This window comes from Haemaphysalis longicornis, unplaced genomic scaffold (genome assembly GCF_048455015.1).
Source record: "Haemaphysalis longicornis isolate Haplotype H1 unplaced genomic scaffold, Haemaphysalis longicornis Haplotype H1 scaffold_8, whole genome shotgun sequence".
Taxonomy (NCBI): domain Eukaryota; kingdom Metazoa; phylum Arthropoda; class Arachnida; order Ixodida; family Ixodidae; genus Haemaphysalis; species Haemaphysalis longicornis.
The window spans coordinates 54557803-54629891 of NW_027526445.1; the positions used below are offsets into that span (position 1 = coordinate 54557803).

At 47.5% G+C, this 72089-nt stretch overlaps 1 protein-coding gene, 1 long non-coding RNA gene and 3 other non-coding genes across 5 annotated transcripts; 1 reads left to right on the forward strand and 4 right to left on the reverse strand.

Moving 5' to 3' along the window:
- Positions 1 to 13220: 13220 nt before the first annotated feature.
- Positions 13221 to 17054, reverse strand: LOC144149017 (THAP domain-containing protein 2-like). The gene is made up of 4 exons (XM_077680554.1): positions 16858 to 17054; positions 16526 to 16724; positions 16238 to 16240; positions 13221 to 13377 (listed from the first exon to the last, which is right to left on the reverse strand). Exons 1-4 carry the CDS (start codon positions 16926 to 16928, stop codon positions 13231 to 13233), a joined length of 420 nt encoding a protein of 139 aa, XP_077536680.1. The 5' UTR covers positions 16929 to 17054; the 3' UTR covers positions 13221 to 13230.
- A 3842-nt stretch (positions 17055 to 20896) lies between these two features.
- Positions 20897 to 41242, reverse strand: LOC144148699 (uncharacterized). The gene is made up of 3 exons (XR_013318031.1): positions 40971 to 41242; positions 36415 to 36483; positions 20897 to 21035 (listed from the first exon to the last, which is right to left on the reverse strand). It is a non-coding gene; the product is annotated as an uncharacterized LOC144148699 (long non-coding RNA).
- On the reverse strand, positions 29289 to 29360 carry Trnat-cgu (transfer RNA threonine (anticodon CGU)). Its single transcript has one exon. It is a non-coding gene; the product is annotated as a tRNA-Thr (tRNA).
- On the reverse strand, positions 30257 to 30328 carry Trnat-ugu (transfer RNA threonine (anticodon UGU)). The gene has a single exon. It is a non-coding gene; the product is annotated as a tRNA-Thr (tRNA).
- On the forward strand, positions 31045 to 31116 carry Trnat-ugu (transfer RNA threonine (anticodon UGU)). The gene has a single exon. It is a non-coding gene; the product is annotated as a tRNA-Thr (tRNA).
- Positions 41243 to 72089: the final 30847 nt, after the last annotated feature.

Consider the following 72089-nt stretch of genomic DNA (forward strand, 5'->3'; position numbering starts at 1 on the left):
GCCGCCACCGGAAGTAGTGCTGCAGCTAAGACTTCCGTCTCGCGAGATTCTATGATCTCATCTGTAGCAGTGGGGACGCTAACGTGTTGCACCACAACTGGGGTGGCTTCGGCCACCTCCACTACATTCCCACTCTCCTCATCCCGTGACGCTCGAAGCGCCCACGAGGGAACAAAAACTGTGAAAACATTGGTACCCCCCTCGAGTTTACCAATCCTGCGGAGCTTCGCTTTTTCGTAAGCGATCTCCGCTCTCCCTTGGGCTAATTGAGCGCTAAGCTCCTCAGCCGTCCACACGGACGGGCTACCCGCTAGCCTTGCTTTTTCCAAAGCGTGCTGGGCATTTTTGAGAGCTAATTCAGCTCTGAACTCCTCAATTTCGAGCACAATGGCACTAACCTTCTGGTCGGTGCCGCGACATCCTGTTAGCATAGTGGCCATGGTAAACCCGGAGAAAGTAAGTCAGGGCCCACCTGTGCCCGCTCCGGGTTCGGCCGGGTCGCAGTGTCGCTGGTGCAGCAGCTCGTGGACCCGATGCGCCGCTCTCGCCGCTGGGATGGGGCCGTGCTCCCTGGGCCAGAGCCCACGAGGCCTCCCGCTGAGGTGTCGCCCCGTTGAACCGCGGCTTACGCCGCTCTGGGCCGAAGCCCACGAGGCCTCCCGCTGAGGTGTCGTCCCGTTGAACCGCGGCTTATGCCGCCCTGGGCCAGAGCCCACGAGGCCTCCCGCTGAGGTGTCGCCCCGTTGAACCGCGGCTTACGCCGCCCTGGGCCGAAGCCCACAAGGCCTCCCGCTGAGGTGTCGCCCCGTTGAACCGCGGCTTTCGCCGCCCTGGGCCGAAGCCCACAAGACCTCCCGCTGAGGTGTCGCCCCGTTGAACCGCGGCTTACGCCGCCCTGGGCCAGAGCCCACGAGGCTTCCCGCTGAGGTGTCGCCCCGTTGAACCGCGGCTTACGCCGCCCTGGGCCGAAGCCCACGAGGCATCCCGCTGAGGAGTCGCCCCGTTGCCGTTGAATCGCGGCTGCTGCCGCACTGAGCCGAAGCTCACGAGGCCTGCCGCTGAGGTGTCGCCCCGTTGATGCTTGGAGTCTGGCTCGTCGTTGGTCGGAGCCGAACCTTGCTTTGAAGGAGTCTCTCCGGAATGCCCCACCAGTTCCAGCCCATTGTCGTGGTCATCCTGTCGACTGCGCCAGTTAAATGTCGCCTCTCCATCTTCTTGGCGAACTGATGGAGGCGAAATAGTGATGTTCTTTTGATGCGCGAGCCGAGAGGACGATCTCGACTCGCTCCGATGACCGACGACCGATGCTTGGAGCGGGTGAGGGATGAGGACTGCCTTCCTTGCTGGATATTAGGTTTATTTACATTATTTACATGACTCCAAGTTTACATCACGTCAGAGTGACGGCTACATTGTCACTCTGACAGCAGCAGCCTGTTCGGCCGAGATCTATCCTGAACTAGATCCCCTCTCGACCAACCTTCGACAAAACCCAAAACTCCGGTTTTGATAGCAAAAACCCCGCCTCCAAAAAAGGGGGCGTTCAAGAAAGAGAGAAAAACCTTTCAAAACAATTATTACAAACCATTGATTGGCCACAGGAACCAGCCAATCACACATGTCCCCACCTGCGGTCACGTGACCCAACCCTCTTTCTTATGCACTCAAAGTGCGTTTCCTACGCACGCTGTTGCAGCCGGCCAGAAAATACAGGACATCTGCGGCCTAAAGTGAACCATCCATTACGTTCAGCGGGCGGAATCTGCACAAACAACAGCCCAGCCGAGGGCCCGGAGCGGTCCTCGCGCGGCTGACCTCCCACCGCGCGGCGCCTCCCACGACGCCCCAATTTTCCCGCGACGCGCGGGCAATGAGGGTTGCTAATTCCCTCCCAGACGAAGGACGCCGCCGCCTGCCGTCTGTCCCCCGGAAAGAGGCGCTTCAGGCCCAAGCGATCGTCTTCAAGGCGAACGACCCGTCAACGGAGCGCTTCCGGCGCCGGCTTCGCAGATTCTCAAAAACTTACACCGCGCGCCCGTTCGACACTAAGATACGCACCATCATTCAGGTTCCCATCAGCTTGCCATGCCGAATGACCCTGCCACCTTCGACGCGACAGACGTACTTAGGCCAAGCGCCCCCGTCTTTTGACACACAATAGGACGGGCACAAAACACGCTCTCCGCGGCTGCGAACTTGGCGTCCGTGCGGCTACATGAAAGGGACACGGAATAGCCGCAACCAGCGTACGCGACGCCGGAACATGAGCCACCTACGGCTTTTCTTAATTAAATGAGGAGCCCGAACATAACAGCGTCCCCATACCTCCGCGATCAAGCGTGCTGGTCAGTTTCGCGCGAGGGAATGCCCTGTGGCGAAGCAGTGGCCGACGCCAACCTGTCTCTCCTGTTCACGCTTGGAGTGTGCGTGGCGAGAGGCTTGTCCAGTTGCGCGATGGACGAACGCAAGTACTCGTCACAAACTTTAGCAGTGAGCACCGTCATCTATTTCGGGGTACTGGCATAGCTTACGTCGAGATAATTACAAAGGTCATAGAATGTTTCACGCTTGGAGAAGGCCGTGTTTTGAAAGGCAGAAAAACAGATTCTACCGTCAATGTAGACATCAGTTCACAACTGCCAAAGACACAAGAGAACCAGCTTCGAGAACTCCTGCAGGAATTTCAGGAATGCTTTGCTTGTTCATCTAAAGTACGACGGACGAAAATTACAAAGCACCGCCTCTTAACCGATGAAAACACGCGACCCATACGGCAACGGCCGTACCGCGTGTCAAGTAAGGAGTGAGGAGCTATTCAAACCCAAGTAAAAACCATGCTGGACGACGATGTCATCCAGTCATCAAACAGCCCTTGGTCTTCGCCTGTTGTCCTGGTAAAGAAAAAAGATGGAACTCTGCGCTTCTGGGTTGAATATAAAAAATTGTGCTAGGGATCGTTATCAGCGCTTATTTAAAATGGGGTTCGGTCGGCACCAGAATCCCGGGACGCTCGCTGCCGAGTCTGTACACAAAGCAGCCGCGTCGGCGAGAAAGCGCGTCATTCCTATTTCATATTTGCCGCGCTTTCGAGGCGCTTTTTCAAAGAAAGTGCTACGAGTTGTGCCGCGCTTCCGCCAGATGGCACCACGGGTCCCACGACCGAGAGAAGACGCAGTGAAACATCCCCCTCGCGAGGGCACGATCAAATGCAGAGCATTTCCGGGGGCGCGCGACGTTAAGTAGTTTGCATTACGTTAATGTTGTTCTATTTGTGGCAACTGCTGACGAGAGAGCGCTCGTCAGCGGTAATTTGAATGAGTCAACGATATAAGGCGCGTTCGTAGCGTCCCATTCTGTGTCGGCTTTGTGGTGCAGTGGGTAGAGCACCATATACATTGCGTTCCGCCTGCAGGGTCGAGGGATCGAAACCGGGCGCCGAATGGTATTTTTTTTATATAGTAGGGAGGGGTGCGGTGCGGACTACGGACGTCAACGCGGGAGACATCGTGAGTTACTGAAATGCTCCGCATTTAAAACTGAATATAGTGAAAAAAAGGACGTTTACCCGCAAAGGCTTCGGGGGGCTAAGTATTTTTAGTTCATCGACTTGCGAAATAGCTACGGGCAGATAGAGGCTGATGTGAGAGACCGCGAGGAAACCGCATTCGTCACGCCGGGTGGTACCTACGTATTTAAGGTACTTTTGTGCGGACTCTGTTTCGCCCCAGCCACATTCCGAAGAATCATAGACTTCGTACTTAGCGGCCTGAAGTAGCAAACTTGCCTTGTGTACTTAGACGACGTTATTGTGTTTTCGACCACAATTGAAGAGCACCTCAGCAGGCTCAGGGAAGTACTGGAGGCAGTGCGTTCAGCTGGTCTGCCACTGAAACCTGAAAAGTGTCACTTTGGTTTCACCGAGCTTATGTTTCTGGGACACGTCGTCAGTGCGGAGGGAGTTCGACTTGACACTAAAAAGACGGCCGCCGTTGCCTGTTTTCCCGCCTCTCGTAATAAAACTGTGTAAGGCGCTTCCTTGGGCTCTGCGCCAACTACCGACGATTCACTGAAGGCTTTTCCAGGATTGCTGAGCCCCTTACGTGGCTCACCAAGGAAGACGTCTAGTTTATCTCTCACGAAAATAAACAGAAAGCCTTCGACGAGTTGCGCTAGCGCTTGCAGTCACCTCCTGTGCTCACGCATTTCGACGAGGATGCGAAAACAGAACTCCATACGGATGACAGCAACATCGGACTAAGGGTCGTGCTTGTCCAGGGGCAAGAAGGTACCGAAGGAGTGATCGCCTACGCCAGCCTCACCCTTTCACGCTCCGAGCCGAATTACTCGACGAAGAAAAGGAGTGCCTAGCGGTATTGTGATCCATTACCGAATTCCACCCTTATACGTATGGCAGACAGTTTAAAGTGATCACAGATCATCACTCCCTTTGTTGGTTAACCAACCTCAGGGACCCATCGGGCTGTCTTGCGCGTTGGAGTCTACGGCTACAGGAACTGTACTTACGGATTGTGAAACAACCGGTGAAAACGCTCAAGAGCACACTGCCTTCCTCTGTGCCATAAGTTCATCCGATACGGCGACAAGGCAACGAGCTGATCCAGACCTTAGAGTGATTATCGACCATCTGGAAGGACGAAGTTCTGTCATACCACGTCGCCTCGCGCGAGAGTTACCTTCGTAGTGTCTTCTGAGCGGTGTCCTTTACAAGAAGAACACAGATGCTAGAGGGAAGCTGTGCCTTCTCGTTGTGCCACTGGATCTTTGGGACAAAATTCTTTTTGCATGCCATGATGAACCCACGTCTGGCCACTTGGGATTTGCACGAACACTCGCTAGAGTTTACCAGAGTTATTACTGGCCTAAACTAGCTTCCAGCGTGAAACACTACGTCAGAACATGTCGGTAGTGTCAGCGCCGCAAGACGCCACCGTTCCAGCCAGCCGGATGTTTGCGCCCGATAACACTCCCAACGTCACCATTCGATCAAGTCGGCTTAGATCTGCTAGGACCTTTCCCCATCTCGTCATCGGGCAATAGGTAGATTGTGGTGGCAACCGATTACCTAGCACTGTACGTGGAGACGAATAAGCTACCAAGAGGCACAGCCTCCGAAGTTGCCTGTTTCTTTCTACGTGAAATTGTGCTACGACATGACGCCCTCTCTGTGGTCATCACGGGCAGGGGAAGAGCCTTTACGGCGCAACTCTTGCAAGACACCCTCAGACTAAGCGGCACCTCACATCGCAAGAAGACGGCTTACCACCCTCCGACGAACGGGTTAACTGAAAGACTGAATAACACATTAGCCGACATGCTCTCCGTGTACGTAGATGTCCAGCACAAGGCATGGTATGAAGTACTACCGTACATCACATTCGCCTATATTACCGCTATGCAAGAGATAACCCGGTTCACGACTTTCCGTCTCGTCTATGGTCGTGAGGCTCGAACGATCCTGGAAGCGATAGTGCCTTGTGAAATCGACGACGAAGTTATTCTAGAAGCCGAGCTTTTCAGCAAGCCAGCTGGCTCGATTTTACATTTAGAGACAGCGGACTACCGATGCAGCACGTTACAACTTATGTCGAAGAGAGGTGAAGTACAACCCGGGAGATCATGTTTGGGTGTGGACTCCGATCCGCCGCCCTGGCATGTTCGAGAAGTTTGCTCAACCGCTACTTCGGACCGTAGAGAGCGCTGCGGCGACTCACCGACGTGAACTACGACGTCATCCCAGATATAACTATGCAGACCCGACGCCACCCAGGACCTCATATAGTTCATGTGGTACGGATGAAGCCGTACTTTGCGTGGCAATACGGCTCCGTCATTAGTGTTACCCAGTTTTTTATTTTTGTTGTTTTTTTTTATGAGCAAAGAAAGTCTGATTGTGGCCCTGACTGTCTTGTGCGCGTCTGATAAGGGATTTGTGTGTTAGTTCCAAGAGTGAACTTTTATATCCTTTTCTTTTCGTTGGCGTTTCGTTTCGTTGGTTCTTTATACTAGAGCATGCTCGGTCAATGATTTGAATGGAATCCAGACGGTGCCTCTTTGAGGAGGGGAAAAATACCGCATGCTTTCGAAGATGTCGCAAAGTGGGCCGCGTTGCACGCGGAAGAACCGGCTGCAACCGGCAGCGCAAACTCGGCACCGGGTGTGCGAGCTTGTCTGTGTTCGCCAACGGAGGCGCGAGCGCACGTGCACTGCGAGGGGGAGATCACGCAAAAGATCCCGCCACGAGCCCAGGCCGTGGTTCTCGGAGATCAAAGGGGGCGCAAGGACCTTTTCTCGTTTCATTTTTTTCTTCGTGCACAAGTTTGCCCTAAATAAAAGTCCTTTCTTTACCATTGTGTCCTATCCTAGGTGACACTATGATGTAGAACTTTTTTTTTGATACCCCACACGCCTAGCGGCCTCGATTTGAATTTTTACCCAATTGATGACTTACCATGAAAACCTAACACCTCACCAGCATAACCAAGAGGCATTTTTGTATTTGTCCCGCGTAATTCCCCTCACCTGGACACTTAATTTGATACCACACACACAGACTAGTGGATATCATTTTGAATTTCGACTCAATATACGATTCACCATCACTTACTTATGACTATAACCCGAAAGCTTTTATTTATTTATCCCTCATTTAGGCATTTAATATCACACCCCACACGACTTAGCGTTATCATTTTGAAGTTTAACCCAATATTTGTGCTCTCATTATTAGATTAACATCGCAACCAGCAAGCATTCTTTGTTTGTCCAGAGTGATTCCCAACATCAAGACCTTTAATTTGATGCCTTCTACCCCCTAGCTAAATTACTTTGAATGCTGAGCCAATCGTGCGTTCTTGGATATTAATAGGACGACGCTTGTGGTGTGATTGAACGAGAGAGGCAGTGATCAAGGTCTGAGCTCGTCTTTTATTTACCAGACAAAGAGCTCTGAGCCGTTGGGGGGGGCACCGCCTTAGGCGCGCAGAAATAAGCTCGCCAAACTCCTTCTCTTCCGCCCCTCCTTTCCCCGGCGCTCGCCTGTGGTTTTACCTCTAATATATTATTGGCTGTTACACAGAAGCAGGCAAAGAACCAGGGATGGCGCGCCCGAGTGTGCCTTCCCACCACCATCTCCCACATTCCGAAAGGCTCAATAAGCAGCAAAAGACAGCATAAGCAGGCGTTTAGGACCTCATCAGTAGAATATTACGCGCACAGCTACTTCAAAGTAGTAACCAGCAAATTCGGTTCCTAAAAAAAAAATTTGACAAGAAACTTTTGAAAATAAATAGCCTCCGCTTTAGATAACCGGCATAACGAATGCTGCTGCATCATTACGTTACCCGTGGGCCGAGCCAAATGCGACTCATGAAAATGAAGTCCACTTTCCATAGCCGCTTCCTAGTTGACGGAAACAGTTGCGCAACAAACAACGCATGCTACGCAACGCAGGTAACTAACGACAAACGAATGCGCGTGCCTAATAATTGCGGCTGCACTTCTAGAACAATTGAATCGAGCTGGAAACCTGAAATACACGCCTCGAACAAAAATCGTATTCCCCGGCGCAATATCCAAATTATGAACTGTCTTACTACTATTATCATTAGCCATTGCGGCGTTGCTCAATATCATTATGCTGCCGAACATGCACCCGATGTGAAGGAAGGAGCGCCTTTGCTCAGACTTACAACGGCATTTAATGTCACAAAATCGTTTGTGGCGAATAATGACCTGATTCACATGAAATGTATAAGTTCAGCAGCTAGTCATGTGTTGTATAATATTGTGATTTGCTCATTCGAACTGATGGATTTAATTCGGCTTTAATATGGAAGGCTATGCCTGCCACTGTAGCCCACGTTCACACCGGAGCATATTTATTAAGGCCGATAACTACACAAAGGCCGGCTCAGCTCTCCCGGTCTCACAATAACTTAGCGTCACACAGTCTGAAGCGGGCTCATGCAGCCTCCTTTGCACTCAGACTTGCTCTGGCTCAAACTCACTCGTCAAATACGTAGTCAAACTCAGCCGTAATAACTTTGACTGAAACTCATACCGGCTCAGGCGTACTCAAACTCATCTGGATGACTCGAACTCGAGCTCAACCGGGAATACTTGTGATATCTTACACTAAAACTCAGTCAGGCTAACCTTCACCCGATTTCGCACGTACTCAAACTCACTCGGGCCTAAATTCATGATGCCACAGTAGTCTGACGCTCACTAGAAGTTAAACTCAAGCTTGAGTTTGCACGAAAATGATTCTGTGTGAGCGTAATCCTGAGTTATTCTACCGACCTCTGGTAGTCGGAGCTCTTTGTGTTCTTTTGAATCCTTTATTTTTTAGGGCAGCTACCAGCCACTTGTTTGCTGATTTGGCCACTTGCGTGTATGAGTCAGGCCAATCTTCCTTTCGTCCCCCTCGGTCCGAAGACGTTGATATTCAAGGCGACGTGCCAGCTTATTTCATTGTCAAACGTCTTGAATTCCGTTGTGAATTTCCCCATTTCATGTACCATTTTAGACGCCTTTCATCATCACTGTGGCGAAAAAATTTAACTGATAGAATATTGTATGCAAAATACCAATAGCCATAGCAGCCGCATAATCTAATACCACGGTGTTAGACAATTGCGCAAACCTGCGAATTTCCGAAAATTACGCTGTGCATGACCACCAGCCCTGCTTCCTATTGGGCTCGACTGGTGCAGTGCAGTTATTTATTGGACGCACAGTGTGCATAAGGCCCGGCTGCTGCACGTGGCTGCCTTGTAGCTTGTCACGCTAGATACGTCAGCGATAACTGGGCTGAATGTTTCAGACATGCGTTGGACTCCGGCAACTGTAGTCCAGTCGAGATTATCTCTGCTAATTTCGGAAGCAAGATTAGGCAGTGCACAGACACGGCCACTTGTGCGAGTTAGCTAAACTCTACTTTTTACTGCTAACTGCCGTTATTCACTGAAAGAAAAATCAATGAAGAGGCCTCTACGAAAAATACGCCCTACAAGTCCTGTAATCCCTGCAAGTCCTGTAAGTCCTGTACGAAAAATACACCCTACAAGTCCTGTAAGCCTTGTAGCTTGTCACGCTAGATACGTCAGCGATAACTGGGCTGAATGTTTCAGACATGCGTTGGACTCCGGCAACTGTAGTCCAGTCGAGATTAGCTCTGCTAATTTCGGAAGCAAGATTAGGCAGTGCACAGACACGGCCACTTGTGCGAGTTAGCTCAACTCTACTTTTTACTGCGAACTCCCGTTATTCCCTGAAAGAAAAATCAATGAAGAGGCCTCTACGAAAAATACGCTGTGCATGACCACCAGCCCTGCTTCCTAGTGGGCTCGACTGGTGCAGTGCAGTTATTTATTGGACGCACACTGCGCATAAGGCCCGGCTGCTGCACGTGGCTGCCTTGTAGCTTGTCACGCTAGATACGTCAGCGATAACTGGGCTGAATGTTTCAGACATGCGTTGGACTCCGGCAACTGTAGTCCAGTCGAGATTAGCTCTGCTAATTTCGGAAGCAAGATTAGGCAGTGCACAGACACGGCCACTTGTGCGAGTTAGCTCAACTCTACTTTTTACTGTCTACTCCCGTTATTCACTGAAAGAAAAATCAATGAAGAGGCCTCTACGAAAAATACGCCATACAAGTCCTGTAATCCCTGCAAGTCCTGTAAGTCCTGTACGAAAAATACACCCTACAAGTCCTGTAAGCCTTGTAGCTTGTCACGCTAGATACGTCACCGATAACTGGGCTGAATGTTTCAGACATGCGTTGGACTCCGGCAACTGTAGTCCAGTCGAGATTAGCTCTGCTAATTTCGGAAGCAAGATTAGGCAGTGCACAGACACGGCCACTTGTGCGAGTTAGCTCAACTCTACTTTTTACTGCGAACTCCCGTTATTCCGTGAAAGTAAAATCAATGAAGAGGCCTCTACGAAAAATACGCTGTGAATGACCACCAGCCCTGCTTCCTAGTGGGCTCGACTGGTGCAGTGCTGTTATTTATTGGACGCACAGTGTGCATAAGGCCCGGCTGCTGCACGTGGCTGCCTTGTAGCTTGTCACACTAGATACGTCAGCGATAACTAGGCTGAATGTTTCAGACATGCGTTGGACTCCGGTAACTGTAGTCCAGTCGAGATTAGCCCTGCTAATTTCGGAAGCAGGATTAGGCAGTGCACAGACACGGCCGCTTGTGCGGGTTAGCTCAACTCTACTTTTTACTGCTAACTCCCGTTATTCACTGAAAGAAAAATCAATGAAGGGGCCTCTACGAAAAATACGCCCTACAAGTCCTGTAATCCCTGCAAGTCCTGTAAGTCCTGTACGAAAAATACGCCCTACAAGTCCTGTAAGCCTTGTAGCTTGTCACGCTAGATACGTCAGCGATAACTAGGCTGAATGTTTCAGACATGCGTTGGACTCCGGCAACTGTAGTCCAGTCGAGATTAGCTCTGCTAATTTCGGAAGCAAGATTAGGCAGTGCACAGACACGGCCACTTGTGCGAGTTAGCTCAACTATACTTTTTACTGCTAACTCCCGTTATTCCCTGAAAGAAAAATCAATGAAGAGGCCTCTACGAAAAATACGCCCTACAAGTCCTGTAAGCATTTCTAGTTGTCCGAAATTTGACTTCAGACATATCTTCACTAATATTGACAGCCAAGCAAGTTACTAACTTAACTGTAGGACCTAACTGGAACCTCCAAGCGAAGCCTCCGTCAAGTATACGCCCGTATCACATAGACTGAATTGTTCAAGCTGATAAAGAAAGCCAACGAGAGTAACTAATACTAAACACCCCAGGCCGACATAGACTGCCCATAGTAGGCTATTCATCCTATGCACGCGTACCTTACAAAAAATCTCTACTGAAATACAACAGCTGACTATGTCTCCGATACATGGACATATACAGCATAGCAACAAGAAAAGAAGACGCATCGCCGGACACAATGTTTTCTTCACGGAATACCACACAGGACCTTACACGCGTTGCGCCAACATCATGTGTTATCCCTCCCTCTCACAACAAGGCATATGCCTCTTTATTGTCTACTCAGGGATCGAAACACTCGGCTCCCCCTCTTTACCCCAATGGAACAACACAACGCAGACGAAACACGTATAGCTATGGAAGCAGCACTATGCTAGAAATTACGGATCATCATGAGCGAATCTCAAAACCTCCTCCTGACGTATCCGTGAAGGGTTACTGAATTGAAAGTATCACGTTTGTGCTACACTCTGTAGGCTGTCTAAAATAAAGGCACTGTTTATCGTTTATTCCGGTGATACGGCAGCATTTACTTTATAATACCCGAAAGAAGAAAGACTACCATGCGGGGTAAAGGGTGGCCGCACCAACTAAAACAGCGGTGTCCATACAATATGATAGTGAAAATGGATGATGTCCAATATTAGCATTTAATCTAGTTTCAGTATTGATGCTGTAAAACAACATGCTTAGCATCCGACATTTTGGTTGACTGGGCATTCTCGACATCTCAATAATCGGCATATCGTGTTAGTAAATATGGTTGTGGTTCGTTTCCCGGAAGTCCGGTGTCGATCAGGAACCCAATCGCCCAGGCTTTGGTTGACTTGGCAGGAGGCTTGCAGGGCGATGGTGTTGAAGTTCTTGGAGATGGCGGTCAAATTGACGAAATCGAGGCGTTCAGGTTAATTAAGACAAACGAAAGTTTATATACAGCTATTTATAGCAGGATAACTGGGTACAGGAGTAGTAAAAGGAAAAACTTCAAACTTCAGCTTGACGCTAGCTCCGAGTGCGCACAAATCACTCGAGCTCCTTAACTTCGTTTAACTCTCCTATTCTCGGAACGTACACAAACCGCTCGAGAAACGACGGCCGAGACTCTGTCTCGCCGCAAGATCCGTCTAGTTGCCCGGTATGGCGCTGTACCCTAAACCTCCGACGCGATCTTAACCTCTAGCCTAGGGGGCTCACAAATCCAAACGTAGCTTTAACGGTAGAGACTCCTTGTCCCGCCGGGAACTGCCCAGCTCGGCGCTCAGACAAGAACGATTTCCAACGACCAAGTTCAGCCTTATAAAACCTCGAGATCACCCTCTCTCGGAACGCCCCTGTAGCGTTCGTACACGCGTAAGGGAGTGCCCAAATTCACGTAGACAGCTGTCACTCAGCACACTAGAGAATATTCAATCAGGCGCCGCCATCTTTGGGTCAACGGCACGCTCGCAGACGAGCAGGTGCGCGTGACCCCGCCGGGTGAGAGCGAAAGACGGCGACAGTGCACTGGGCCGGCCAGGGCACGTTAACAATGGTGTCTGGCGGGGCGCGCGCTTCGACGCCGCTAATCCCACCACCTCCGCGCGTCATGCAGACCGTTCCCGGAATCCGGCGGCCCCGTCTGCTTTCTCAATGGGGGATTATCCCTGTGGTATGCGATGTGCCAGAAAATCCGTCTCCCGTGCGCGCCGTGACGAATTGGCGACGGCTGCAGCATAGTGTCTATAGTGCTGGGCCACCAAACAGAGCGACGACGGGTCCTCACGCGCAGCCCGGGCGCCTGGCCGCTAATCTCATAACTGGACCTTACAGCGTTTGTGCCATGTTGTCGGCGGCAAAATAGGTCACATAAGCCTTTGTATCGTAACCAAGACTAGCCTTGGCGTACGCAGGAGATTATTGTCCTCCGCGTTACCGGATACGTTCAAATGCGATGCACCTTTCCACCACCTTTGGAACTTTCCTGGCTCGTGGCTGGTGTAAGAGCCGCGTTCGCACCCTGCCAAGTGACGGTTGCGTCAGGACTGTGTCCGCAGGCAGTCGGTGCTTATGGCAACGCCACGCCAACGGGAATTCGCGAGAGTGTCAGTGTCTGTCTGCACGTATTCTATGAACTCGCTTGTGGAGCAATGAACGTTACAGCGCAAAACATTGTGAATTCAGTATAGAAAACGAAACCCAAAACGAAATAAATGAACTTAAAAAAAATGCGCCATCGAGGATTTCAACTTGCTACTTCAAAAACAACATTACCTACCTTCTCCACACCACGGGGCCAAAACCCAGCGCTGTGAGGGGTGGAAATGTAAAATATGTGATAATAGGCTGTTTTAATTTTTATTTCGTTTAAGCATTCAAAGCAGCTAGGATGAAAATTTCATGAATAGTACAACCTCTTTGGATGCAGTCAAGGAGGTTATACTAGAACTTCTGGAGTGGCGGTCCCGTATACCCGCCCATGTATCGGAGTGAAGCCACGGAAACCCGTCGGCGGCCATATTGCTCAGGGCAGAAGGAGACGGCGACTGCCTTGTGCCGCCGTTGTGCCCCGTGCGCTTGCAGGCGTGCCTTCCGTTATAGCAATGAGAGTCGCTTTATCTTTCTGAGGTCGCGAGGGAACTTATGAGCGACTAATATACATGCGATTTATTTTTTTCTTGACACTTACACTTAGAGTTAAATACGATGCGATAGGATACCAGTTCGTACTATATGCTTACACTGTTGTCTCACGGCAGAAGTACCGCTCGAGAATATGCAATGAAAATAAAATTTAAGAAAGGGAGTGAGAAGTTGTAGAATGTTAGCTGGTGACGAAAACAATATGACACCAATAACGAAATAAACGAAACTGAAGGTTCACGGTACAACCATATTTATTCACTTGTCCACATTCAGCACCACGGTTCCCGGCCGCGGCGGCCACTTCTCTGATGGAGACGAAAAGCGAAAACGCTTGTGTGCACAAGATTTCGGCGCATGTTAATGATCCCCAGGTGGTGAAAATTAATCCGGAGCCCTCCACTACGGTGCGCCTCATTGCCTGCATTGCGTCGGCGCGTTAAACCCTACAGTCAGTCACATTCAGCACCAGATGCATTAGAATAAACTAAACGAACAAAAAATAAAAATTTCTGACTAAAAGAACAAATGCGTCAAACACTAACAGTGAGCTACATCAAATGGAAAAGCACATCAATCAATTTCTTGCACTTCAGAGATTCTTGAAAATAATCTCCCTCGTTAGCAGTGTGCGCACGTTCTTGTTGCAGTTCTCTTGGTTCATTCGCCTAGAAATGTGATGAAGCCTTGTTCTGATGTACAGGCTAGCAATTTTCTTTGATAAGCTATATATATGGTTATCAAGGGGGTCACAGTCCAGAAGGTGAGGTTCGAGCTGAGCGAACAAAGCTTTTTCAAATACTGCAGTCATCACATGTACCAAAAGGCTTTCTGAGCTAGTATTCAGGGATTTCAGGTTCGTGCATTCGTTCTGTAGTACTCGCAGTCCCTTTTCTGCAATACTGCAGATCTCTAAGACGTCCCTCGATGGTGCGACAAGTCCGCCGCGGTTCTTCGCGCTGACAAGGTCTGGCAGTTCACTGGATTCCAGCGCAGCACAGCACTCCTCACAATTGGTGACAGACCGCACCTTGCGAGCCACAAATCCCGCTATATACGGCACAACAGCACTCGTCACTGCTGAGAGGCTCTGAGGGAGATCCACACGATGAGTGTAGTCATGCTCATCATCCAAGGGCTCCAGCAGCGATGACCTCCTGTGTGACGTAACTGCTGTTGGCGACTCGGCAAGGCTGACAGCACTGGACATGTTGAGGATAGACACCACATCTCGGCAGCAGTTCCCAGCGTCAGACGATGTTACCTCTGTGTGGAAGAGGAGGCGCTTATAGGCGGCTCTGAACTGGCAGGCTGTGGGGTTGTTGTTGTAGCCCCCCTTTCCCCTCACACAACCAAAAAACGTTTCCAAGTGGTCTTGTGACATCTTGTGCGTCAACAGATACTTAAAAATTTTCGTGGCCACAAGTGCATCGAAAAGGGCAGTGACACTTCGTATGCAAATTATGAGGCCAACAAACCCAGTTTTTTTCAGTCCACCTATCACTGGTCGCCCACTTGCATCCTTCAGCCCCCTAATATACTCCTCGGCTTCGTGGAAGAACGATTTCCAAGAAGCTGCATTCTGTTGCCGCAGTGGGGCTTTGAATGATCGCGCCAGAGGGTTCCTCGAGTTCAGAATATCGAAGAGGCGATCAAAGATTCGAATGAACTCCGCTGTTGCGTGGGCACCTTGAAACTGGGGAAGCTTCAGTTTATACTCGCAGAAGTCCAGTGCATCAGCAACAGATGAGCTAAGGGTCTGCACAGCCAGTCGAACCTTCATTGTTTGTTTTGCCCATTCCAGATGGACTTTCGTCAGTTTGTTTCCAAGGTGCAACCCCTCTTTTTGTTGCAAGGCCTCAAGAGCTTCAATGTATGACCACTTCACTTTGCGTCCTTGAATGTCAGTGAGGTGGTTTACTGATCCCAAGCAGTTACGCACAAGCTTGATCATGTGGCAAGCATCTAGAATCACAAATACTTTGTTTGGGCAATCTTCTGAGCACTGGAATGAGGTGTTAAATCCCGGAGAACGGCAGCGGAGATCAGCACCAAGAAAACTGGCCATTGAAAAATTTGAGGCCGCTCCATCAAAAGTCAGTGATGCTGCTATGACACCTGCTGAAGTCACGCGTGAGATACACTCTTTCGTTAGCTGCGCTCTTTCGGAACCAGAGAGAGAATCAATGAAAAAATACCCAAGGGGCACCTTCAGCCTCATATTGAGTGCCACCAGCATGAAAACACAGGCATTCGTTGCTTCTGGGAGGCTGTCATCTGGCATTTCCATGCCCAAGTCGACATATCCGAAAACTTTGTTGCCCACAAGTTGGACATGTTTTTTAATAGACATGTCGTCAACCATTATGGCAGCGACCAGTGGCTCGTCTCTTCCTTGCACTATGTTCTTGATAAACTCGAATGATTCTGAGGTGAAGCCAGGATCACCATTCACCGCCTTGTACCATTCGCGAAGAGTTCGCTGGTTTGGCAAAGCATTGTTAAACTTCGCTCGCACATAATCATAAGCCCTTGGCGAATAATAGTGAAGCGTCAGTGCAAATGCTCGTAATTCTGGGGGGTATTTGTTCGTCTTTTCATGAGTTCTTTTGAGAAGCTGCTGGATATCCGGAGAAAATGACGCTTGGAAAACCTCCAAACCTTTTTCCGATAAAAGGTTCTGCTCCTTTAGCTGCTCAATCAAATCCTGAGAAGCATCAATGCGTTTTGAAAGTCTCCGTTTCTTCTGCTGCAACGTCTTGACCTTCTTTTTTAGCTGCTGTACCTCGTTGGCCGATTCATGCACTTTCTGCTTGTACCACTCCTTCGTGGGTGACGTTTGCAGGGGGGAGACTTCGGCAGCTCCATCCAAAACAGGCTCCTCAGGCGAAGGCATCTCCCGATTTTTAGGAGGAGCTCGTTTTCTCTTCTCCTACGTAAAGAGAGGCACATCGTGACAGCGTCAGAAATTTCGGCATTTGGAGCGAATGCGCAACTAAATATAAGAAACTGAAAATCCCAGAGATGCGGAGCAAACGCTACATTAACTATACATTTGGGAAACGAAGCGCTCACTTGTACGAAGCGTACTCACTGGCTTTTGTAGGTGCGCTGGAAACGCTGCAAACTTGGTAGGGATGCTACCAGCTCGTAGTCTCGTTGTTTGCCCTGTCCTATCGAAGCAGTCTGCTTCAAAGTGCGTTGAACACAAGACGTCAGTCTTCTTCGGAGTCCAACCTTCTCGCCTCACAGCGCGCTCCCATGCACTGCGCAATTCGACGTCTTTGGGAAACCTGAAAAGCACAAAAATGTTTCACAGTGTCTCCATGGCACCCGGACGTAAATGGGAAATGCTTGTACGCGCGAATGCATCCGTAATCGCAAAAATATGTGAGGGAAAGCGAGCGAGCGAAGCACGCTACTTACACGTGAAAAGTTATCCCCGGTGTTTGCTTCACGCGATTCGCGCAGCCAAATGCTGCGCAAGAGCCCACCATCGTCTTCAGAAGTGGTCACAGTCGTCTCCCACAGCGGCCTCACTCGAATAGAGGCATCGCACTAAAAAAAAACCAACGCAGAGGCCGCACGCGCCCGCACGCGTTACAATGCGGCCGACCGCTTTCTGCCCTGAGCAATATGGCGACGCGTGGCGTCAGCCGCGGAGCCCCTCCGCCACTCCAGAAAGTTTAGTACAACCTCTTTGGATGCAGTTAGCCTCCCCCCAATATCCACAAATATCTCCTTTCTACCGTCTGCCTTCCTTAGGCAGAAAAGCGTTCGCAGAGGTATGGTCGTTCTGCTCATCGCTCTGCTAGGTCACCCTTCGAAGTAAAGTGATTCTCGCATCTTGGTTTTACGGGGTGTAATATAAGTTCCGGTTAACTTTAATTCATTTTTATCTATATTAACTTCGCTTACTCTTCTGCGCCTTCTATTGGTTTTGCATGTTACTACCAGTGTACCACTCAGCGAACTGTTGCATGTGCGCTTCTGTAGAGTGACTTGGATTTACAGTTTATTACAGTCTACAAGCAAACCAAAGCTTGGTGTGGGCGAGATGGTACATTATGCTAAAAAATTACTACTGCGCTAAAACAGGGATGAAGAAGACGTAACAACTAGAACTTCCAACTATATTTTTTCTGAAAGAAGACGCTGCTTATATAGGCAGCGTCTTTTTTTCAAAAAGTCTGGCTTGAAGTTCGGCACAGTGTCGTGTGTTAAGTGTTTCTTCTTTATCCCTGTTTTCGCACCCAGTAATTTTTTTATATGTAAACTAACGAAAGGCACATTCTTCAAGGCAAAATTGCGTCATGGCTCAGTTTCAACATAGCAGACGAATTGTGACGACCAGCCGGCGGCTGCCGGCTGAACGCTGGGGCGACTCATTCTGTCGGAGCGTAGCAGAGCCATTCAGTAGCGCATTCAAGACAAGCTATGTAGCTTAAACATCAAACGACACATCATTGCTAATCAGCAATGAGGATTCAGAGAGGAAGACAGTATTTTTTATATGACTTTTTTGACTGAATGAAAGCGTGTAAATGCAGCGAGAGGGGTGGAACCACGGCGTAGATACTCCAGACTTCAATTTGCGCTAGTTATTTCTCAATGTTCAAAATCACTTCAGTGCGCCTTTAATTGCCAGAGATTCCTATCTTAGCTCCGGGTCTTCAAAGATACGTTGCCGCGAGTCCTCAGCTGGCCATGAGGTGGCTTACGCTACTGCCTGCGCTATTAACCCCTAGACATACCGGGAAGAGTACATCGGCCTGGACCACGCCTACCCCTCCAGCCATGACATCCCACATCCTTACTGCTTCACACGGTGTACACTACCCCTCCTCACCGCACTTCTATCAACGAGTAATAAATAAGTCATCTCTTTCCCGTAATAACACGTCTGTAAATCAATATTTCGATTCTGTTTTAAAATGTGCTTATTGGTCCACTCCGGCAGCCTTTTACTTCATCAAATGGAAATGCACATAGTCCAAACACCCCCTGCTGCCCATCCTTCACCTCAGAGCAGTAGAAGTGTTGAGTGCCGTACTTCCGGGAGGAAGACGAGATTACGGATCCCTTAGAACAGCATAAAACCATGGCCAAGAGGTACCTGGACTAAAGGTCTCAACCAACAGAAGTAATAGCAACAGCCATCATATCGTTTGTAGAAAGACCTTACGTCTCAGCAATATATTCGCTAATTTTAGCCAACAAGAATCAATGAATACCTGAGTGCTTACCTCTCCAAACAATGCGATATCATTATTATATTCATATTTTTGCTTGTATTCTCAGGAAGATATGGCTCTAGTACATCCTATTTCAACCCTTCCATACTCCAGGGATTTTAAAAATAAAATAAACCTCGAAACCATCATCTCTGCTTACCTGTGGTAATGCGGGACCTTCCTTCAAGCTCTGCAGTCGTCTGTGCATAATGGTACGTAGGTTGAAGGGTGTGTATTCTCTTGCGAGAATACCTGTCTTTACACGATCATAGGTTTGGTGTAATTCTCCTGTAGTAACGGTTGCCGCGGTGTAGTATGGTGGTGGTTGCACGTACAGCGAGCGCTTCTCTCTTTGCTCGAATGGTGGCATTTGTCTGAATCCTGCAGCTGTTTATTTGAAGTGCTTACGCTGCCTTGGCACACTTGTGCTTGCCACTTTATTTCACAGCTGCCACAGCTGAAACATGTGTCCAGTGGGTGCAATTGTTCCCGGTAATCTCTATTGTCATGATCCGTATACCATTTTGTCGTTTTGCTCCTTTTGTTACTTGTACTGAAATGGTCGTCTAATCGCCATGCTGACATACGGGCTCCTCTGGTACACGTGTGGCGCTTTACCCAACTACGCGTTCTGTCATTACGTTTGCACTCCGGCAATGGGGAGATTGTTTCTTCTTGTTAGTACCATCATTATATGCCTCCCATGGCGCGGTATTCACCTGCTATCTTGATTTCTTTCGCCCTTCGAAGCTGTGCCCCCATTGTGTTATGTTATGCGTGGGTGGTAAATATTTCCCTGCCCGCTGAAATTTCTTGGCGTTCGAAATTTAAAAGCTACAATGCATTATCTGCGCCATTAATTATTTATCTAGCTCCCAGAACTGGTCAGTGCGCTCGAATAGGTATGGAACCAGTATTGCGTACACCGCGGTTTGATCCCCCCACTCAAATCTGTTGTATTTCGTTTCCTTTACTTATGATCCCTTATCGCCGACAGACACTTTCGGTGGGAGTGAAGAAAAAACGTTTTTTATTTAGCCCGTAAAGTGGGAGGGGTCCCCTATAACATGAAGCCATGGGATGAGCGTGCAGCCTTTTCTCTGGAGGCCACAAGTGTCTGAACATTCAGTCTGCTGCTGGTCACCAGGTTCTCCCGCAGCTCAGAAGTGTGAATGGGGTAAGCAGGATGGAAAGGTTGGGGTTTTGCTTGCGGTTTAATATAATGTCGGGAAGAGTGCCGGGTTTTAAACATAATTTGATGGGGCCGGAGATTGCGTTCAGAAAATAGTCTGGAGGCGCACTTCGTGAAGGAAGGTGTTGCTCTGCAGTCGGCGAAGTAGTGATTCTTCTTCTTTTGTGAGTTTGAGATGTGGACGAGGGAAGTGGTGTCGTTCGGAGCGGTAATATTGAGTGATATCTTTGAAAGTAACTAGAGGGACGGACGGTGCGGTATCTGCTGCAGTAGTCTAGAGGGACAGGGTGCAGGCTGCCTGTTGAGCAAAGGTATTCCCTGTCTGTGAAGAATGGCCAGGAGTTTAGATGAGGATGTCTTCCCGGCAGGGTTGATGCTGCGACACTAGTTACATGGTTGAGTGGCCACCCTCACGGCTGAGAAGCTTCTGTAGGCTGCTTGAGAATATGTTGTGTTGGCAGTGTTGTTCGCCTGAATGAGAGCTTATCTAATGGAGAACTCTTCTGCAATGCAGGTTGACGTCGTCTCTAAAGTTGAAGATTGCGAATGACAAATGCTTAGCGCGTACAGAGCAATATGGCACGCTCGATAAAACATCGACGAGACGGCATTCGGTTTCTCTAATACATTGCATCAAATTGTTAGAGTTCTCAACCTTAGGATATATACCGGTCACCTTAGGATTGACAAAACTGTCATTGTGCCTCATCTGTCTGATTCACAATCATTCGCTGTGAGAAAGAGGTAATTGGTAATATAAACCAAGCAAAAGAAAACCAAAGTGGAATCATCATCGCTCTGACCATTAGAACTCCGCTATTCGGGCAGGCAGCATTGGCAAGGCATCATGCAAGCGCATATATTTTACTGTGTTTACCGTGTTTAATAAAAAGTGTCATCTCAGGAGTAAAAATGTTATTTTAATATTTTTATTGGTATTGCTCCATATTGCCACGCGGAGTCGACGGCTAGACATATACAAAATACACAAAAAAGCGTCGTAAAATAACTTCTCTTCACAGCGCCGCGGCTATATTCCCGTGCGCAAATAATTAAAAAGGCAAGTCATCAAAAGTAACCTCGATTCTATTCTAAGTGGAATACCAACGAACGCACTCAGTGTCCAATAGTTTTAACTTACTTTGAAGCGTCCTCCAAATAATAAAATTGCAGACAAGCTGAAATAAATACGAAAAGAATTATAAATACAAACATTGGCATGGACATATATTGCTAATTAATAGAATCAGTTTTGAACGCGCTGGGTTATTTGCTTAGTTTTGAGGGAGCTGTCAAAAACGAATAGTTTGTTTATTTAATAAGAGTACTAAAAGGGTTGGATGAACTAAGGAACTTTTGCTTAAGCATCCCGCTATTTCTCAGCAATTTGTAGGTTTCAGCGCCTGCTACAAAAAATTAAGTGCCCTTCCATTCTGTGAAGAAGGATGACCAGAAAAGCTGCTGCGGTGCCGAGCCTCAACGTGAGAATATTCTCTTACCTTTTTATATACTTTATCAGAAGTCAACAAATCAAACTGTATGTGAATGGGATGAGGCAAGTTCTCGGTTTGCATGGCGTCAGCTGTGTCTGTACACGTACCAGTCGCCCGTATCGCAAACTCTGCATTGCGCCCAGTTCGGCAATTCTACAGCTACAATTCAGCATCTACGATATCTACGAAATTAAAGCGCACCTCTGAAGCCAACATCGACACTTTAGTGAAATAAAAATTAAGAAATCACTGGCACAGTGCCCACAAAATTCAATTTTTTTCGAACCAAGAATACTTTTATTTCCTATTGGTCTCTAAGCGCCCTGATTCCCGAATGCATGACTCATAAAATAAAGTCGAGTCATCGCAACCCTGTAGCGAATCGGAAGAATGCAGATAATAGTGCAAATCATAGTGTATCCTACAAAGATTTAAACAATTACTTTGTCCGCCACAATCCATTCTGCTACCTTGACGATTAAGAACATAATTATTACACATCAACCTATGTCGCGGATAAGTTTCCCGTTGCCTTCGTGTAAAATCAACCTCTCGTAGCAACCACAAGATGTTTCGTCCAAGCTCGTTATCATATCTTACTAGTGGGAAAAGGCGCCCCTCAACAAGCTCGAAGATGCTCTATTATCACCCCCAGGCCTGGTTTCGACAGCCACCAACTCCGTTTTAACTCAAAAAGCCTTTCTGCGATGAGCTAATGTCCCCATTTTAGATGCGACGCTGCGCATCATCCGCCGCGTCTCCAATCGTCGCTTCGGATTTCGCGAACACGACACCCTACGCATGCTCCAAGCCATTCTTATCAGCAGGATAGCCTACGGCACGCCATACCTGGCCCTAAGACCACAAGAAATACGGAAACTTGACGCCACCATACGCCAGGCCTATAAGACCGCTATGGGGCTCCCAATCAGCACGGCAAACAAGAAACTTTTGCAGCTAGGGGTCCACAACACCTGGGAAGAAATACAAGAGGCCCACTACGCATCTCAGATACGCCGATTACAGATTACGCCCACGGGAAGAGAGACACTTCTCCGTCTACACTACAGCGTCCCACCACGACAAGATCAGAAGATTCAAATCCCAGCAGACATTCGGCAACACATCCGCGTAGCTCCTCTACCCCGAAACATGCACCCGGTTTTCAACAAACAACGGCGCACGGCACGAGCTCGATTAATTCATAAGGACAATCACCATCTATCATGCACTCGATACACAGATGCATCGCCCTACCCTCATCAGAAAGCGCATGCAGCCTGTGTCGTTAACACGCAAGGCACAGAACTGGCAGCAGCGACCATTCTCACCACTTCCATCGAGACTGCTGAGGAGTGTGCCATCGCCCTTGCTGCAACAACAGACGAGGAATTTCTTACTGTTATAACTGACTCACAGACTGCCTGCAGAAACTTTTTAATTGCCCGCATATCTCAACCCGCACTGTACCTTCTTCGTCAAGTAAGAAGACTACCAGAAATCAATATCATTTGGTCACCCGGCTACCAGTCCCTCCAAGGGAACGAGGCGGCACATGCCGCTGCCCGTGCTCGTACACACCGGGCAGTTACCTCAGAGGGAGAAACCAACGACCGAACTGCTTCAAAGCCAGCCCCACTCCATACGTACACCGAAATCTTAGCTCACTACAAAAACGACCGCCGTCGCTTCCCGCCACCTCATTCTCAATTAACGCGCGACAAAGAAACCACTTTCCGGCGCCTACAAACCAATTCGTATCCCCATAACACCCTACTAAACGCTAGGTACCCCACCTAATACCCTCCCACCTGTAACTTCTTCCCTGTTGCTGGTACCCTATACCACGTGGTATGGGAATGCCAACGGACCCCCACTCTAACCCCAAATCCCCACCCTACCTATGTGCAGTGGGTGGAGCAGCTGACCAGCTCCGAGCTCTCGGACCAGCGCCGACTGGTGGAACGGGCCCGGACGGCCAGCCAGCTCCTAGGCATCTTGGAATAAGGATGCCTCTCACTGGCTGGAGGCCCTACGAACATCCTCCTGCTCACCAGTATAATAAATGTTTGTCTCTCTCTCTGAGAGCATCTCTTGTCGGCGGCCCTGTCCTTCCTGCGTGCGTCCGTCGTCGTCGTCGGCGTCCGCACTCTCCTCTGCTTACCCCTCTCCTCGCCGATAGCGAACGCTCTCTCGCGAGGGGCACTGGATTTGATTCAATTGGATTGGCTTGGCTTGGCTTCGCTTGGATTGAATTTGAATTGGATTGGATTAAAGTGGATTGTGTTGGGTTGTGTTGCGTCATAGCCGCGGCAGACGCACTGGCGCCGGCGCGTGACCAGGTGAGAGCGAACACTCTCTCTCAACATTTATGGGTGTGCAGCCCAGCTCGCTCTCACTCCGCTGGTGAGCGGTGCTGCGCATGTGCAGTACTCTATCTCTCCGCGGTCTCCTCTCCTTCGGGCGCGCTGCGCATATAACCGGTGTGCCGCTCTCCGGTGGCCTTTCGGTCGACGGTTGCTCTCCGCTTGCGCTTGAACCCCCCTCAGCGTCGCTTCACACCAGGGTTCCCGCGACGGGAAATGGGCGTAATTTTGTTCCCAATCCTAAGTCAAATCCCTGACTTTTAAAACTGGTCACTTTTTTAAATGTGGCCCAACAGAACGCTTCCGAACAATTTAGCCCCATAATTCACACCTTATAGAGCGAGTTCCACTCATATGACAAAACTTAACCAACCTCTTCCCCCGATGACTACGACTACATCGTATGAACCAGCGAAATACGCTGCCATGCGTAAGTACTTCCCTTACCTGCGTAACCTAATCCCGAAAACACGAATCTGTTCCTTCACCCCACCCGTTCAAACTTCTCCGACCTCTTGTCCAGTACTAGTTCGATTACCTCACGCAAGGTCACTGGCTATATGCAAGTGTGGGTCTTCACGTCTAAGACCCCCGTGTCTTTACGTAATCTTTTATAAAAATTTACAACTTCAAGATTAGCTAGTTTACAATGTTTCAAAAAAATGTGGTGAGCCACGAATCGCGCAATCCGTGTTTTGAAATAAATAATTACTAAAAACCAAAAACGCAGACGTTGGCCTAAGCTGGAATCGCAAATCTCTGAGAGCCGGTTTGCGGATGGCGAAAACGACGGGAGATTATTTAACGTGTATGTCAATGCTTCTTTATGTGTTAACAAGAGGCATCGGAGGCAGCGGCTTCCAAGGTTGTGATGACACCTTTCCATTTTAAAAACAGTTTTTCAGGAGACGGGTGGTGGAGAGCGAAGGGCTGCCTAATTGTTTTCATATATTCCTAAACGTTTCGTCAAGGTTCTCCATTTCCAACAAAACTGGACTTGTTTTTGGAAACTGTTTTATAAAAATTTAATATTTATCAAAATCAACTTCTAGAAAAGTGCTCTCTCACGCGTGAAATATTTACATTGTGAAAACTTACAAATGTCAGCATGCTAGTACAAATAAATAGTCGTGTTTTTATTTTATATAATGCTCGTTACAGTTTCGTGCAATTTTACGAGAACAGTTTAATTGTATTCGCTAGTTTCAGGCTCCACATTTGATCGACTGTTATAGGTTAGAATACGCAGTATATATTCTAGCACTCTATTTAGGAAGTGGTAGAAAACCTGGCATAAGAAAAAGAGATGTCCTTGTTAAAATTCTGATGTTTCCATTACAACTATATTCCTCATTAAAATGGTAGGCCTTGTTGTCATAGCCCTGGTTTCATGTCTTAGATTGTTCATGTGCGCGGTTTATTGTGCTACCAAACACCTGTGACCAAACCTGGGGCCGATTAACGACATAGCTGTATAACCACAACTATGAACATTCGCTACCTCGGCCGAAACGTTAAACCATTCCACTTAAGACGTTCTTTTGTTTCATAAAGTTTGTCGGTGCCGTGGACACTATATATATATATATATATATATATATATATATATATATATATATATATATCGCATCAGAATAGGTAAATGAGGGGCTCTGGAGGTCGTGGGTTCGGATTATACCTGGCGGGCATTTTTTCTCCACTTTCTGATTTTCCAAATTCTTTATCTTGAGCTACTACATCCTCCCCTTGCTTTCCGAGGTCTTCTTAACTGCCAATTCTTATTTCTATCTTATTTTCAACAAATAAGAAAGTGGAGAAAAAAAGCCCGCCAGGTATAATCCGAACCCACGACCTCCAGAATACCGGTCGAGAAGACCGGTATTCTGGAGGTCGTTGGTTCGGATTATACCTGGCGGGCATTTTTTCTTCACTTTCTTATTTTCCAAATTCTTTATCTTGAGCTACAACATCCTCCCCTTTGCTTTCCGAGGTCTTCTTGACTGCCAATTCTTATTTCTGTATTATATATATATATAAATATATATATATATATATATATATATAAATATATATATATATATATATATATATATATATATATATATATATATATATATATATATATATATATATATATATATATATGTATATATATATATATATATGTGTGTGTGTGTGTGTGTGTGTGTATCCCCCCGGCGGGCATTTTTTCACCACTTTCTTTCTGCCTAAAAAATTCTTCATCTGTAGCTATGAGCTACCGCATTCCCCCCTTTGCTTTCCGAGGTTTTTTTGTCCGCCAAACCCTTGTTCTGTTTTAATTAACCGAGCCGTCATTTCTCATATCTGATTCGCTATATATATATACATTGCAAGAAACTGTTCATTTTATCATTTGTCTTTACACTCTTGCCGTTGTTTTTGGTGTATTACTGTCAAACTTTGTTGCTCTGCCTGTCGTGTGGCCTTTACGACAGGCAGAACAACATAGGCATCTTTTTTTTTTTTTTTACCTGTACCCAGGCTGCGCCTGTGCTTTATTTCTGTCATCTTCACTACTTCAACTTGTGTGTGTCTTGTCGCTTCTTTGTTTCTTGCTATATGTTTCTTGTAATTTGTTTTTCATGTAACTACCCGTGCGCCAGCACTCAGGCCTCTGGCTGTTCCTGGGCACGTAAATAAACATGATTGATTGATTGATTGATATATATTAAATCAGAATAGGAAATGAGGGGCTCGTTGTAATAAGACTGAAAATAAGGGTTGGCAGTCAAGAAAACCTCGGAAAGCAAAGGGTAGGATGTGGTAGGTCATTAAAACAGATGAAGAAATTGGAAAGAAAAAAGTGGAGAAAAAATGCCCAACAGGTGGGAACCGAACCCGCGACCTTCTAAAGGTCGTGGATTCGGTTCCCACCTGGCGGGCATTTTTTTTCTCCACTTTCTTTCCAAATTCTTTATCTGTCTCAGGGACCTACCACATCCTCCCCTTTGCTTTCTTGGAGGTTGGTAGAGAACACAAGAAAAAAAAGCTTCGGACAAAGTAGAAACCCCGATTGTTGCCAATGTTTCAGCAAAGAGACTTGCCTTGGTCAGGGCAAACCCTCGCCTGGCGAACACGCTTTATATAGGGTTAGGTACCCAGGTGAGAGCAGAGAAGGAAGTTGAATGCAGGAACCGGATTGGTTTGGGAGTATGCAGGGGGAGATATTGATGGGGAAAGAATGTTGTATAGTTTGAGCGGCGAATTCGGTAAGGGGGAAGTCAGGTGTGGTGCATATATCAGAAAATTCTTGGAGAGGTAGGATGAGAGCGCGTTTGTTTCCACGCCGCGTGGCCTGCAGAAAGGTTCTCAGAAACGCCGGAAGCAGAAAAGGTGGCGAGTAAAGTTCTTGACAGAAGGTATCTGCAAGCCTCAGGTCAAAAAAAGGGTAGGGAAGGGAGAAAATAACGAGGTAAAGGAAAAAAGAAAAAAAGAAAAAAACCACACACGCACTCACGCAAAAAAAAGCAATAACCGCACAACTAAAATGGCACGTGTCGCCAACAGTAACATCCCTGGAACAGGCCTTTCCTGAATCTCAAAAAAGAAAATATAAAGTTCGAAGGGCGTACGGGGCGCAAGACAAAGCGGAGCAAGAAAGCCACAAGAAAATAAACATAAAATGCAATTCCATAGAAAAGGTTGGAGGGATACCTGCGCGTACTAAACTGGAAGCTATGGAATGAAAACAACTGGAAATACGTGACACATAAGGAGCAGACGGAAGGGTCATATTCTCTGGATAAGGTACAAGCAAGACAATGCCAAATGCTGCATTGCCTGTGAATATCGCAAGCGATATTCGACAATATTCCGATATTCACAGTGGGCATTGATCTATAGGGGCCACTTCCGTAAACAGCTCCCGGCTACCGCTGGATTGTGACGGCGGTCGACCGTTTTACCCGGTACGCAGAAATATCACCTCCTGCGATCGGGATGCCCTAAGCAAAATGCAGATTTTGTGCTGCAAAATATAATCTTGCGCCACGGTGCAGTTCGCATTCTTTTGAGTGACCGCGACAGAGTCTTCCTTCCCAAAATTGTGCCTTAATTGCTAGCAGCAAATACTGTGGATAATACTACCACTGGTTACCATCCTTAAACCAACGGCATCACCGAACGATTTCATCCAACTCTGTGCGACATGCAGTCCATGTATATTGAGCCGGACCACAGCCACTGGCATCAAATGATCAAATTTCTCCTTTTGTAACGGTCGCCTACAATACGGCAACCCAGCGCATCACAGGCTACTCACCTTTCCTCCTGTTTTTTGGACGCTACCCATCCTTCCTAATCGATACAAATTTCTTTGCCTCACCGGACTCTCCTGCCGCCCCGTTTTCTGACGTGTTTAACTCTCGGCTCAACCAATGTCGCCACCTCGGTTGTCTACGCACTGAAGCCACGCCACAAGAACGGAAAACGCAGTATGATTAAACTCACCGCTCCGTTTACTTAATTCCGTCCTGGGGAACAAATATAGCTTCCGACACCAGTACGCTCCTCCGGTCTACGCGAGACGTTTTTCCACCGGTACCTTGGTTTGTATATTGTGGTTGAGCAGACATCGTCAGTGAACTATCGAGTGTCTCGGGTAGCTGTCCCCACTGACTGCCGAAGGCAAGGAACCGAAATCGCGCACGTTTCCCGCATGAAACCTTACACCCAGCGTACACCGTAACTCACGGTGACCAGGCGGCCGCTTCCAGTCGACGTGGGAGATACTGTGAGCGTCTGTGAGCGCCGTCAACAATACTGGGCAGTTGTGGTGCCTTGGCGCACTTATATGCGGTGGTCATTCGCCATTGGTTCGTGGAGCGAGTCTCTAATTTGTACATATCCATTATAATCATCATCTTTACATGGTCATCATCTTCGGTGGCTAGGTCTCTTGGGTAACCGACGGGCTAATAAAAGCAAGTGGGGCAGTACGCTGCCTACTTTTTCGGGATTTTCGTGCGCCTATATATATATATATATATATATATATATATATATATATATATATATATATATATATACAGAAAGATAGGTCGGCAGTCTACAACGCCAAAGGAGGCATAGGGGTGTGGTTAGGCTCTTCTTTTTTTTTACTGTGGTTAATGAAGTTCATAGATGTTTTTTTTTAATATACGGAAGAAAGAAAGAGAGGAAAACACGCGCCCAGAGTGGGGACCGAACCCACGCCTTTCGATTAGATCTCGAATGCCTTACCAATTCGGCTATCTGGACGACTGTGTTCTCCTTCACTTTCTGGGCTATTTTTATTTACTAGAAGTGTATCCAACGAGCCCCTCAGTTCCTCACTATATATATATATATATATATATATATATATATATATATATATATATATATATATACATAAATATATATACATATATATATATACAGAAAGATAGGGCAGCAGTCTACAACGCCAAAGGAGGCATAGGGGTGTGGTTAGGCTCTTTTCTTTTTCACTACGGTTAATGAAGTAAACATTTTTGTTAATATACAGAAGAAAGAAAGAAAGAAAAACATGCGCCCAGAGTGGGGACCGAACCCACGCCTTTCGATTACGTGTCGAATGCCTTACCAATTCGGCTATCTGGGCGACTGTGTTCTCCTTCACTTTCTGGACTATTTATATTTTACTAGAAGTGTATCTGACGCTTGAGGGTGGTAGCCAGCGCCACTCTGACTACACGGGGAGAAGGGGACCTTCTTTTCAACCCCCGGGGCGTGACTCGAGCGTCTACAGCCTGTCATGAGCGGGTAACTGGCGGGAAGCCCTCCTATGTTACCTAGGCATCAAGGCTGCCAGAACCGAGACCCTCGCTAGGCTTTCGCAGAATAACATAGTAAGGAAATGAGGGGCTCGTTGAGGAAAATACAGAAAGATAGGGCAGCAGTCTACAACGCCAAAGGAGGCATAGGGGTGTGGTTAGGCTCTTTTCTTTTTCACTACGGTTAATGAAGTAAACATTTTTGTTAATATACAGAAGAAAGAAAGAAAGGAAAACACGCGCCCAGAGTGGAGACCGAACCCACGCCTTTCGATTACATGTCGAATGCCTTACCAATTCGGCTATCTGGGCGACTGTGTTCTCCTTCACTTTCTGGACTATTTATATTTTACTAGAAGTGTATCTGACGCTTGAGGGTGGTAGCCAGCGCCACTCTGACTACACGGGGAGAAGGGGACCTTCTTTTCGACCCCCGGGGCGTGACTCGAGCGTCTACAGCCTGTCATGAGCGGGTAACGGGCGGGAAGCCCTCTTATGCTACCTAGGCATCAAGGCTGCCAGAACCGAGACCCTCGCTAGGCTTTCGCAGAATAACATAGTAAGGAAATGAGGGGCTCGTTGAGGAAAATACAGAAAGATAGGGCAGCAGTCTACAACGCCAAAGGAGGCATAGGGGTGTGGTTAGGCTCTTTTCTTTTTCACTACGGTTAATGAAGTAAACATTTTTGTTAATATACAGAAGAAAGAAAGAAAGAAAAACACGCGCCCAGAGTGGGGACCGAACCCACGCCTTTCGATTACATGTCGAATGCCTTACCAATTCGGCTATCTGGGCGACTGTGTTCTCCTTCACTTTCTGGACTATTTATATTTTACTAGAAGTGTATCTGACGCTTGAGGGTGGTAGCCAGCGCCACTCTGACTACACGGGGAGAAGGGGACCTTCTTTTCAACCCCCGGGGCGTGACTCGAGCGTCTACAGCCTGTCATGAGCGCGTAACTGGCGGGAAGCCCTCTTATGCTACCTAGGCATCAAGGCTGCCAGAACCGAGACCCTCGCTAGGCTTTCGAAGAATAACATAGTAAGGAAATGAGGGGCTCGTTGAAAAAAGGCGTGGGTTCGGTCCCCACTCTGGGCGCGTGTTTTTCTTTCTTTCTTTCTTCTGTATATTAACAAAAATGTTTACTTCATTAACCGTAGTGAAAAAGAAAAGAGCCTAACCACACCCCTATGCCTCCTTTGGCGTTGTAGACTGCTGCCCTATCTTTCTGTATTTTCCTCAACGAGCCCCTCATTTCCTTACTATGTTATTCTGCGAAAGCCTAGCGAGGGTCTCGGTTCTGGCAGCCTTGATGCCTAGGTAGCATAAGAGGGCTTCCCGCCAGTTACCCGCTCATGACAGGCTGTAGACGCTCGAGTCACGCCCCGGGGGTTGAAAAGAAGGTCCCCTTCTCTCCGTGTAGTCAGAGTGGCGCTGGCTACCACCCTCAAGCGTCAGATACACTTCTAGTAAAATATAAATTGTCCAGAAAGTGAAGGAGAACACAGTCGCCCAGATAGCCGAATTGGTAAGGCATTCGACATGTAATCGAAAGGCGTGGGTTCGGTCCCCACTCTGGGCGCGTGTTTTTCTTTCTTTCTTTCTTCTGTATATTAACAAAAACGTTTACTTCATTAACCGTAGTGAAAAAGAAAAGAGCCTGACCACACCCCTATGCCTCCTTTGGCGTTGTAGACTGCTGCCCTATCTTTCTGTATTTTCCTCAACGAGCCCCTCATTTCCTTACATATATATATATATATATATATATATGTGTGTGTGTGTGTGTGTGTGTGTGTGTGTGTGTGTGTGTGTGTGTGTGTGTGTGTGTGTGTGTGTGTGTGTATGCATGTATAAAGTCAATACATACAAATGTCTATGTTATGATCAATATCACGCTGCCTACGGCCACTGCAACGGCAACGCATGTCTCATATATCTCCAATTAACCCGGTCCTGGGATAAGTGTGACAAAATTAAACCCGGCAAACATCTGCCCTGTCGAACTCTCTGCGACCCGCTGGCGCGTTTCCAATCTGTAGGGATCACCTCTGTTATTCTTAATGACCAACGGTAATCATGCATGCGCATTTCATGCCCCCCCTTAGGGGAACCTGCAATCAGCCGTTCCATTCCTCGCTGAGTCATGCTCAATTTATTTTGGATCCTTTTAGTGAGCCTCCGAATTTCTGCCCCGTATGTGAGTACAGGTAAGATTAAGCTGTCATACACTTTCTTCTGCAGGGACAATGGTAGGCTGCCTTTCAGTATCTGATAATGTGGTCGGACTCACTCTACCCCATTTTTGTCCTTCCAATTATCTCTGCGTCATGGTTACGGCTCGAGGTCACAACGTGGCACAATTTAGATATACAACTTAGATTTAGACACACAACTTAGGCAATTTAGCATAACTTACATATATTCGTTTACCACTTCCACTGCCTCTCCACCTAACTCAAACCGCGGTGCTCTCCCGAGGGGAATGAGAATTGCTTAAGTTGTCTGCATAATACTTTGCAGGCCCACTATTCTACTCTGCTTGTCCAGTGTGTTAATCATTGTTTACAATTCGAACCCCGAGTTAATTAGCAAGGTGCCGTCATCAGCAATTCTGAGGTTGCTGGGGTATTCTACATTGCCTTTATGCCCACCTGTTCCTAATCCAATGTTCTGTATACCTCTTGTAAACATGCTCTGAAAAACCTTGGAGAGATTGCGTCACCTTTTCTGGCGCCCTTCCTAATTCGTATTTTACTGCTTTCCTTATGGATGACGATGGGAGCTGTGGAGCCATTTTAGAGATTAACTAGTATTCTTACGTAATACTCGTCTACACCATGATTCCACAAAGCCTGGAGAGCTGCTCAGGCTTCGACGGAGTCAAATGCTTTCTCATAATCGATGAAGGGTATATGTAGGTTTGAGTGTACGCGCGCATTTCTCTAAGAGCTGATTGATCATCTGAATATGGTCATTTTATTAGAATAAAAAAACCGTGCGTGCTGATTAGATTGACGGAAATCTAAGGTGGCGGAAATTCTGTTAGCCATGTCCCTGGTAATTACCTTGTAGACGACAGACAGTAACGCTGTGACCCTGTTATTTCACGTCCTTCATGCCAGCTATCTTATGATTTAGGATGACGTTCGCGTTCTTCCAAGATTCTAGTACACTCGCAGTCATCAGCCATTGCGTATACGGGTTTGCAAGTTTTTCTGGTGCGATTTGCCCGCCATCCTTTAGGAGTTCTGCTGTTATCTGGTCTTCACCAGGTAGTTTCCCCCCTAGCATTTCTGTCAAAGCCTTCTTTGGTTCTTCTGTCGTTACTGTTCGGACATCTATATCCTCTGAACTACGTTGTCGTTCGATATAATCCTGGACGTAGCGGCAACTGTAGAGTTGAACCCCTCGGCTACTCTAACTATTGCATTGTCTTGCTTGTCTATAAGGGCATACGTCTAATTTTCCCCCGTGCTTGGACGCCCGTCCACTGCTTTCAGGCTGCCTCCATTCTTTACAGCATTCTCAATCCTCTCCGTATTATACTTCTCTGTCAGCTGCCTTAGGCTTATTGACTAGCTTCGAAAACTCCGCTTGTTCCATTCTGCCAGCTGGGGTAGAGATTGTCACATTTTGCGGTTTCCTAATTAAATCTTTCGTCTCCTAGGAAAGTTTAGCAGTATCCTGTCTAGCGATCGTACCTCCGACTTCGACGGCGCACTCCGCGATAATGCGTGTAAGATTGTCGCTGGCTTCCTGTGTTGTAAATTTTGCTTCATCAGTTAGAGCTGAATATCTGTTCTACAGCACGATCCTGAATTATTCAAATTTACGTCTCATTGATAGGCTTTTTACGTACAGTGCTTCCTAAAATCAAGCCTATTTTGTGATCTTACCATACGGTGGTCACTGCAGCTTACCTTTCCGAGCACTTCCGCATCCTGCACGACACCAGGTTTTTCGCAAATCCTGAATTCTATTTCATTTTTATACTCCAAATTCCGTCTCCCCCACGTCCACTTCCGGCTTGCAGAAGAAGGTCTTCATGGTACGTAGATTATTCCGTTCTCCGAACTCGACTACTAGGTCCCCCCTGCTAGTTCTACAACCCAAACAATAGTTCCAAACTGCCCTGTGTCCAGCCTGATCCTTGCCGTCTTCAGTTATGCAGTCTGCCACAACTACGGTACATTGGGTGTTTGCTTTTGCTATCGCCGATTACGCTTGTTTATAGAAGAGTTCATCTTGCCGGTCGTCATGGCTTCATGTAGAGTAGCCTTGTAACACCTTGAATTTGTACCTCTTATTAAGCCTAAATACAAGACCGGCTAACCTTGCGTTAATGCTATAATATTCGTCAATGAAGCCAGCCATGCTTTTATTGTCTGGAAATCCCACTCCCAGCTCTGTCATGTCCACTCGGCCACGGTAAAACAGGACGTGTTCATTTTGAAGCCCTGTAAAGTCTTCACCTGTCCTTCTAACCTCACTAGCGCTATTACATTCCATTTCTATACTCTAATTCCTAGAACACCACCTCTAGACTCACCTGGGTAGATAAAGTTCTCGTGTTAAACGTTGCCTAGTTAAAGGAGCCTTGAAGAGAAAACAAAAGTTTGTTTTATTCCAAAGGTTAGGTGTTTCATAGTACCCCAAGCGCTTTCCCGGAAGCAAATGATGCTTTATTCACTGAGAAATAATGCAATTTAAGCCAAAATTTTAAATCTCCCGCTAAAATTGCACATTTGGTGACGTGAACAATGGCGTCATACGAGCCGGTCCATGAAACAGATACTTAGTATGTCGACTCCATACAGCACCCGCACGCGGGAGTCAGACAGGAACCGAAACTCGTGCCGAAACCGAGACGGCGGCCTTTTTAAAAATACTAGTAAACCCTAGTGCACCCGCAGCCCTAGTCATGGAATCGCCTGATCCGGAGAACAAAACTCTCGCCGAGAAGCTAGGGCTTGCATTTAACAACCTCACACCACTTGAATGCTCAATGCTTCTAAGTGCACGAGCGGCAGGAGTAGTGGGATACGCAGTGGACGGGAAAGCGACCATTCCGCGATAGCCACAACAGACGAACGCTCTGCCGTCGGCACCGCTGCCTCGTCAGCCCCGTCGCGACGGACGAATACATACTGGTACGTATGTGCCGTATTTTTATTACGGTTAATAATAAATCAATTTCAGTAGCAGTATCGCTTATGCCAGTTGGCCGGTGTCGTGTATTGAAAGCCGTTCGCGCGAGCTCTCTGCTCCGACCAGAAAGATACGAGCGTCAATGCGCGGTGTGTACGGCATTTTTTCCGCCAAGGTCAGAGCGCTTTGACGGTGATGTGACGAAGTCGGCGACGAGCGCCAGCATGTCCCAGGAGTGAGCTAACGTAAGAGTCCCTGCCGTAATCACTTCCTCGGAAATGAAGCGAGCACACTCGTACTTCCTTTAGCTCCCTTTCTGCTCCGTTTGCAAAGTTCACAAAACGTAGCCACTTGCTTCACCGCGGTTCGTCGTTTGGCAGCACATGAAAGGAGATCTCTTCACCGGCGGGGATGTCGCATTCCCTCGACGATTTTCCCGTACTACATGGACATTTCAAAACGAAGCAACGAAATTTCATTGTAAAGTACACGAACAAACAGAAGTTTTCAGTCGTTGTAAACTAGAAACGAGCTCGTAACGACAGCAGCAAGCCAACCCCTATCGAAACTTATGCGACGACTGGCACTATCTCGTCGCTTCTTGCTGTTCCTTACTCCCCTCGTTTCTATTTTTACCTTTGCTCATTGGCGTTATGACGGCCAACCTCCTGTGATTAAGATACCAAGCAAGGTCGCGGCTGTACGTGCTGGAACGGTTCGTTGGCCCCTAAGAGCCTCGAACCCGAAAATTCGTCTGCGCGACGGCGAGATGTCGAGCTCGGCCGTCGGTAGTTTCGTACGCATTGGCGCACACGCTTGCGTGTTCGTTCGGAACATCAACCGTTTAATCCACCGTTCTTTGTCATAAAAAGAATGTGCAGTATGTTTCACGGGCATATAGCTCGCTATGCAAACTGTAAGCCCTGCCTAACATACGTTTGCTTTTGGCGGCCTCCGCCAATCGCAGAGCATTCTCGAGTGACATCATAGGTTCTGTTGCGGAAAATGAGCTGGTGGGTCGCATGGTCATTTCATTTTTTATTAATTATGTAGCTTATTTGAGCGAAGTTCGCGTTATAAGTGGTGTCGTTATGGTTCCAACGAGGCAACCTTTCGAATGAATCAAACTTGTATTTTCTCTTCGTGGCTCCTTTAGGATGCCAATGGCTTACGTAAACGTGTATGTATACGCAAAGCAAATTCCAATGGAGCTTCCAAGGTGTTTGGGGGTTATTCCCGGCACAGCGTTAACGGAAATAGCACGTCTTAATTGGTTGAATTTTCTTTCAATTCTAGGCATTCTATCTATCGAATAACGGCAACGTGAACTACAATGGCTAGAAATATAAAAGCTCCATCTAATATTGCATTGGCTATGATTAAAAGGAAATATGCCTTTTTTCATAGCATCTCTCCTTAATGTTTCTTGTATGATCGTAATCATGTTGCAGTTCAGAAAACCGGAAGGTACGCAAAACCACATCACGCAAACTCTGTGGAATTTGGCGGTTTATAACATTGAAAAAGAGGTGCTTCGTTTTCATAGTTAGTAATGCTCGCCTAGTTTAAAATTGTTAGCATAGACTTTGCTTCAATTGTTGGCTATCAGGCATAAATAGCTTTGAAAATCTAATTGGTTTGCGTACGGTACAGCTTTTCTCAACATGTTTTCAAGTATGAAGATTAATATTTCCAGCTATCCTAAGGTTGAGTAAGGTCAGAAAGTTACCCTTTCCCGGCATAGAAGAGGTGGCCGGCAAATTCTGACAACAAGCTTGTATTTCATTCCAGCTACGACCTGAAATATAAATCATAGAATTTTTGTGAATTACGAGTAGTTCGCGGCACAATTAAGATTTATTTCTGCGTTTTCGAACACATAATACCTGTTATCTCCATAAAAGTGTTAATTTTTGTTTCCATCAACGCACCCTTGGAGGTTTCGACGTGTAAAAGGTAGCTAAAATTGTAACTTGTTGATACCTCTTAGAGACAACTTTTTGGTGGAATAAACCAACTTTCATTGAGGAAACGTTCTACCAACGCCAAAAGCCAATAAAATGTCGGCAAAGCACTTCGGTATTGGGCACTTCAGCAAAATTCTAGATATAAAGTAATTAAAAAGTAATTTGGTGATCCCGCCGCTTTGTGAACTGATTTTGACATATCGCTTTATTAAATATTCGTACGTCACCGCACTTTAAACAGGATACACTAAATATGCAACGCAGGTTTCAAAAGTCGCCTGCTATACCGCAAGGAAAGCTGTGGCCGATTTAAACATCGCCATATAGATTTCAACACGCCGTATCCGTTCAAAAAACACCTAAACTCCTGTAAGTTTCGAAGTAGCGGCTTACTAAAAGACAACAACGCATTACCGAGTCATCCTCATCATAGTAATCAGCCGGCTCAGGATCACTGCAGGACGAAGGCCTCTTGCGTTGACCTCCAACCACTCCTGTCTGCGCTACTCGAGTCCACTGTTTGGGCCGAAGTTTCCTAGGTATTAATTCATCGTGTTATTGGCCTTTCTTTAATTCTAAACCCAGTTTTGGTATCTACTGTGATACTGTAATTGTCTACCGGTGGTCGGTTCGTCTCACTACATGGCCAACTGAAGCCACACTTTTTTCTTTATTTTAACTATGATATCGTCAACTCTAATTTGTTCTCTGGTTATTTAGGTATCTCTTTTCTTGTCCCTGTGTGTTATTTCTGACAATATTCGTTTCATGCCTGGTTGGGCCGACCTAACTTGCTTTCTAGTTGTTTAGTAAATCTCCAAAGTTCACCTCCGTATGTTATCCCCGGCAGTATGCGCTGTTTTATGATTTTTCTATTGAGTGACAGTAGTTGCTCACTTATCATTAATTGGTAGTGCTTGCCGAGTGCACCCCCCGCCCATACCTATTCACCGCCAGATATGACTCTGGTTGTTTGTGACGGCGCTAACCATCTGTCCGAGGTCGTCACATTCCTTTACTTCTAGAGTTTCGTTTACTAAGCTCACGAAGACGTTCCTGTCATGCTTATTCTTCATTAGTTAAGATTTATTGATATTTATGTTTAGCCCTCTTCCGTGCTTTCTGATGGTGCTTCCTCAAGTATGGTTTGCATGTGTTCGACAGTCTCACTCAGCAAAATATGTCGTCCACAAATTTCAAATGACTCAAGTATTCCCCGTTCATCCTTGATCCTATGTATTCTTAGTCAAGCTTTCTAAATGACCCTTCCATACATACTGTGAATAGATTTGGAGATGTGGTATGTCCCAGTCTTACTACATTTCGGAGTGGAAATTTGTCGCTATGCTTCTGGAGGGTAACCCTGCCCGTGCATCGCTTATATATGTCTTCTAGAAGTCGGATGTAGATTTCCTCTATTTCCAGTCCTTTTAGTGCTTCTAAAACGGCTGAGGCCAGTAGGCCATCAAACGCTTTATCGTAACCTATAATACCACGTAAAGGGGTTTATTCTACTTTGCGGATATTTCTATCACTTTATCACATAGTTGACGACACGGATGTGATCCGTGGTTTAGTACCCTTTGCTAAACCCAGCGTGCTCTATGGGTTGATGGAAATCCAGGCTGTAACCTATGCGGCTACTTTGGTAAACAGCTTGTAAACAACTGACAGTAGGCTGATGAGTCTGTAATTATTCGGGTTCTTGGGATCTCCCTTCTCATGAATCCGAATGATTTTGTCGTTTTTTCTAAGCCATGACCCCTTTCTGAGTCTTTAAGCATACCAAAAATAGATACAGCAAGCTATTCATTACAATATCTCCCACCTCTTTGAATATCTATGGTTGTGCCGTCGTCACTTGCAGAGTTTTCTGTTTTGTTACTAGTGGGACATCGCACGTTGAGCTTGTATTCTCAGAAGTTTCATTTGGTCTAAAGTCGCTAGCATATAGCCTCGCGTTGAATCGCTCCGCTACATTAATTATCTTGTTCACGATGTACGTAACGTTTCCCTGTTAATCTCTGAGTGCGTGCATCTTGTATTTGGTGGTGGCTAGGTTTCTCCTAGTTGCTTTCAAGATTTCCCATTAAGCAGCGTTTCTTCGATTACTGCCATTTTATATACACGAATGTATTTTCTTTATTTCTGTTAATCAGTTATGACAGCTCAGCCAATTCAATCTGATCCACCGTAACTTGGCACTTTCGTGTTCTTACGTTGGGCAATTAGTCCCTTCGTTTTCTTGGTTTTGCAGTGTGTTCTCTACATGTTTCTTCTCCCACACATGCTACGGATTCACTGGGTGCCCATTTTACAGCGTGTCTACACAGACCTCTTTCCGCTCGTTCAAAAATGAGAATGTGTTTTGAAGAGGTATTTTAAACTCTTGTTACCTGGCTCTGATTCACTCTGTATGGGGCTCTTAGTTTTCCAGGATTTCGTGGTTTCTATTCTGAGATTCGGATTTAGCCTGCACCTAACCATAAGTACGCTTGTGAACGCTGCTCCGAATCTTACTGAGCATCTCTACGTCTTGTACGATACGCGGGTTGTCAAATAAATGAAGCCAATTTTATTATTCGTTGTACCGTCGGTACTTTTCCATGTCAATTTTCTATTCTTTAGTTTATAGCAAATGTGTTTACTAACCTCAGGTTTTTTCTCCATGCAAATGCCACCCGTGTATCTGCTCGACTGTTGCGATTACTATTTCGAACTTTCCCACTGACATTTCTTCCATTTGCTTCTTATCGATATTTGCATAAAGTCTGCGATCACAATCGTGAACTGCGTTGTTGGATTGTTCATGGCTTATTTCTCGTGTTTGTAAAACTATCTACAGGTTTATAATCATAGCTGGTGGTTGCCGCATTGGCCTGAATTATCGTTACCCTGTATCGCTTGTTTATTTTGATGACAACAGCCCCGTCTCTCTCGCTAGTGCTGAAAAACCTCCACGTTTTCTTATTTTTCAAACTGTAAGAAAAACCCTACCCCGTGTTCTTTTTTTCTTGGGGTCTACAGTAGCACAGAATATGCACGCTAGTGAGATCCATGAAGCGTTCTCCTGTCCTTCTCACTTCACGTAACCCTATAATACCCCACTTAATATCAGAGAGCTCCTCTAGTAGTGCAGAGTGCGTGTCTTGAACGTTGCCAGGGTAAAGGTAAAATGGCGGCCTGTCCAGATCCAGAGATTCTTAGTACTCTCTGGTGTATTGCTGGTCTGGCCAACGCTGTGGACAGGTGCTCTACAGCTGCTGGGAAAATAGTTGAGTTGGTTAGTTATGGGCGGTGACGGCCAACTACTGCACTCGGGCGGCCAGATCCTTCTCGGGTGATGAAGTACTGTTTGTGCACCCAATAACCTTCCCAGCGTGGTTGAACCTTTCTAGTGTAGCCCCTTAGGTATGGGGGATAATGGTTACTTCTAGAGCAGGCAGCACTCCTACCTGCATGGTGTGGTCATAGAGCGCCATACGAAAAATAGCGAAGTTGCGAGAGACGTTTTTCGTCGACGACGTTGTCGCGCACGCCTGTAGTCATACCAAGGCTGCGTTTATCGGTTTTGCTTTTTACACGAGCGGTTCCGAAGGACTAAGCTGACACGCTGGCTTACTGAAGAAATTCACTGATGTTTAATGGTTGGAAAAGTAAGCGACTGCCATGCTCAAATGTATAACAGCAAAAAATGGCTAGTTGGAAGCCCAGCCGGCCAACGAGAAGCTGGTGAACACAAGCCGGGCTACTCAGCCGAGGCTCAGCTGGCTGGTTTGAAGCTCAGCTCGCGAAGCCTTGTCCAAACGGGTCACCAGGAATGGAAGTTTCTCGAAGATACGGTGACTGTTTACGTTACGGCTTTTGGTTAACATTTACCACAAATGAACCTAGCGATGTGATTTAACGTGTCAAACTATCGGAACAGCAACACGATAACACCAGTATGGCCTTTAAATAGTCCCCTTGTCGCGGAAGTTAGCTAGCTTTGTTTTGTTAACATGTCAGTTACGGGCATTACAGTATCACCAATATTATTCTAACGCTACCTTCATAATGGTTATTATTGAATTCCATTCTTGCAGTCTTCCGTTTTCAATACTAGTACGCTACAACAAAAAAGTATTAAATGTGATAATATTTCCAGAAAAAAAGTATTCAAATAATAGGAGAATTAAAAATCGCGAAAATTTTCATTCTGTCACACTGTCTTTCAAGGCTGCGTCAAAAGGAAGGTTTAAATGAGACGTAGTATTTCACCGATGCACTTTTAGTTGTGATAGGTCAGACGATCATAGAGCAAGCAAGAAATGTTTACCTGTTTCCACGCGAACATCACCTTCACGCTGCGCCGATATAGGTACCGTTCACCAAACGCTTTCTTTACAGCCCACGTGGCATATTTATAAAGTTCGTGACTTCGCCATGGCTGATCTATTTTTCTCCAGCCACCAACCAATGGTGGTCGCCCGTAAAATCTTCCGTTATCAGGACGAGCTGCAGGATGGCACACTTCCAAGACACCGGTGAGAACAAGAAAAGTTATTGCCAATATCTTCATGATTTGTGCGAGTTCCGCGGCCTGTGTCTGCGGTTTTTACAGCTGTTTTTTTGTCAAGCTGCTGGAATCGCTTGTTAAGAGATGACGCAGAACAAAGCATTATGCATTCTCGGCGACAGAACGTTTGCTTGAAAGCAACACAAGCGCGTTCTATAGCGCCAGTGTGTTGCCCCGCATACTGGCGCTATACAGAGTCTAGGCGGAGTTACGTGAAAATTTTGGACAATCCAGCAGTTCTTTCAAGTTCTGTATTGGGCAATGCCTGATTTGTGTAACAATACGCCGTTGTCTATTGCAATTCGATGTTGTGGGAACCCCTTTGCATTGAAGTTTATATATCCATTTTAGGTGCTTCAACCAATTTTTGGTATTTCTGAAGCATAACTACAAAAGGCAGCTAGCGTTTTCTAAATACTTCTCGCTCCAACGCAAACGGAATACGTTTTGATTAACTGATTTTACTGCATAGAATGATTAGCCACGTCCCATAATTTGAAGGCGCACTGCTCATTTATAAAATTAGCTTCTAAGAAGGCCGGAAGTTCAAAAAGTATGACTTAAAATAGGAATCTGAGGTTTATATTTTGTGTTTATTTGATGTACACTTGTGGCTGAACACTCAAACGGCTGACATATTTGGCAGTGAGGAAAATAAACTCCAAATATCTGGGACATGAAAAAGTTTGAAAATCACATGCGTGAAATTTTGGGACAATCAGGGCAATTTATTTGAAATAAATTAACACATGTGCATACTTGCTCCTCATCAATAAACGATATTGTTCCACCAGCAATGTTTCTGGTGCAATTCTATGGCATTATTAGAGAGATCAGGCTGTATATGCGTATATCTATCATATTGCAATAATGGTCAATTTTAGCGTTTTCTTAGTACCCTTTATTCTGTCTCCATCTCTCTACCGCGTACTGTGGCATGAAAAGCCACAGATGTACTAAAGTATGCCCAAGTAAAATTTCAAAAATCGCCGAGTAAATGGACCCGTACAAAATGGCCGCTTCAAATGTATTCAGCAGGCGATAGTTTTTGGCCACCCCTGCAACATTAATGCTCGTTTTCAGTCTCCAAATTTCCAAACACTTCCCCTCCTGTCTTTTTCTTCTCGTGGTAAACGCGCTGAGGGTTTTCTGATGTCTCTTTTAATTCTGCCGCGTTTCTTCCGCCGCGGTGGCTCAGTGGCTAAGCCATTGTGCTGCTGCGCACAAGGACACGCAAGCCATTGTACTGCTGCGCACTATGACGCGGATTCAATACCCGGCGGCAGCGGCCGCTTCACTGTTGAAATTTAAGAGCGAAAACCATCGTGTGTTCGAGATTTCACCGCATGTTTAAGATCCCCAAACGGTCAAAATTGATCAGTAATGTTCCAACACATGGGGCGCGTCTAATGTGCAGTGTTGGTAAGTTAAACCTCGCAATCAATGACAAGAATTTTCTCGTGTTTCACAGTTCGGACGCGTTTAAATGAAATTTTCCCTTTGTGCAGTACTTGGACCGCTCCCACAGGGCCCACTCTCATGAGCCAGCTTTTTTTGTGGGGGGGGGGGGGGGCTTTCAAAATATTGTTTCCCCGCGTACTTTTTATATGCTGACACAAATATAAAGTGCACATAAACCCTAACATAAACAAAAACTGCCTAGTGCAATTTATTTACTGAAGGTATGCCGGAAATAGGCCGAGTGTATCCTTTTTGTCGAGAATGCTGGCGAGTATCAAGTACGGTTCCTGATATTCGGCTTGGATATTTGGTGCCTGTATGAACGTTTTGCTTCAAATTCATTTTATATTTGACCGAAAAACATACGAAACTTTTTGGTTTTAAGTACCTTAAGAACACCTATCTTTGTACGGATGCAAGTTTATGTAGCCAAGCATGATCCTGGCTTTCAAACTATAATGGGCGCACACAGCACATTACCGAACCCATCATCGGCAGTGCAAGAAAAAAGTCTGAAACAAAGAAGAAACGCCATCTCCCGGACATAGATTTTCATGGCCGCTAGGATTGGTGGTTCCGTTAGGCTCCTTTGGCACCATTCTTAATCAGAGGAAAAAAAATCACGCCATATCCACTGAATGAATGATGATAAGTGGGGCGAAGCTCGAGAGGGGGAGATCATCGGTAACCGTAACTCTCCCGTGAAAGTTCGCCCATTACGTCATTAAGAAAGACGTAAGACTGTGTGCGTACATTGTACAAATCAACTTTAATTTTCGGAGTCAATGCTCCCAGGCCCAGACCTGGTGAAAGACCCCGCGCCATCGAGTTCTACCCCGCGCCTCCACCACAATTTGTCACGTAGGATGGGACACAACGGTAAAGAAAGAACTTTTATTTAGGGCGAACTTGTGCCCGAACAAGACGAGAGGAAACGAGCAAATGTCCTTGCGTCTCGTTCGATCTCCGAGAACGACTGCCTGCGTTCGTGGCGTGATCTCTTGCGTGATCTCCCCCTCGCAGTGCACGTGCGCTCGCGCCTCCGTTGGCGAACACAGACAAGCTCGCACTTCCGTTGCCGAGCTTGCGAAAGCACGCGGTGGTCACGTACCACGAGACACAAGGGATGGACAGACCCATGGCTTTAGGAGCTTCGCCCCTAAAACACACCAACGAGCACAGCTGCTCGAGGCCCCTTCATCGTCACTATTACCAGGCTGCAGGCCGTCTCTCGGATAGTGGGTGCCTCGACACTCCCACATTCACGAATGAGGAGCAAATCGTGACTCTGGCGATGAGAGAAGACCACGGATGGACCCAAGCCACCGAGGGCGTCGAAACAATGACCCCCGTTCTTGCTATCATGCTGTTGAACAGAAAACTCTAGCCGTTAGAAGGTGAAGGATCCGCCTGACCAGTCTACAAGGAACAAGTCCGCTTGTTTTTCCGTGCAAACAAACCAACCGAGCCGAAACAACACGACATTTTCCTGACCAGATGCCGGACCCGCGTCTTCGGTCTCCAGCTCGACCTCCTCAAAGCGCAATGCCATTGGACAACCCACTGAGTAACCTTCTCCCGACGCTACGCGGGCATGTCAGCCAGGCTCCGTCCACATTATTAGGGGGTTTCCGCTTCAACAACCGGAGCCACCAATAAAGGGAGAATCCGGGACAGCTCATCGCTGCGCTACGAAGTAACGTTAGCAAGTGCCTGCTCCTTCGGGAACCAGCTCGACTCACTGCTCCGGTACCGTTTCGTCTGCGACATCAAGAACCCCGCAATGTAGACACGACTCCTCCAGTTTCCCGCCCCTTGCATGGGCGATGCCGTGAAGGCACCAATGGCGATGGGTGCTGGGGTAAGAATGCCGGCGAGATCGCACGTGCGACCGGGTCAATGTCGCCAGAAGTGGTGGTCAACACGGCGGCGACAAGGGGTGGTACGTGCCGTCAATCAATCAATCAATCAATCAATCAATCAATCAATCAATCAATCAATCAACCAATCAATCAACCAATCTATCTATCTATCTATCTATCTATCTATCTATCTATCTATCTATCTATCTATCTATCTATCTATCTATCTATCTATCTATCTATCTATCTATCTATCTATCTATCTATCTATCTATCTATGAAACACCTTTGATCCTTCGAAAAGGAGAAGTACGGGACTAAAAAATATCAGCAGTGGCTTAGCCCGCTCTGCCAGGATATACGTATTGTGAGATAAGGTTCTGCTGGTGTTTCTTAGCTATCCTGGTTGTCTAGGATTAGCTTTATTATATTGCTTGAGGCTGATTCAGTGACACATGCACGGTATACGCATCATGTAACACTTGTATATTATTCAAGCGGCTCTTGCGCAGCGTCACCAATCGTCCCAGAGCTAAGCTGGTTCCACAGGCACACGCCGATGTTTCTGCGACGCACGAGCCATCGGTTCCACACACGGCCACCCCTCTCATGATGTTCAAGTGGACCGGGCCGCCACGTGCGGTAGGGAGGTCGGCGAAGGCGCTGGCCGCGTGGGGTGTGTGAGAGACGCTGGGCAGCGAGAAACATTTTGATCACCGTGTGACGTCACTTCTCCTCGCGCAGGCGCAGCACGGCTCACCAGGAGCCACTCAAAACTGCTCACCCTCGGCGAATGTTGAGCCTAAACTCATTCGAAACTAATGGGACCACAATTGCAATACTAAAAAAAAGTTGCCAGTTGGAACGACCTTAAGGACGAGAACGGTGTTTTCTTTCAAGTGACGGAGAGAGGCTTGCGTTGTTCGAGGTACACTTCTCCGCCAAAGCGTAAGATATGAAACACTAAACACACAGTTAGAATGGGGTCTTCTACAGACGATACCCACGAGATCATTACCATGACAATAAAGCCTTCGGTCGCTGTCGTACACGTAGCTTCTTAGTTAAGTCCGGCAAGTAGAAAATTTTCGCAGATGTATTTCATTTGCTCACATACACAGTTACGTACTGTTATGACAGCCGCACCCAAGCACGGACCGCACCGCTAATTAGCGCGTTCGTCGGTATCGGCTTGCGCCACGTGTCAATCCTCATTCAATATAGCGGTTCATCAACCCTGCCTGATCAGTGCCCCTTCACCTCCGAGTGACCTCCGCGGAAACGAGTAGGCGTGTTCCGACACCTGATCTCCTGAACCATCCCTGTCCAGGCGATTCTGGTGAAACAGCAGAGACGTCTTGGGCAGGGCAGACCATGAACTCTCTAATCGACAAGCATCATTAGTCAAGCCCCTCATTCACGCCTCGTACTGGGAAAAAAGGGTATTCTCGTACCGGCGGTTGTTGCGAGCCGCCGAGGTTCGCTCTTGGAGTTGCTGTTCAAGTTGCTTCTGTGGCTGTGACTGTTGCAAGCGCAGCGTCCTAACTTTTACTCATCTTGTAAATAAGTGTATAAAGTATTTCTCCTTCATCAGCAAACATCGGTCTCTTGATCAATGTCTCCGGTCACCAGTCACGCTACCAAGATGGATTCGCGAACCCCCGAGTCGCAACAACTGATGAACGCAGTGGGATCTGACTGTGATGGAACATACCCGCGAAGGGGAATGACGCCACATTCTACGCGAAAAAGCCGAAACTCAAGGCCAAGCGCCTGGTGATGAGTTGGAAGAAGAAGAGGTGAACGAGGCACGGGCGCAGGGAGCGAGACCCCAGCCAGGGAACAAGGCGGACGGTACGGGGCACGGCTCTGTGCGACCTCACGGCAAGACGTCCGGCCTACGTGCTACAGTGAGGCAACGCCGTCGCCGGTCTCCACTACGGTTCCGGGCGTCGCCGCCAAGGCCCAGGAAATCGTCGCCAGCACGGGTAACCGTCGACCGGGCTCCGGCGTTCCGAACGGCGCGTGACCGGGCGCGCGGCGGGAGCAAGCCCGTCAGCGGACCCGGCTGAGAGTCTTCTTGCTTCGGAACCTGGGGTGCCAACATCAACTACGCGAACACCGCTACGAGGGCGACGTCGGCACCCGCGTCCCATACAACCGACTGTGAGCGTTTCCTGCCCTAGGGACGTTTACGCGGGGACGGTCGCGGACTTTGTAGTTGCGGGCGCTAAAGCGGGCCGCTTGGGCTGTTTTTATTAGCTGAGTTTCTCCATAACGCTTCGTGAATTCCCTTTTGTCATTGCTTAAACCCTCTGTGCTGTCAAGTGTATAAATATGATGTCTTTTCCTCATCCGCCCGAAGAGCGTTCCCTTCGTTTCGCGTGATCCGGCCCATTTATTAACATCGGCGAAAATTGATTGAACGCTGTGTGCGGACGAGTGATCTGACAGTTTGAAGGTGGATTTGGAAAAGTTAATGGTAATAGGGTCACAGTTAGGCTTGACGGGACCCGAACTTCGGGAGTGGATTGAAATCAAGCGTGCGGAGGAGAGGTCTCAGAGGGCAGCCAAAAAAGAAGCCCTTAGAGAAGCGGCGGAAAGGAAAAAAGAAGCCGACGAAAGAGATTTGGCATTCCTCCAACTTAAGCTGCGCATCTACGAAGGTGCGCAAAACACTCCAGCAGTTACTGGAGAGAGTAGCGCTGGCCCCAACACGCTTGTGATCAACCCACAGAAGTTGGTACCCTTGTTCGATGAGAGGCGAGACGATTTGCATGCCTGTCTGCAAAGGTTCGAGCGCGTAGCAACGGGTCATGGTTAGCCCCAAGACAAATCGGCTGTTGCCATTAGTATGTGCTTGTCTGGGGAGGCACTTTCAGTTATCGGCCGGATGACTGCAAAATAGTCGTTGGACTATGCGAAAGTCAAGAACGCTCTGCTGCAACGGTTTAAGTTTACTGCCCAAGGCTATCAGGACAAGTTTCGCAAAGCACGAGCTGAGGATGGCGAAACAGGGAGGCAGCTAGCAGCTAGGATATCCGGGTATTTCGATCATTGGATTGAAATGACCGGGATACCAAAAACATTTGAGGTTCTCCGGGATCACGTCATTGCGGAGCAGTTCATCCGCTGCTGCCATCCGAAGCTCGTAGTCTTTTTAAAAGAGCGCCAGTGCAAAACTCTGGATAACTTGGCAGATTACACCGAGCGGTTTCTGGAGGCGCAAAACCTCCCAAATCTTGGGAAAGGCCCAGATGACGGGGAGAAACCGCCGAAGAATGCGCAAGACGCGCAGAAGAAGCAACCTCCCAAGTGCTTCTTGTGCAACCGGCCGTGCCACCGCGCTTCCGACTGCCGCAGAACCGCAAGGGATCCACCGAAGTGCAGCCCCTGTGTACGTGTCGGACACAAAACAGAGGACTGCCAGCCTGGGTCAGACGGGGAAGAGCAGTTTGCTGCTTGCGCACTGACCATGGCCTCTCCAAATCATCCCGTGCGTAGCCAGCAGAGTGCTTCCGGAGCAAGTGCTTATCCGTTCACCCACGACCGCGGTCAAGTCACTGGAAAGGACGCGTTTTGCGTGAATGGCATGCCTGTCATGGAAGGCCGTGTTCAAGTGAAGCCTGCTACAGTCCTTCGGGATACTGGAAGCAATACCACCATCGTTCAGAGAGATTTGGTTGAAGATGGTTGCTTAACAGGAAGAACAACACGTGTATCACTTATAGACGCCTCCATGAAGAAATTAGCCCAGGCGAGAATCCATGTCGACACTCCGTACTTCGTAGGTGAACTCACCGTATCGTGTATGGAGCAGCCGATATACGATCTCGTCCTCGGGAACCTTCCGGGTGTCAGAGCGGTGGGCAACGCGGATCCGCACTGGAAATGCCCCGATGGACGTTCACTTAACCTGGTGAAGAATATCACCAAGGAGGTTGTGTATCCTAGCAAGAATGTTTTGGTGTCGGCCGTCGCACAGGCTACCCTATCGAACATCAAGCACGGGAAAGTGCTTGCGATTGCGACCACCAAGATCGAAAGAGGACAGCTCGCCCAAGAGCAGCGAAGCGATCCTTCGCTAAGGAGCTGTTTCCGCAAGATTGGACAAACATTCTCACTAGGGATATGCCACGGCTACTGTTTCGCCAAAACCAGCGACGTCCTGTATCGTCACTTCTACCTTTCAACTGGCAGAAGAGTCCGACAGGTCGTCGTGCCTAAGGCACAAAGAGAAGCAATCCTTTGATCTGCGAACGAAGGCTTTGGTGCAGGTCATCAGAGCATGCGAAAAACGGCCTACCGCGTTTTAGACACGTTTTACTAGCCTGGTCTGCGCGGAGACGTCAAACGCTTCGTCAGATCGTGCGACTACTGCCGCAGAACATGTACGCACAGGGTTGCGATACCACCACGACATACTGTTGAGATTCAGACCTCTCATTGCGTCGCAGTGTGCAAGAAGAAAAAGTGCGACATCATGAAAAAGCATGTTCAATCTGTAGGCCATGGCATGAGTGGCTCCAAAGGATTTCGTCGACGGATCTTAGAGAAGATCCTGGAATTTGAGAGACCTATAACCAAGAGGGGCCTGCACTACTTTCTCAACTTGACTGGGTGCTACCGGAAGTTCATTCCGAACTATGCTGCCATCGCCAGACATTTAAATGACTTGATGGAAACAACAAAGAGAAAGAGTGTTGCTTGGAGTGCATCTCAGGAGGCCGCGTTCTTCACCCTGAAGCAAAAGCTCTCCCAACACTTGACAGAATCGGAAACCGACGCATCGGACACCAACCTTGGTGCCTCTCGCGTAGGCCACAGGATGGAAAATCCTTTGGAACCTGTCTCCCAGGCTCTTATGAAAACAAAAGGGCGGGAATAACCTATTTTGACTATACCTACAATCGGCTAAGCATGTCCACAGTTTTGCACTGTCGCTTGCCATTGTACGAGAATATTTTGTGTTAATTCTACCAAGAACTCTTTTACTGTATGAGCTTACCGTACTATTTGACGTGCCTTAGCACCTTGCATGCTTCCGTAAGACACAATTTTTGTAAGGACAATGTTTTTGTGTATGTTGGACTGTTTTGGACTCTGCTTGTGACTGTAGAATAGTTGTCACCCGAACAACTTTCTTAAGCAGGGGGTAATGTGATGGAACATACCCGCGAAGGGGAATGACGCCACATTCTACGCGAAAAAGCCGAAGCTCAAGGCCAAGCTCCTGCTGATGAGTTGGAAGAAGAGGTGAACGAGGCACGGGCGCAGGGAGCGAGACCCCAGCCAGGGAACAAGGCGAACGGAACGGGTCACGGCTCTGTGCGACCTCACGGCAAGACGTCCGGCCTACGTGCTGCAGTGAGGCAAGGCCGTCGCCGGTCTCCGCTACCGTTCCGGGCGTCGCCGCCGAGGCCCCGGACATCGTCGCCAGCACGGGTCACCGTCGACCGGGCTCCGGCATTCCGAACGGCGCGTGACCGGGCGCGAGGCGGGAGCAAGCCCGTCAGCGGACCCGGCAGAGAGTCTTCTGGCTTCGGAACCTGGGGTGCCAACCTGAACGACGCGAACACCGCTACGAGGGCGACGTCGGCACCCGCGTCCCATACAACCGACTGTGAGCGTTTCCTGCCCTCGGGACGTTTACGCGGGGACGGTCGCGGACTTTGTAGTTGCCGGCGCTGGAGCGGGCCGCTTGGGCTGTTTTTATTAGCTGAGTTTCTCCATAACGCTTCGTGAATTCCCTTTTGTCATTGCATAAACCCTCTGTGCTATCAAGTCTGTAAATATAATGTCTTTTCCTCACCCGCCCGAAGAGCGTTCCCTTCGTTTCGCGTGATCCGGCCCATTTCATTACACTGACCACTCAACTCGCAACAACTGGCATCAGGGTTGGGATTAGACCGCTCAAGTCACTTCAAGTGGATGGCGGCGGTGGAATGAAGCCACGCAACGGAACCCGATTACTACGACTACTACTACGGGAGTCTGACTTCATCCCTTTGAAGTTTACAAGGCTTGTGTGTCTCTTCCAAGTGTCTAAGCTTGGGGTTTTTTGTTCGTAGAGAAACGTGTCTGGGTCACGAATGTGCCAGTCTCGCGTGTCTCTCAGAAGTGTCTGAGCTGGTGTGTGTTGTTTGTCGACAAACGTTTTAGGTCACGATAAAAAGACAAGGAGGTACCATAATGTCTGAGCGCAGTAGTCATTGGTCCCAATTAGTTGATCAGAGCCGACTTGCTCTTGAGTTGCAACCCAAAATTTCCCAGTCTCGTGTGTCTCTTAGAAGTGTCAGAGTTGGTGTATTTTGTTCGTTAAAAAAATGTCTTTGTATCCCGAATATACCAGTCTCGTGTGTCTCCTAGACGTGTCTGAGCTGGTGTGTATGATTATTGACAAACGTTTTGGGTCAGATAGAAAGGACAAGGAAGTACTCTAGTGTCTGAGCGCAGTAGTCGTGCGTCTCAATTCGTTGATTAGAACAGACTTGCTCTTGATGTGCAACCTATGGAATGCTCTTGAGCCTCATATTATCGATGCGCCCTGATCGAGATGATAGCGAGCTAACTGGATGCTGGGAAGAAATCAAGGAGAATAAGTGCCGCGAGGCAGCGGCAGAGCTAGCTGAGCAAAGGAGGCAAGATTTTGAACTAGAAATAGAACGGCTGAAACTAGCACTCAATCCCGCCAGCTCGCAATCGCCCAGAGTAGAACTAATGGGGCAAGGAAGTGATAGCTACCCCGAGAAGCCGGAGAAGGAGACGAGAGGACTTGAAGAAGCGATAAATAGTAGCGAGAAAGCGTGCGAGTCAGTTAAACTTGAAAGTGAGACTGAAAACGAGAAAGCTGATCAAGAACAAAGCGCATGCGTGGAGGCTGAGAAACAAAGAATCAGCGCGCATGAGGAGGTCTTGCGGGGAAGAGAAAAGGCGCGTGAGGAGGCAGAAAGAGAGGAACTTGACGAAATTAGCGATCGCGCAGAACCTGAGTCTAAGAAAGAACTTGGAAGGGTAATTGACCTGGGTGGGCTTTATTACCTGCCGCGTGTCGAAAACCATGCCGAAGTGGTTTATCGCAACCTGCACGAACAGCATAGGCTGCTGGCGGATGCACCGGAGGTTGTAGCCAGTAGTGTATAAGGGGAAGAATGACCCCGAGCAGGTGGTCGCGTTTGCGGGTCCCTGTTTTTCCCCAACACCAAGCATATGCTTTTCCTGTGAGCGAGAAGCATTGCGACACATCCGGACAATGGTCAAGCTTGATCACCGGGCTTTGGAGCGATATATGGTAGTCACCTTTGACCCTCACCTTTTGCTTAACTTGAAGTTGTACACACATCGCAGGGCTAAATTTTCCAGATGCGCATTGGCGTTTCGGCGCTACAAAAAACGGGTCACTATCCGCGGAGGTTGGAATGGCGCGGACGCGAAATCCTGTTTGCAGAATGTTGCTACGGGAGACTATCAGTAAATATCCACCAAGCCTTGACCCCGCCGTGGCGTACGTGAACTGTTTCCGTTCGCCGGTCTGTTCACGGTCGTGTGCGTGTACAGTCGACATTATTACATCAGTTGTCTTTCTAAGTGTTTGCACCCTTCGTGGGGCTAGTATTCTTTGAGTGTGAAAGGCATTTGTTACTCACGTGTGCGGTTATAAAGCGAAATCGCTTTGGTGTTTCAATTTGCTGAAACGTTTCGCCCTTTTCAAGGCTGTTAGAGTTTGTTGGTATTCTGTTTAGCGTAGGGAGTGTCCTCCGTGGCAATATGGAGTTTGCGTTTCGCTCCCGCGTAGCGTTCAGACTACAGTACGTCTGGGAATGTTACACGTTGTGGATTAGGTAGCAAGTGCTATGAGATACTTTCTTGGTTGTTCTGTATTAGGATTTTCGAACCCACAGTCAGAGTTTAGTGAACGAACAACAAACTTGGTGGGGAGGTGTTAAGTTCGGCCACCTCACTTAGGTACCGCCTGGCAATTAGGTATCGTTCGTTGAGTATAGAGTGTACCCCTGTGTGGTATGTGTTTGCACGTCAGCTGGGCTGACCTGGGCGTGAGGAGAATCCGCCGAACCTTTTTTTTGTCCGCCCCGCTTTTGTGTTCACGACAGGAGCAGGCCCGGAAGAAGTTCTACGAAATCGGCGTCGGAAACCCACGGATACTTAAAAGCTATGTTAGCTTTTGAAAGAGGACTTCACGTAGTCCGTTTCGGAACCCGGAAGTGGGGGAGACCATGACGAGTGACGACCGGGATTACCACAGTAAGAATTCCAGCAGTGGACGGGGGCTTGAGGTCTTTCAGGGGGTCGAAAGACGGGCCGCCCTAGGCCGATGTCCGTCGGTAGATTGGCTTTCAGCTGGCTGACGTTCTGCGCTATACTTGTGCTTTCAGGATACCTTCGAGTTTCCGAATGAGTGTAAGAGAGATGGGTCACGTGATTATCTTGCACCCGCCGAAGTTGTTTGCCGTGGTGGCTAATAGTGTTGGTTAATCGATAGGACATCCTCACTATCAATTTGTAAAGTCCCTTTTGTAGGCTAGAATGTTTGTGATAGAACCATGGAGTTTGATGTTTTGAGGAGGAGGACTAAAGAGGAGAGCCTTCTCGACGCGGTCCTCGCCCGACCTCAATTATACGTTGCAAAAAAGATAATTGAACTCCCATGCCGACGGTTTGAGTCACTGCTTTCAGAGGTGAGTCAGCTATAGTAATTGAGGCTGATGGGTCTACTCTTTTGTTTAAGCCCATAAAACAATGTATCTGCTCAAACTTTTCCGGCGAATTTTGATCCATGAGGCCTTGACACGGCTAACTCTTGCTGTTCTTGCCAGCTCTCAGTTTTTATTTTGTTTAACCTAGAGCGTGGAGGATTTCATAGCGGATGTTGACAGTGCTCTGGTTGTTTGTTGACGAGGGTTTCATAAGTTTCTTGAGTGCGAAACTTCAGACAGTCCCCCACCCAGCAAGGCCAGAACGTCGACCCGTGATGCAGCCCTGAGCACCAGCTGGAGGACGGTTCCGGATCCAGGCCTCGGCTCTGCGTTAAGTGGTGTCGAACCCCACCCCTAGGTGCCCGAGCATTGGGCGGCGGAGGAGCCGTTATGTCCGGGCTGCGGACCCGCGCACCCAAGCACGGACCTCGGCGATAATTAGCGCATTCGTCGATATGGGCTTGCGTAAGTGTCAATCCGCGCAGAATACAGCGGTTCATCAACCCTGCCTGAACAGTGCCCCTTCACCTCCGAGTGACCTCAGCGGAAACAAGTAGGCGTGTTCGGACACGCGATCTCCTGAACCATCCCCGCCCAGCCGATTCTGATGAAACAGCAGAGACGTCTTGGGAAGGGAAGACCATGAAATCTGTAATCGGAAAGCATCGTTAGTCAAGCCCCTCACGCACGCCTCGTACTGAGAAAAAAGGGTCTTCTCGTACCGGCGGCGCCATCGCCTGCCCTCCTTCATGGTCGCGTGGGCAAGAAACCAAAACAGCTTCACGCGACGTCGGTGCCGGTTTGCGTGAGTCTCTGGGCCGGTTACTGGAACAGACATTTGGGAGTTGAATTTCCTAGGAGGACTCTAAGGACTTTTCCTTGAACACAGGCGGTGTTGCGAGCCGCCGAGTGTCGCTCTTGGGGTTGCTGTTAGAGTTGCTTCTGTTGCTAGCACAGCATTCTAACTTGTACTCATCACGTTAATACCTGTATAAAGTTTTTCGCCTTCCTCACCAAACATCCCTCTCTTGATCAACGACTCCGGTCACCAGTCACGCTACCAAGATGGATTCTCGAATAGCTGAGTCACAATGACTGGTGAGCTCGGTGGGATCTGACCACCCAACTTACAACAACTGGCGTCATGGGAGCGATTAGACCACTCAGGTCACTACAGTACTCCCCATACTGATATACGAAAGTTCTTGTATAGTATAAGACTTCCTCCATAAATTTTGAGGTTAAGTTACCCCTTAACAAGCCTTTCTAACCGCAATTTCCTTTATCTGGGCTTCAGCGACTTCTCTTATTCAATAAAGGAACAAACTTCTCCTTACAGCCGCAGTCTTCAAAGGTGCGAAGTTGCTCCGAGCCCGCAAAAACCATATAATTTAAGCTAGGCGCTCATTCATTTCGGCAAACATGGGGCGTGATTTACCACGGGTTCACTGATGATAGAGTCGTCGCTGACTGTTCATTATTTGGTCTCTTATTTGTCGACGCACTGGTGGCTGCTTCGCTATTACTCGTTTCTCATTATTGCGTGCGATCCGCCAGTTTTATATGTAATTTATTTATTCCGCCCTGTGATGCTGAATACAAGCTGTAGTATTAGCTTGAGAAACATACTTTCCTATCACAGATTGACGACGAAGTGAAATAAATGCAAGCTGTGGTTACCTCTTGGCGGATGTGTCATTTCATGTCCCTCACATAGGCGTGTGAGCCACGTGCGCAATTTTTCTGGCTATGCAAACTAATACGCCCATCTGTCGAGAAATCCTTCGAATACCCATATATCAAGAGTTCAGTGGAAGTTTTCTGTCTTTGTTTTAACGCCTCGAATACTACCATCTGATGTGGTGAAGCAACAGCACGAACCCATATCACAGCCATAATATAAGTGAGGATATTCCTAAGAAAGCCACTAAGGTCACGGTTTGCAAACTGGGCTGGTGAGTAAAACAGGTCTCGGGTGAACACGCTGAAACTTCCACAAAAATCTCTTTAAAACCCCCACCCAACCAGCTCTTCTTTCAAATGCACTTTTTTAACAGGGAAGCTGTTCTTGCTAGCCGTAATGAGTGCGGCGTCATCAGAAATCCTTGAGTCAAAACTACTTTCTCTGTTTACCCCGTATGAAAGCACACGTGTTACGAGGAGCACCAGGCGTCGTCCAGGATTGCGCGTGGTGCTCGCAAGGTATTACCAGAGTCCTTCAATGCTTTACTGGTCACGAAACTGCTCCGTAACTCAATAGGAGAGCTTCATTTGCTGCATTTGGCCGCCGCGCAGTGGCGCCACCCTCTCACTGAGGTCGCTACTCGGGCGGCGTTGCGCTGGCTCGAACGGCGGAGCCGCGGCGAGTTGTGTTTGTTTTGCGCGGAAAAAATGTAACGTCCATATCGCGCTCTTGTGATGCGACTTAAGTAGTGCAACGACGATGCCGACAATGTGTTGCGTCCCGGGATGTCGTTCTTGTACAACGATACCACAGATAATGTTTCCTTGTTCTGTTGACCGAGCGACGGGCAGCTGTATGAGAAATGGCAAGCAACGGGAGGTTTCAGCTTCGATTATAAGTGTGCGACAGTGTGTGGAAATGCACTGTGAGAATGGAAAAAGCAATGTACCGTTTTGAGAGCATCGTGGGCCTAGAATTGTACAAGGCTAACTTAAAGCCGGATTTTTGTCATATCAGTCAGGTTGTAACGCTGCTTCATTACCTGTTTGCAAACTTGTATTACCTTGCGCTCAAGCTCGCGTGTAAAAAAGCTTTGGGACATCCTTGTGCTTTACTTTTCCTATTTCCGCGAATTATCCCTTAGGGTTCCTTTTGTTTGTTTTGTAACCGCGCGTGGCCGATTCCGGTTTCTTATCTGGCATTTCAACCGGAGCGCCCGTTTGCTTTTTTTGTCGTACGTCCCATCGGGCAATATTGTTTGATATGGAAAGGGTACCACCTTGTCGCTAACTTGAATTTTTGTTTCTTCGACAATGTTCTCCATCCTATTTTCATGGATATGAAATTAATAACGTTCCAAGAGTAATGCATGCATAGCAAACGCCGCGCAGCTCACTTTATCGACGTTCATCTGTTCACGTCACACTGCGGACTGCTTCTTAGACGTTTGTGTTTCATTCTAGTCTTTTGTAGTGCAGGAGATCGCTAGCTCGCTGCGTTCAGAAAAGCTTTGCGTCGTTCTTGGCCACGTGGCAATATTCTGTTTCCTCCGTATACTGCACATCGCAGCGCGAAAAAAAAGATTTTTGTGCGCTGGTCCACGCTCTTTTGTCTCCCCTCGTAACAGAATTTTTTTGTTGCGTGTGATAAAATCAGTTTCATTGTTCTTTTTTCGCTTCCTGTTTTTGCAAGGATTGCAAAGCGTGGAAGCAGAAAGACACATGGAGTAACATATATCTCTTCGTGTTTTGTTCCTTCGAGTTTATGCAGTGTTTTTAGATGTTCTCAAGTATGTACCCACTCATCGAAACGACAATACTATTGGGCTATCTCTTTTAGCGTTCTGTGCATTACAGAGCAATAAACGGATTCATTAAGCGTAGTCTGAACGACGCGTACTTGGTTTCTTTCAGTTTTTTATTGTATTATCGACAGACCCGCAGCAGTCCGTCACTACACAGCTACCGTATGTGTGGTATTTACAACTTTGCTTTAAGAAACGAAGCAATATAGATTTAAAAATCAGTAAACACGACGGCGCAGCGCTTGTGCCAGAGCGCACAGAAGCCGTTGCCGTTCGCGGTCGAAGTCTACGGTAATCGAAAAATAAAACCCCATTGAAGTCAGCTGATAAACACAATTACTGGACTATTCATTGCTAACTACTACGAAAAAAAACACACTTAATCTGCGTGCAGACACAAAAAGCAGCGAGCGTTTGCACGCCAAGAGCTGGCAAATACACCGCACGCGCGCCGGCTGGATGACCTTCGTGCGGCGGTGGCGCCTGTAGTGGCGCGCGCGGTCCCTATATGAAGCGAGCGCCGAAGTTTCGTGACCAGTCAAGCATTGAAGGACTCTGGTATTACTAATAAAACAGTTAACCTGCGTCGGCGCCTAAATAAAATGGGAAGAATAAGTCAGCTCTCGCTAGAGACGCCCAGTTCGCGATGACGTTTACCGGTGGTTCTTGCACGTGCTAACCATTTCCACCTTTGGGAGAACGTAAAAGCTTGCGGATAAAATGATACGGCCGGTCATTCATGCAAGAGGAAGACGGCCATATAGAAGAATATGACGATGTCTACTACGACCGTAGTGAGAAGTGACCACGGAACATGTAAATAAACCATTTCACGGAAAAACAAATCCTTTACCTTCAATATGGTTCGAGCCTTGGGCGACTTAATGCAAGCTTGGTCAATTTTTTTCCTCCTCCATCTGCGTTTTTCCACGAAAGTTTCGGCTTGTGAGACCGAACTAGTGAACCATCTCGGAAAACATTTATTCGTGTGGAACTCATACCCTAAATTGACAGTTTAAGAGAGTGAATTGCTAGGATAGTTGGTTTATATTATTCAAAAAAGAGGGGGAACCAGCGAGCAGAACGCAGGTCGAGACGTGGAGGCACACACACACAACACCCCTTGACAGTCGACCACTTACCCACGAGTGCTACCGGTATAAAGGCAATGCACCGGTCAACAAACAATCTGTTCCAAGGCGTTAGAAGGCCTTTTAAGCCGTACTACTTTATTTACATTTTTTAACAACCACGGGGGATTTTGTGCATATTGCGTAATTTTAGTGGTTTGAGCAATTTAACTCTGATACATGTCCTTGCGTAAAGAGTTTGGGCAGTCAACGGCAGATATTACAAAGGAAGAATCCTTGGGGTCATAAACGAAATTTTCCAAGCCCGAATAAAAGAAGAAGGCAAAAATTAGGTCGCAGATGTAAAACGTACCGCATGAATTTGGCGATACGCTATAGCGGGGGTTGGCTACCTGCGGCGCATGGGGCAGTATTGTGCGGCCCCCAGCTCGTTTTCTGAATCCCCAACTCTCCTGCTGTAACTTTCAATCTAAAGACCTACACGCCAGTTTTGACCTCAAATGGGGTTTTACTGCAGGGGGACAACACAGAATTGATTGCTAGTAGTTGGCAGTGTTCCCCTTGTTAACACTTAGACAGAATATTGTCAATAGTTGTTAAATAATACGGTAAATTCACTCAATTGTTTCCCTTTGAGAATTTGAGAATGTAAAGTTTTTCCGAATTGACACCACCCGCCCCACATAGTCCGAGTCGCCGACCTTATGTCTATAAAGTTTCATTCATTCATTCATTTCCCATTTTCTGAAACACCGCCATCAGCCCCCTCACCCGATTTGCCGTCCGGCCCTCCCTCCGCCATGTTGGCTTCATGCAACTCGGCCCTCTACCTCCAAAGATCGCCGACCACTCCATTACAGCATGTAACGCGATGCGATCACGATGCGATCACAAACGGCTGATCGTTTTCGCGGGTACCTGGAAGCGCCCCGAAGCATCTGTTGCGGGCCACGGCCACCGGTGCTTTATCATCGACGATCAGGGCCAGGGCCCACGCTGTGGCGGAATAGGAAACTAGCGCTGTCACCACTGGCGGGGTGCATTCGGCAGGATGGACCTCGGTTACACTGAGCGGCCGTGCTACAGCCGACTTACAGCTACAAGGCCCCTGAGCTAAGCCTCGAGCACATCTGCCCGCTGTGGGTTTCTAGAGCGGGGATTCCACAAAGTCTCTGTACCAGGGTACTGCAGTTTCTGCACGCGGATTATGCAGGCGTGGAAAAGACAGAGATGAAGGCCCGGTGCCAAGTTTGGTGGCCTGGCTTCGATCAGGACATTGCTCGCATGGTGGAGATTCTGCAAACTCTGCCAAGAGAATCTGCGGGCGTCGCGTCGTCTGGAGATCACACCCTGGGTGTTCGCGGAGAGACCCTGGTCCCATTTGTGCGTGGATTTTCATGGCCCTTTCAAGGGCCACTACTTCCTGCCGTGGTGGAAGCCTTCTTCGTCAACAGGAGCAACCACATTTGCCACAGGTGCAACCATCAACAGGTGCAACCTCTGCTACGCTGCGCCCCAGGGGTGGGCGGACGTCATTGTGTGCGACAATGGTCTCGCTTTTGCCAGCACAGTGTACCTGGCTTGGCTCAGAAAGGAGGAATCCGCGAAATATTTGCGCCATACCACCAAGCTTCAAACGGTGCTGCTGATCCAGTGGTTCAAGATGGGACGTGGCAATCAAGAGGGTGTATTCAGAAATAGTACTTACAATTAAACCGTATAGTATTAACAAGTAAGGCAACTGCGATGCCTCAGGACAAGCACAAACACCAACATCAGCGAGCGCCTTCGTCTTCTTCCTCTAGCCTAAGTGTCAGCTTATCACAGAGGTGCGTAACCGTGGAGAGGGGTTAGACACCTGTTCGGTTTAGAGTTAAATGAGGGAGCCAAGAGAATGATCCCATGACATGACCCCCATGCGCAAAGCATCATCCCTGTGCTGACTACGGTAAAGGCTGTTGGCGGAGCTTAGTCGCGGACGACGTAGGGCTTCAGGCGTGGCACATGCACAAGTTGTGACGTTGGGTGCACTGTTGATGGCGTGGGGGTGATTGGAACATTTTTTTTAGGTTCCTGGAGTAGCCAGATGAATGATGCGGTAATAGTCTGTGAAGCGTGACCGTCATATTTCTTATAGATCAACAAGTAATGAAAGTAATGAAGATATCCACAGGAGGACCAGGGATCGAGGAGTTGGAGAGCACACTTCGCGTTGGGTCTCGTGGTAGCACGGCCACTGACTTGACTCTGGTGTCGCAATCCTGGCGCGGGTGAACTGGTGGGCCACAGCGCCCTGGGAAATGACGTCAACTGTGCATTCTCTTCTGGTAGTGGTCGAGTTTTGGCAACACAGTGTCGAACGGCGGGGAATGGTCATGCCCAAAAATGAGGAAAAATGAGAGTAGCCGGCAATGTCTAAGCGCGATAAATTATAGGTGAATTAACAGGATGAGGAGGGACGTCTAAGTCCTGAAGGCCGGTGGACACGTACATAGCCAGCATATCCGTCAGTGTCTTGTCAAAACGTTCAGTGAGCCTATTGGTCTGAATATGATAGGCCGTGGTGCGATTGCGCTTAGTCGGCAGAAGCGAAGGTCATAAGATAAGCTGTACCCGAGATAAGAGGCACCGACCAGGGTCTGTGATCAGCTGACGAGGAGCACCTTGATGAAGAAGGACAGCGGTGAGTAGAAAATAGGCGAAGTTCAAAGCGCAACTGGTGGGAATTACACGTGTGATGGCGTAAGGAGTAGTATAATCGGTGGCGATGGCCATCCACCGGCAACCAAGGACAGATAAGGGGAAAAGACCAAGAAGGTCCAATCCAACACAGCAGAATGGTTTTGCTGAAGAGGGTGTGGAGAGGGCCTGCTGGAGATGAGCGAGGTGGCGTGCGGCGTTGGCAAAGGTTGGCACAGACGTGGAGGCTCAGGTGTGGCTAAAACAACGTCAGGCTCATTCGCCTGGAATTGTTGGCGAAATTAGCCACCATTGCGCCTTATAAAGGCGTTAAGAAGTGGGTCGAATGGCTTTGAACTACGACGCTCTATGACCTGCCGTAGCAATGAGTCGAGTCATTGGTGGGCGCCTATGTTGTGGAAATCAGGCAAGCACGACACGCAGGGGTCTTCGTGGTTCCATGTTGGATTACGCGAGTCAACAGGATGACGAGACTGCAGTCCGCATACCTGCGCATTCGACCGGACCTGTACGCTACCCAAAAGTCATACTCCTGGAGCCGTAACGCCCAGGGGCGATGTCGTCCACAGGGATCTTTCAGCGTAAAAAGCCAACATATGGCATGATGGTCGGTAATGACCGCAAAGTATTTGCCGTACGAATATGGATGGAACTTGGTTACGACCCACACGAGGGCGAGCATTCAAGTTCCCTGATAGAATAGTGCTACGTGTACTAAGAATACTGAGTACTGCGTACTGAGTTCTGAGAATAGGACTGAGTACTGAATAGTACTGAGTCGTCTACAAGGTACTTACCAAGGTGATCGGTAACAAAATTTCTGCAACCTCAGATTTCAGTCAACTAAAGAACAAGCATGGTTCCGTAAAGGCTATCTAACAATGGACTATATTCACACGATCAATCAGGTGATAGAGAGGTGCATTGAGCATACTGAACCCCTATATATAGCCTTCATAGATTATGAGAAAGCATTTGACTCAGTCGAACCCTAGCAGTCATTCAGGCATTACGGAACCAGGGGGTAGATGAGCATTATGTAAGAATAGTAGAGGATATCTACAATGGGTCCACAGCTACCATCATCGTCCATAAGGAGAGCAGAAAAATACCTATAAGGAAGGGCGTCAGACAAGGAGACACAATCATTCTAATGTTATTGCCAGCATGTTTACAAGAAGTATTTAGCACGTTGGATTGGGAACAGGTGGGAGTAAGTGTTAATGTAGAATACCTCAGCAACCTCAGATTTGCTGATGACGATAAAATGAACTTAAACTTGATTGACGTGAATTAAAATATATCTTGCAGTGAATGTTATGCGCGTTGTTTAACAAGGTCCTGTCCGTGCTTTATAATTACTACAGTTGTATCACTGGGGTTAAAAGGCGAGAAATGGGAAACAATTGCTTTGACAATTAAATTCTACTAGCATAACTACAGTATTGCCAACATCCCCAATCATGTAAACATTCTGGTAGGTTGATCTGTGTTCTTAATTGGATTAAAATAGCAGTCATTTTTGCTTTTTCTCTGTACCCATTCGTATGAATGCAGCTTTGGTACGACGAATTTTTTACAACGTTTTTTAAAGCTTTGAAAAACAACAGCTGCTTGACGCAGATCATCCCACAGGAAACCAAGGCCAGGGCTCTTATTGGAACTGTATTGTATGGAATATAGTTTCGCCATTTTGTAAAGCAACCATTCCACAGCCTCCCAAGAAAAAAGTATTCTCTCACGCCCGTGCAAAGTCAACTGCAACAACCCAACTCCATTGTACTGAAAAGTTGGAGCACGGCTTTCATTTGTAAAGTGCTTTTTTCCCTTTTGCTGTTTGATTGATGGCCCCCGCGGCGAGTTTACAATTTAGCAGTTAAACTTCGAATTGACAGCGAAGTAACGCTACTCGCCACAATTAGCTCTCACTGTGCCAACTCGGCAGCTAGCGGATATGCTTCGATACCTAAAAAAATGATGAACGTCCCATCTCCTACTAACTGTACTTCTAACCTCCACGATAAGTTAAAAAAAATACCGAGACTATGCCACAGAGTCATGTCGAAGGAAGACAAGATCGAATGCAAAGAAAAAACTTTTAACACGTTTTCCACAAAACAATCGTTTTAAACCCTTTTACAATTAGGTCATTGCGCTGTGGCAAACGATACCGGTTAAGCAGACGAGATTGACGGCAGAAAACCTAAGCAATACTGTCGCAAGATTCATCGAGGTAACGTTTTGATCTTCTTGGGAAGGGGGCTTCCCCGTGGCGGCTGGCTTGTTGTTTCTGCAGAGAAGAAAACAGGGACCTTCACCCTCAAAGCCGAGAACAGCATTTGTTATAATTGACTACCGAGCATTTTGCCAAGGGTATCATCCAACAGGGCACACACAAACAGGTTCGTCTGGTGCAGTCTATGAGCATCGGTCAGAAAATGTCCTACCCCGCAACGATGTCTGCTAGAGAACTTTGGTCGCTTGTAAAACAGTACAGGGAGTACAGTTGAAACAACATGACGTCGGTCTCAGCCGTCATCACCGCTTATGTTTGCGTGGTTGATCACGGTGCTGCCCGAGACGTTCTATGGATAAAGGATCACGTCCCATTTTGGCACTGTGGTTAAATTAGAGCAAGTATAGTAACATACCATTTTAACGATACAGTGTTTTGCAAAATCGTTTTCCTACACTCGTGCACTTCACTTCCAGTGTGGTGCAGTGTGCCAGCTGCCGGCGGGAGCAAACAACCCCCCGCTAACTGTCCACGTTCCCTACGACGTGGCCATGAAGCTTGTGGATCCTGTTTGGACTCCAGATGACGGCGCGTCATAGGGTAATTTCTCTTGCCGTGAAGGAAGGTGGGCATCGGATCGGCAGCTGTCGGCATCAGTGACCACGGAGTGTAGGCTGTAATCTTTCAGCTTTAGCTGTCTGTGTAGGCATTTTACTGGACCAAGGAAGACAGGATCGCTAGGGCGGTTTTATTAGCGTTTTGTTTATGAGTGGCATTTGCTTTGAAGCTGGTCAGCATGCGTTCGTTTTCCTCCACACTCGCCCACGTGTTCGTCTGTTACCTCCGTAGCGTGCCATCGCCTTCTCCCCGTCCAAGCGCCGTGCTTTGCCCTCCATTTTCCCGGGTCGCCAACATCACATACTATAGCGCCGATTTGAAAGCGCTGACCCTCAGGTTCCACGTAAATTCTCGGCACGAGGGTTGCGCAGATCGAAACTGAAGTAAAACGTTCCTACAAGTGCCCGGACCTTCTCATTTTTTGCAAACGGAGGCAAAAGAAAGTTTACAGAGAGTCAAATACCGAGCGACTCCATTTCTTGAGTGTACAAACAAAAAGGGGAAGGGGGAGACACGATGCGTGCATATTGCGTTTCTGTAATCGTGAAGATTCATTAGCTTCGTCGGAACAGTTTTGTGACATTTCGCGTTTAACAGCTTGACCACAAGTGAGCCCTCATTGTCTGCAGCTCACCTGAAAAGATTGTAAAAGATCACACCTCTTTTGAATTGCACCTTAATAAAGTTCAGACCTCTTGTTCTTGAAAAGACGACAAAGAGTGTCAGTTGGCAGAATAGTTTGCAAGCGTTGCAAAAACAGGGGTACAGTTTCCTGCCAAAAGCCAACCCACAAAATCATCACCGGGAACGGTGCACTCGAGACTTTCAACTATTTCCGGTATTCCTAGCTTTGCCCCGTGACGATTTTTTAGTCTTTGACTATCGGAGGAGTAACTGCTTTCTTGAACTGGAGCAGTCAAACGTATTAAAGCCTTTTAAATCTATGTAAATATCTGTATTTCTTATTGCCACGTACCACCGTACATAAAAAGAGACAAGGCTTGCATAGCTTCCAGAGGTGCGACCTTCGAATCACCTGCTGCATGCCATGCAGAATGCATTCGTGATGTGTCTATGAAACCTTACGCTTTTGAAGCCCTCCTTGGCTCCACAAGCCCGCCCGTATTCCCCCTAAAGCGCGTCTGAACTAAGGAAGCCGTAGGCTGATGTTTGCCAACAGTGTTTTATTTTCATGCGTCGCTTGCCGTAAATGAAAAATCGTCCGTGCGAGGTGCACTGGTGATTTCTCAGTCGGCAAAGCACAGCTGAATAAAAAACCCGAAGTAGGCCAAGTTCAAAAGGCGAGCAAAAAAAGAACGATATACGGGTTTTGATTAGAGTCCTTCGCACCGTGCACCCCTCTCAGTATCCCGTAACCTATACTTTCAGTCCCGTTTTTATTTAGGTTGTTTTGGGTCTTTAGGGAACATTATTTTCCCCCTTTTTTCCTCCTTCCAGAGCCTTCTACCATCAGGTGTGGTTGTCGGTTGTCAACAAGTGGCATAAATCACTGAGGGTCTGTAGGGCACCAATCCCCACTCTGAAATTAGGCGTGGGGTGCCACACCCTTACATACCTTGAAAGTGTCCTCAACTTGAAACTTATCTGTCAAACGACATATCTGAATTGCTTGACAGTTAAGCAACGGGTCCACTCCACAAAACAAAGTCTGCAATAACAAGAATTTCTAAATGACTGCACAACCGCTGTCTCGTTTTCAGACCTTTTTAAAATGTCAAAAGCCCCAAAATTTAAAGACTATGCTAGGTCAATGCATATTTAGACATCCAAGATGCTCGTTAACCATATTGTACTTAATAACATAGACGATTCCTACCTGGCTAGGATACTATGTTTTAGGAATGGGCCAACGACCCCGTAGACAGAAAGAACAAGCCTGAAACACGCAAACAGCTGTTTTTAACCGACGAAAACGTGCACAAGACATAAGACGACGGGAGGTTATCGACAGGACGGCAAGCACAGGGAAAGCACGGCCAACAGTTCGATTGTATGCAATACAATCTAGCAGTTAGTAAAGTCTGAGAGCAATAGCAGATAAGCAAGTGGGCTCACGTTCCGTTGCGATATATTTGTAGCGGCCCAACAGGAGAAACGCGAGCACCCAACCGCCATAACGAAGCGCCAGCAGTCACCACACCAGCGCCATGTTGACGGCGCCCAAACACGCTCTTGAGTTTTGGTGGCGGGTAGCGAATGTATTGTTCAAGGTGGCCCGTCGACTGGCGTCCGTCTTGGTCTTTTCACGGTACCGTGCCCTGTTCGGCCGCTTGGCCTCCTCCCGTCGTCGTTCGAGCTCCAACGATCACTCACGCGCGCGCTCCCTCCTCATTGTTTTTGTCACTGAATTTCGCGCTGGCTCAATTGCGGAGTCAATCGCTCGCATAACCATTCTTCACATCAACCCCCCCCATTAAGAAAGTTGTTAGCGGAACAACTGTTCTACTATTCACTAGTCCGTAATCGAAATTGGCCACGGGAAACAGCGCACTCACGCGCCGCATGCAGTCACTTAAAAAAAATTACACCCTCTTCCCGTGGGGAACCATGAGGAGGATGCGAAGCATCATGGGGGTTACGTGTAGGTTCCATTGTGTTGCCATTATGTTGTTTCATTTATCGGAGCACGAATGGGAACGTAGTGTGAACCCCCATGTAGAGACAAAGAAACGTACAGAAATGAGAGACAGCAAAGAGACCGACAGAGGCGTTACCTGATCGAAGACCTTCTGGTTCTCGTCTTTCTTTATTGCGTGCTCACGCTCCTACCCCTATGCCCGCCCTCTTCGTCCTCTTCACTGGTTGAGCTGCAAGGCGCGTGGCGCTTCCCGCCACAGCTCTCCCACGGGAAATTCAACATCCTCCTCTAAAGTTTTCAGTTCGTCGTTTCCGTTGACGTTCAGCTTCGTGTGCCTTCGTTGTATCAGTAGCTTTTTGGCGTAATTTTGAATGAGTCAAGGACATAAGGCGCTTTCGTAGCACTTGCTCCTGTCTCGGTTTTGTAACGCCGTGCGAAGAGCGCCATGTACCTCCCGTTGCGGCCAGAGAGTCGTGGGATCGGAACCGGGGGCCGCTAAGTGTTTCTTTTTTATAGTGTAGGGGGAGAGGTACGGACGGATGGACGACGGACGACAGAGCAAGAGATGCTTCGCATCTAATATACTCAGTTGCATGATGACTTGTTACCCTTGTTAAACATGCATGAATTGTGGAAGCTGCAGCAATTTTTGATATTAAACTGCTTAAGTCAGTTGCTTGCATTGTGGCTTCTCTTTGAGCATACATGCAGCGGCAACTTTTACGTCGGTCGTTCTCTGGTTGCATATGTGACATGAGCGCACAAAGCGCTCAACATCATTTTACAAATCCTTCCTGTAGAATTCCTGCAAAACTCGCTCAGCAGCCTTGAGAATGCCCGCGTGTAGATGCGTGATGCTCTCATGTGCGGCTCGAAGAATTGACTTCCTGAAAATCTTTGGCACTACCAACTGCTTCAATGTTTTTCCCGCTGCAAATTAACACTCTATATAAGAGGGCCTCGCTTTCGAAGAAAGAGTACCGGGGACCTTGTGCGGAGCTAAACTCCCTTCCAACGTTTCGCTGAAAACACCACAAAGTGGATCTTTGCGCTGCTCTTTCGGTAGCCTAACTCGGCTGAAACGAGTCCCAGAGGATGGTGGCACATTAAAATCTGTGAAGTGCACTGCTTCAGTTCTTAAAATTGCAGAAATCAAATAGCAAGGTTCCGGAGACAGTGTTCGTCCTATGCTGCTCTTACCTTTTGCACTGGCTCCTACAGTCTCATATGTTCAGCCAGGATCTGGGTTATGATGTTCCCTGACACCTGGGGTGTTTCCGAAAACCAAGGCGTAAAGGGTATTCACAGTTCGAAGCTACACAATACCATCTGGCAGTTAGGAAAGTCCGAGAGCAATGCCCGATAGCCACGTGGGCTCACGTACCGTTGAGATGTATTTCCAGGAGCCCAACCGAAAGAACGGCAGTGCCCAACTGCCAGAACGGAGCGCAAGCAGTCCGCGCACCAGCGACACGATGACGGCTCCCTGACGCGATCGTGGATTTTGAAGGCTGTTAGCGACGGTCTTGTTCAGGATGACCCGTGAACTGATGTCCCACAGCGTTGTTCTGCGGCACCATGACCTGTCCCGCCACTTGGCTTCCAGCCACCGTCGTTTCAGTTCCTGGTATCACTAACGCGTGCGGCCCCTCTTAAGTGCAGTCGCGGCTCACCTCCCCGCTGGCTCAATTGCGCTGCTAATGGTTCACGTGGCCATTCATGCCACTATATACAGTCCATTCCCCAAAACTAAGACTCCTCAAACTGCATGTCTCTTAAAAACACAAGATGTTTTACAGCTCGAGGCCAAAATTATAGAACGAACGCACCGGTGCAGGTTGTATTACCACGTGATCACTACCGATGGCGCACGCTACTGAGAACGTGATTTGTACCTCAAGATTATGCAACTCTTCACTCGCATAAGACTCTTGAACATATTTGCTAATATTAGGCAGTATAATCAGATAAAGAAAGTAAAAAAGTCGGCACTTCTCTGCGCTTCTACGGGACTTTTTTTCTTAACCACTTTGGATGCTTCCTTATTTCTTTGTCCATATCTGTGTTGAGTGCCTCAGAGCCGTGTAACACTCTAATAAATGTGCACCATCCATTTGACCGGTGTGCGAGAGGGCTGAAAAGCACAATGTATATTAGTTGAGGTGTAAGCCTATGCCCTTTTTTATTGTAATTGGGGGAATAGTTTCGGTTTTATGCGAATAAGCATAAAACCTAAATTTTTAAAGGCCTAATTGTCGCCATGGGAAGCTATGTGCCCTCTTCTAATTATTCTGGCTTTATGACACTGTTTTAAACAAACTCTAAACCTCACCCAAATCCACCCATCTTACACGTAGACGTGGCTTGCCAGTCCAGCACCGGACAGCAGAAACTACCATGCTCGGGTTACGATGGTTCGTTGGGCTAGCCACAGACAGCTTATACTACACAAACTGTGCCCCCCACCAAGCGGCTCTCCTAAACTCTGTACTTAGTCCTGACTGAATAAACATTTGTTACTCCCTCACGCTACCCCGTCTAAACGGTTTTGAGCTCACACAACTGCCGTTTCGCGCTCTCGCAGATGTAGTCACTGCTGCATCTCTGGGACGTGCATAAGACACAGAAGCACGCATGTTGCTGAGCTATGCTGTGGGTCCTTGCAACCGGTAAATAGGACTGTGTGATAATCGGTGAACAACCCCCGTGATTTTCAAAGTACGTTTAATGGTACAGCGACTACAAGCTTCGTTGTTGTTTTGAAACTTCTGCGAAGTACCCAGACCCCAGCCGTAACTGTAGTGCCACATTGTGGCGTCGCATAGTTCGCCATGACTACGACATACTTACTTGTCCCAGAACTTCCAAGTTGCTGTGAAATATTGCAGAGGCGATGTCCGTGGTTATTCCAAGACAACACTTTGTCGTTTTGGTGTAAAAAGGTGAGACAGAGGCAGTAGTTTCCATTCGCAGTAGCTGAGCAATTAGAGGTGTTTTTGGGAAGACACAATATTACACGTGGGCACATGTTATTTTATTAGGAGAAATTTACACTTGGAACACTTCGAAATTCTACAAATATTCATGGCGGATCTTTTTCTTTCAAACCAACCTTCGTCGGAACAGAATATTCTTCGATTGGCAGTGTAGGGTGCACCCCCCCCCTACTATTCTATTCCCCTCTGGCTTTTTCACGGTTAATTCAGAGCTAATTTTGCCAATTATTAAATTTCTCGGACCTCACGCTAGGCAGCCCAATCCACTTGTCATCTCTCTGCTTCTACGCTGCATCTTCGACATACCGAAATTATTATGCTTGCCTGCTAGCAGTTCGGTACTTTTACTCTGATAGGTGGAGGTATAGCTCTAAAACATGAGAAAGGGAGAATTGATATCTATTCATAATAACACCACTACGGACACAGACAGAACAAAGAGGGCACAAACACGGTGCCGTGTTTGTGCCCTCTTCTTTCTGTCTGTGTCGGTAGCGCTGTTATTATGAACATGTACCAACTCGCCCAGTCTTCCGTTTTAGCTTCATTGATATCTATTGTTGCAAACACCGGGCTACACCACGTGCTCGTGGGCACTGCCTGGCAATCTCATCTTGCTCTTGCAATTCTTTTGTGAGTGATTCGTACTAATAGGCCTCGCCCACGCAACAGAATCGACATTGTGGGCAATATACTGCTATAGTGGGGAATATACACATACAACTGCATGTAAAGCACGTATGCTTGCCAGTTCACCATAGCTTCCCCAAAACACTACGGGCTCCACTAGCCGCACTCTTCTCCTGCGGGTTTCCATTGCATAAAAATGGCGCCAGTTTATATTTCCCAGTTACCTTTTTCCCGCTGGGTACCGCTCCAATTACGCCACCAACATGACCTACGCTCTTCTTTAACCGTGTCAGCTCTATTTTTTAATTTCGGCCGCATGACTTTCACCTGGGCGTTTATATTGCGATTTGGAGTCTCACCATCATCACGGTCAACAGCCTACTATGTCAACTGCAGGTCGATGGCCTATCCCATCCACCTCCAACTGCTCCGAACCTTCGCAGCTTGAGCCCATTTTTGTCTCCACCTTCCTTTATTTCGTCTCTCCATCAAGTTCTTGGGCTTCCCTTCCTTCTGGACCAGGCTCTGTGCACCCACTTTGTATCCCTGGACGTCGACCACTTGTGCTTTTGTCTAACAACTGGGACATCACAAGTCCGCGTCTTTTATTTTAACTATCATGCATACATGATTTTATTCTCTGATCCAAAAAGATGGCTTCCTTCACCCTAATGTTTCTCGTATCCTTCTTCTTTCCATTGCGCGTGGAGCTGACCAAAGTTGGCTTTCAGGTTGTTTAGTGAAGCGCCAAGTTCTGGTTCCATGTGTCATAACGGCAGGACGCATTGGTTGTATATTCTTCTGTTCAGTGATGGGGGTAACCTACTTTTCACTATGCGGGAGTTTTTGCTGCCTGCGCACCAGCCCATTCCTAGCCTTCTCCGGATTTTATTGTAGTGGGTGGGATATGACAGATAAGCTGTCTTGAGGTTGCTATAATTTTCTACTTGTTCTAGCGTTTCTTTACATATGCTAAAAATTGCGCTTTTCACGGGTCTATTCATTATTACTTCAGATTTATTCCTGTTTACGTTTACCCTCAGAGTCATTATTTTTTATTGTAGTTCCTCAAACATGTTTTCCAGGTGTTCCGCAGACTCGTTTAGGAAGATCATGCCGTCTTCAAGATGAAATGCTTCAAGTATTCCCCGTTTATTTGTGACCGTGTGTGTTCCCAGTTGAGCTTTTTAAATACCCCCTTCATATATGCTGTCAACCGCTTTGTCTAGATGGTCTATCCACCCTGAGACTTTACAAGCGAAAATTTGATAGTGCTTGTATTTTGCGATTTACAGTAGTGATATCAAATTAGGTGATTAGGATAATAAATTTTTAATTTCGAAGAGAAAAAAAATTATTTTTTTCGTAATTTTATGAAGCACTGATCCTACACATACGAAATAAAGCCAGTTGTGGTAGTATTTGTTAGATTTACAGCCATGCGTCAAAATAGGACTTCGGTCCCCCGGGTTACTCCGACTAAGCCTGGTCTTCACTACAACGCCTTTCTCTTTCTAGTATTCAGCTAGAAAGAGGAAGGTGGAAGGAAAATCATTTAAAAAGAGAAGGCATTGTTAAATGACATGTTGTGCAAAAAAACTGTCTTATTTTTGCTCTTGATGTGCTAGGGAAATTTAGAAAATGCCCTAAATAAACGACACCAGGACCAAAAAGGTCAAGTACATTTCACGTGATCTTCATTCACAGGTGGTGAGAAGCTTAAGCGCTATCTGCCTGATTCGGCAGCACGCAGGGAGGGACCGCTGCGGCAATTTGCAGCAGATTCGAATGCCTTGCTGCGTCTATATTAACTTGCGCTTGGTCGCCACACTCCTGACGCCAGTGTATCGAACCGAAAACGAACGCGTACCCAAAACCGCAACCAAACTGGTATTTTTACCGGAACTAAACCACAACCACCAAAGTTATTTTTTATCCCACTAAACCAAAATACGAAACTAAACTAAATCAAACTAAACTAAACCCACTAAACTGAATTGGAAAAACAAATAACGGTTTTCGGTTCAAAACGACATGGTTCGACGACCCGTTGTTTAGAATACGCAGTCAGTGTCATTTGCAATTTTTCCTTTCACGCAAGATCACCTTCGTAACATCACACGCACTCTTCCACTTCTGAGCAAACGTATACCCTATCGGCGCACTTTATGTGGCCGTAACCGTCACTTCCAGTACATTTTAATGACAAACGCATCAGCCCCGAGCGGCCAACCAAGCCCTTACTAGTTAATATTTGCCGAGTTCTAGCCTTACCAGTGCTTGAAAGATGCGACCAGTCAGTGTTAGGGTGGCGCGTGGTGGAAAGCGGTAACTAAGGCATAAAGTGATTGGCAACGGCGCTTACGTTCTTAATGCTGAGCGAACACCGCTACCTTGGCAATGTCCACCATTGGTTGCCTTGGCAACCAGGCACAAACCGCTCTTTAATTACTGACGGTCGGTTTAGTGTGTTTACTCTTCCAC

Bases quoted from the DNA above. Each gene is read 5' to 3' on its own strand.
- LOC144149017 (XM_077680554.1), bottom strand. From the start codon at position 16,928: ATGGTGGGCTCTTGCGCAGCATTTGGCTGCGCGAATCGCGTGAAGCAA. The intron at 16,725-16,857 runs GTAAGTAGCGTG...TGTGCTTTTCAG, and splicing joins CCGGGGATAACTTTTCACGT to GTTTCCCAAAGACGTCGAAT.